Source organism: Lytechinus variegatus, chromosome 9, assembly GCF_018143015.1.
Source record: "Lytechinus variegatus isolate NC3 chromosome 9, Lvar_3.0, whole genome shotgun sequence".
Lineage (NCBI taxonomy): Eukaryota > Metazoa > Echinodermata > Echinoidea > Temnopleuroida > Toxopneustidae > Lytechinus > Lytechinus variegatus.
The window spans coordinates 381870-442944 of NC_054748.1; the positions used below are offsets into that span (position 1 = coordinate 381870).

The window sequence follows — 61075 nt, forward strand, 5'->3', positions numbered from 1 at the left end:
ATTCTCAACTTATTTCTTTCTCCACTCCCTAGGACAGGGGCGGCAGAACGTATTATTATTATTTTTTTTTTTGGGGGGGGGGGTCAAAGCCAAAAAGGGCACTTACATGTCAAAATTGGCATTTGGTGTAACAGATATTTTCTAAATGAGATTATCAACTAAGTGAAGTAGTTGTGTATTTTGTAGAAATTAAGTTGGCTAAAGCCATTTTTTGTGATTTCTCATTGATAAGATAGATATTTTGAATTAGTGGTTTAAAAAAATTCAATTCTGAAGTTGAAAGACTCGATGTTTGGTCAATTACCGTGCTAATCACTTTTAAAAGGGCATCCTTGCGAGATGTTGCCAGCGCGAATCATAAGCAAAAACTTTTTGACATTGTGACATAAAAATTAAATATTCCGGGCTGTTTTTGTAATCGTGAAAAAGATGTGTATCTAACTAAAGAATTAAGCGCGAGCTGAAATTTTTAATATACTGACAGGTCTGTAAAGCTGATAAAGACTGCATTTAGCATGTTTAGTGACTCATATGATACATAACTCACTGATCAAATAATGCGAGCGCAAAGCGCGAGCTCAAAAATTTGTGATATTCCAACCTGAAAATCGGACATTCTAAAAAAAAAATGGAAACAGGAACAGAATAAGTATCTTACATGTACCTAACAATAATTGATGCAAGTGCAGAACGCGAACCAAAAATTTGTGATATTCTAACCTGAAAATTCTAAACATTTTTGTAACCATGAACAGGATTAATATTGTACTAAACAATAAATGATGCAAGCGCGATCCAAAATTTGGAAATTTTCGAACTTAAAACGTATTATAACTTATTATAAAAAATGGTATTTCATTTTAAAAGGGCATATTTCATTTGGAAAAAAGAGCATTTTCGATTTTGAAAAAGGGGCATTTTTTCCCACAATAATTGTTTCGGGGGGGTGGGGGGGGGGGGGGCAAGAAAGCACAAGTTGAAATTTTCAAATGATGACCTGAAAATGAGTCACTTTTAGGACTCGTGTCCATTTTCATGTTTTTTTTCCTGCTCACAACCCCTTTTAAATTTCAATTCTCATTTCTTCTACATGTATCTTCTACACTTATTTTTGCTCAAAAATCAGAATAAAGAATACTAACAAAATAAAAATATATTCCCACTTCACCTCTTTACAAAAAAAAAGAGAGAGAGAGAAGTTCCACCACGAAGAATAAACTTAGAAAAGGAAAAAAGGAAAGGTAAAGGAGTAAGTGTGATATTATTTTCTTTTATTGTTATCTTTCACAAAATTAGCTTTTCTTATAATAAGAAAGTGAGAAAACTTTGCTCACTCGCTCACTTCAATTGCTTTAAACTTTTTTGGCAGAAATTTTGCTCTATATATATGCCATGCTTGGCCCCTCAAAACTTTTGGTTCATCATGCCATTGACATAGCCCATTTGGATATGACAAAAGTGAAGATTGTGTTCAAGTTTACCAAATCTTTTCATAATATTATTAAGACTTAAAACATTCTTCTTGGCCAAAGAAAATAAAATACAAGGAAAATCCTTGTTATCATTCTGTATGAAAATTGTTGTCAAAATTAGCTGTCAGATCTTTCAGAATTATTCCTGTCATCAAATCACTCTAATCTTCACAATGATTATTACTATCATTATTATCAACATTAGTCATGATTACAACACGTTAGCAATAAATAATGGTATTTTTCATCATACTGTTTTCTTTGTCACATAAATGAATGTGATGATGGTAATAACTGATGATGATCATAATTTATGGCAGTGCAAGTAAACTTACTACTGCTGACTGCATGGAAGTAGTGCCATTGAATATACAGAACAATTACTAATTAAATAATATAACATATTTACTTATATAAAAATAAATGAAAGTACAAAAAAATGCCTTGAAAAAGCCTTGAAAATGCCTTAAAATTTCAAGGCTCAAAATCCTCAAGGCCAAGGCCCTCTCAAAACCAAGGCTTGAATGTTCAAGGCAAGGCTTTGAAAACGTAGGCCTTAAGGCGCCCTAAGGCCAAGGCCGAGCATCAAGGCACTACAACACTGATAGGCACGCATATTAAATGAGGCACTGCAATGTCTGGTAGTTTTATTGTATTTACAATGGACAATAGACAATCGACACTGCTAGGATTAGCTATGATGTTTACGTTGTTAATTTTACTGAAGGCTTTTTCACACGTGAATCTTGAATCATCATTGCAATGATGATTGCTCTTGTAATATTGACTGTGATTTGCGTTCGTGATTCTAATCATGTTCTACATGAAGTTTTGTTTCACACGTGCTAAAAGATCGACATTTTTCACTGGAACGATCATTCAATTTTCGATCTTTTCAAAGCCATTTGAAAAGGCGGTGAGTCTTTCAGAATTATGGTTGCCCCAGAAAGAAGGATGTTCTTTTTAAAGACAATACTAGAAGCTTCCAGAATAGTGGAAATGCACATATATATATATATATATATATATATATATATATTCATGTATATACTCATATCAGTCACAACTCAGCGTTTCACATCAGACTTTATTTCAGAGCATAGTTAATTTCCAACTGGAATACAATATATATCTTTAGTGGAATTATTTCACACACCATCAATGATCTGTTTGAAGTTATTTTGAGAGAGAAAATCTCAGTTCTATTTGAGATCATCAATCTGCTCTAAAGAACATTTGTCAACCCATGGATTGCTGAAATCGACTGTTTAACATCATCAACCTCGCCTTCACGGACATTTCAACTCGTTATGACCCTTATTATTTATCATGTTTCAACATCAATGTCATCATAGCCAGGATGATTGTGAACTTTAATTCGAGGAGGAGGGCGCCCTTGATCTCAGAAGAATGTGATCGTATTTTTATTTTCGGACAGTTTTTTAGGTAAATATACACAGCTTTTCCCATGTAATCTGTGTTTCTTTATGACTTTTAAATCATTACGGTGTTGAGAACGAGATATGGATCAGAAAAGGCAGGCTGATTGCATAACCCCTTCTAAATCAGATGCAAAGCGTATGGCTGTTGATGGCGTTAACCGTGCGGGTGTTGCGGGCGAGTCCCGGGGCAAGCCGGCCCAGTTGGCTGCTCCACGTTCGCTGGATTTTCCGAATGTTGCCGGTGATGATGACCCTCCCCCCACTTGGTTTTTGCGGTTTTTCCAGGCCTTTGAACGACGCATGGATGAAAAGATTACCTTCAAATTGAATGAGCTGTGTGTTAAAGTTAAAGAACATGATGAATTCATTGCAGCTTGCAAGTTAGAGATGGAGAGTCTCCAGGATGAAATCAAAGTGTTGAGAAAAGACAAGTCTAACCTAGTAGAAAAGCTGGATGATCTGGAAAACAGGAGTAGGAGGTGCAACCTCGTTTTCCATGGAGTCCCGGAGTCAAAGAAACCGGAGAAGGAGGATTGTCTCGCTGTTGTGGAGGAGTTACTCACAGGGTTTGTTGGCCTACCAAAGCAAGATTATGTGATCGAGAGATGTCACAGAACCCCGAGCTATCCCCTTAGCCCCAGACAGGATCAGAAGATGCCTCCTCGTATAATCCATGTTGCCTTCGCTTCTTACCCCACCAAAGAGCGGGTACGAAAAGCTTGTATCGCCAAGTTTAAGTCCACATCTTTTAAGGGTAGCAAGGTTTACGTGAGTGATGACTTTTCCAAAAGAGTTATCCAGCTTAGGAAGGAAAAGATGAGCAAATTCAAGAGCCTCAAGGAGGAGAACAAGAAGCCTTTCTTTCTCTACCCAGATCGCCTAGCATATAGAGGACTTGAAGGAAAGCTGATCTTTGTTTGAACAGTGACTGAGCTAGGTACACATTTTGTTTTGTATTGCTTCGCATTCTTGAGAGGAAGTTTACCATTCAAGGATTTCATTGTTACATTTATTTTTTAAATAATAATACATATGTACAGTACAAGTATGATAGTTGTTTTTATATTACTCTGACCTATTTTTGCATAAATTCTTACATATTTTGTAGAAATCTGGTTTGTTGTTTATCTGTTTCAATTGTTACATGGATGGTGTAGCTTTGTTTACTATCTTAATCTTGCCTAAGAGACTGTCTGAATATATATATTTTTCCCGTTCCCCATTTGTTTGCTGTGCTAGTAGAGCCGTTTGTTGATTTGAGGCTTTGCTTCCATCTGGTGCAGCTATGCGCTCCACCTTTTCTTCTTGTCTTTGATGCCCCCCCCCTTTAGTGATGATTTTAATACATGTAAGTAGCAGAATGCTCTTTTGTTTGTGTGATTATTATGGCCTATTTCTCAATATCTTTATTTACTACTCTTTTTACTGTTCTACTGCATTTTCATGCATTGTGAATGTATTTTCATGGTCATGGCTTTGTAGTAATGGATATTGTACCTTAACAGTGTTTTTATATGTATTATGTATATAAATTTACATTCTTTTAACTGTCGAGGGTTGCAGGACTATACTAAACGAAGAAAAAAATTTCATTATTTTCGTTCCCTGAATTGTGATATTTTTTTTCTTCAAGAAACTCATTCTGGAAGTGATGATGAAAGATTGTGGCAAACTCAATGGGGGGGACATGCTTTCTTTGCAAGCTTTTTGTCAAATAGTCGTGGTGTAGCAATACTAATTAGAAACTCGATCAATCTGAAGGTGAAATCCCTATTTAAAGATCCAGATTGTAGATTTTTAATCTTGAATGCTATATTAAATGAACTTCCGTTAACTCTTGTAAATGTTTATGCTCCAAATAATGATGATGCCGGTTTTTTACTACAAGTATTTGCTGAAATTGATAACCATTAATTTTCTTCTTTGCTAGTAGCTGGTGATTTTAACACTGTGATTGGCCATCTTGATTATCAAAGTTCCAGACTCCAGCACTCCAATTCGAAATCTCGTTAAATGCTTTCTGTGATAATGGAAGAATATGGTTTATGTGACGTGTGGAGATCCTTCAACCCGGCCTTAAAGAAGTACACAAGACATCAAAAAATCCCTCGAGTTTTATCAAGATTGGATTTTATCTTGGTTTCAGACAATTTCTTTAACAACTGTAAAAAATCAAATATTTTGCCGGGTATCCAATCTGACCATTCAGCTGTTTCTTTGCAATTTTCTGATAATCAAGCACCCAAAGGCAGGGGCTACTGGAAATTGAATACTCATTATTTACACCATGACAATGATTTTATCAATTTATTAAAGGAAAATATAAAGTTATTTAAGTCCATACATATAAACTCCCAATGCGATGCTAATGTTATATGGGACTCTTTTAAATGTTTTATTACGGGGTTGCTATCGGATACTCGGCAAGAAAGAAAAAAGATAGGAATAAAGAAAAAAATGAATTAATAGAGGGCATCAACAAAATTAAAACACAATTATCAACAAATAGCTCAATCCTTTCTGATGAACATATGTTCGTACAGCTTGAAGAACTGGAAGACAAATTAAATAAAATATATGAGTTTGAAACCAAAGGTCTGATAATTAGATCTAGGGTAAGATGGTTGGAGGAAGGAGAGAAGAGTAGCAAATATTTTTGTAACCTTGAAAATAGGTCATGGCAAAAGAAAAATATCAATAAACTGAAAGATAATGATGAAAACTTGATAACAGATCCTAAAGTTATTTTAAAAAACATTCATAATTTCTATAGTAAGTTGTATTCTGTCCCCAACAATATATCCCAAACAAATAATTTTGACCATAGTGCTCGTAATGAATACCTTGACGGTATTAACATACCTAAGTTAAATGAGGATGATAAGAAATTTTTGGAGTCTCCTCTTTCCAAAAATGAATTGTTTAATGTCCTAAAATCTATGACTTTGAATAAAACCCCTGGTTTGGATGGATTACCTGCTGAGTTTTATATTGTTTTCTGGTCCGATATTTCTGACTTGTTAATGGATTCATTTAACTTTTCCCTGCAAAATGGTGTAATGTCATCTTCCCAAAGAAATGGTGTAGTTACTCTTATCCCCAAAAAGGATAAAGATCCCCTTTATATTAAAAATTATAGACCTATTACCCTTTTGACAACTGATTATAAAATTCTAGCCAAATGCATTGCAAACCGTCTGAATGCTAATGATACTCCTGGTTCTATTATTTTACTAGATATTGAGAAGGCTTTTGACAGTGTTTGCCACAATTTTTTATTTCACACCCTAGAAAAATTCAATTTTGGACATAAATTTATTGATTCCATCAAAACTTTGTATTCGGGTCGCCAAAGCTATGTTCTAAATAATGGTAATTTGTCAGAACGTTTTTCAATGAAAAGAGGCATTTTTCAAGGTTGCCCAATTTCTCCCTACCTTTTTCTACTAGTCATTGAGATTATGGCACTTTCTGTGCGTCAAAACAATTTAATAATGGGTATTCCTTATCTGGATGATGAAGCCAAAATTTCTTTATACGCTGATGACTCAGTTTGTTTCACAGATGGGTCATTCAACTCCTTTTCCCAACTTTTTTCAACAATATTCAAGTTTGGCCAATTTTCTGGATGTAAACTTAATTTTAGTAAAACAGAAGCTGTATGGATTGGCTCTAAGAAAGGGTGCCAGAATTTCCCCTTTACTAATCTTGGTATATCTTGGAAAAGGTCTGAATTTAAATGTCTGGGGGTTAACTTTTCATTAAATGTTGACCAATTGTTTATTCTAAATTACAAAGATAAATTGAAAAGAATTGAGCAAACGGTAAATTGTTGGCGTATGAGGAACCTATCTTTAATTGGCAAAGTATGTGTTATAAAAACATTGGTATTACCTCAACTTATATTTCTTTTTTCGGTGCTCTGTATCAAAATTCCCATTTCCTTTTTCAAAGAGTTGAATAGAATATTTTTTAAGTTCATTTGGAATGGGGGTAGAGACAGAGTTCAGAGAAAGATTATGTGCAATGATTATACTGAATGTGGTCTGAAAATGATTGACCCTGTTGCATTTGCAAATGCACAAAAATGGTGTGGGTGAAAAATATTTTAGATGTAAACTATATGTTGCCCCTTGGAAACATATTGAACTTTATTTTGTATTCAAATTTAAAATGCTGATGTTTCTATCTTGTGGAATTCTTTTGCTCCAGAATCTATTCTTAAGTCATTGGGTAATATACAAATTGCTGAATCACTTCGTGTTTGGTATTTATATAGAGAAGAAGCAACAGTAGAATTTTATGGTCATAAGTTTTCTGACTTAAGTGCCTGTCAATGTCTATGGTTTAACAGATTAATTCGTTCAAAATCCAAACCATACTTCTTTTTTTCAAACTTGGTTTGATAAAAACATCATTACTCTTTCTGATTTGTTTAACCCTCCACTTCCTGGCCATAAATTATTTGAAGAGCTTGTATTAGATTTTGATATTTCTTCCGGTGATAGAAAGAAATACAATTTTTTGATTAAAAATATACCTGAAAAGTGGATTAAAAATTTTGACATTGATATATTCGGTGTTCATGTTACCATAGTGCACAAGCTTTTAACCATGAAAAGAGTCCCCAAGATTGTGTATAATACCCTGTTGGGTCGTCATGCTCCTGAAAAGAGATATTCTTATTGGTGTAATGTTTTACCTGTACAATCTGTTATTTCAAACTGGGAAAAAATACATGTTACCAATTTTTTTTGTACAATCGATTCAAACTTAAGATCATTTTACTTTAAATTGTTCCATAAGACTATAGCTCTCAATGACTTTTTACATAAAATCAAAAGAAGAGACTCGCCAATCTGTTCATTTTGTGACAAAGAGAATGAAACATTGGATCATTTATTTTGCGAGTGCGACAAAGTCACTCCGATTTGGATTGACATGTTAGATGTCATTTCCCAGAAATGTGGAATAAGTATTAATGTAACAAATTTTGAAAAAATGTTTGGAATTTGCAGTGATAATTTTCTTTCATATTTGTTTTTGCTTTTGAAATACTACATCTATACTTGTAAATTTAAAGGCAATCTTCCAAATTTTATTGCATTTAAATGTTTTGTCAAGAAACAAAGGGAGATTGAATATATGTCAGCCAAAAAGAGAAATAAATTGCCAATTCACTTTAAGAAATGGCGTTTCACCTTTTAAACTTCCTGCATATTCGATGCATTTCTAAGGTTTTTTTCTATTATCTATATCCCATATATTTTGTTTACTTTGTGAATTTTAATGCTTTATCTCCCTTGTCTAAGACTTATTACGCAACTTTCGATAGGTGAAATTCCAGTCATAATATTTCACCTGCTATTGTTGTACATGTACGGTTATACATTCACTCTTCTTTCATTGTTATTTATTGTTATGAACTCTTCCTAAAAGAAATTGGCCTTTTACTTCGTTTTTGTATATATATATCTGCTACTTGTCTATTCTTTTTCGATGTAACTTTTTTATTTTTAGCCAATCAGACAAATTGTTTGTAAATTTTGTGATTTGACATTGATTTCCTAATAAAACATATAATTATAAAAAAAAAAATAATTCGAGGAACATTTGCCAGCCAACTTGGATACGCATATCGTTTGGAATAACTTAGAAATGAATCTTCAAGATATGTAAGATAATTGTTTAATGTACGATCTGTAAATAATAACAAACAAAATAATGTAACAAAATTCTGTCAATTATTTAATTATTCGTTGCATATCGTAAAGAGGGTATCATGGCCCCTGTTTAGATGTCGGCCGCAAATCGGGCATTCGCAATCTCAATTTGTAGAAACAAAGGTATGAATTTTATATGCTTATCTATTCACGAAGTCATAATACTTTCTTTAGAAAACGCCGGTGTTAATCTAACACTAGCCTGATATCTGTATCGGTCCACATCAGACAAGCGTTGAAACAACACTAAATACTAATGAAACCGATACTGCTTTTTAACAATTTGCTTTAACAATTTGGTGTTGCTTAAATACCAAAATGGTGTTACATGTAGCCTTAGCCGCCAAACCGGTGTTGTTTCAACAATTATCTGGGGCGGTATTCTGAAAACGTTCTTATCTAATACCCTTTTCATAAACCTATCCTCCAATTAGCCGCCTAAGAGTAATGCGGATAATAAAAATTGCGTTCATAAACTCTGAAAATAAGCCGCATTATTTTTACGAGCGCCCGTCCTGAAAAAGGCGGATAATCGCCATGACAACTGGACACGCCCCCTCCGATGCGGTTGTGTTGGAAAAGGGTGACCTTGTGACCGCACCATGGCAATTATCCGCATAATTTGGAAATGCGTTCATAAACTCAAAATCTTGTCCCTATGCTGCTATTATGCGGATAATAGCAGCATCAGAGTAATGCGGATAACTCTTGTCCTCCTCCAATTTTACGACCAAATTATGCTGCTATTAGCCGCCTAATTCATTTTAATGGGGTTTATGAAAGGGGTATTAATTATGTTCTTATCTACGTCACGATCTCAAATTGGTATTCTGAAAACGTTCTTATCTTTTTCTTATCTTTTGTTCTTATCTTTTTCTTATCTTGCTTTCCATCGATGCTGAGCGCGTAAATTTATAATTCGCGCATATGATACAAAAGCGCGCTAAAAGATAAGAACAAAATAAAGATAAGTGGTATTCTGAAAACGTTCTTATCTTTTTTCTTTCTTATCTCTTTACGATATTTATGATAATATTTAAAATAGCTTGAGGGTTATCACATCTTACAGTGTCCGCCTCCTTTCTTGCTAAAAATCGATGGCCACTGGTAGTAACAAGTATTCCTCCCACCCTTTCTTTCATTCACCTTTATTTTGTCTGTCTCTTTTTTTCTATCCCTTTTTCTTTCTTTTTTTCCCTTTCTTTCTTTCTTTCTTTCTTCCTTTCGTTCTGTTTTTCCTTATTTCATTTATTTATTTTCGCTTTTTCTTCCTGTCTATCTGTTTGTCTTTTTCCTTTCTTTCATTCTTCATTTTGTTATAGTCTTTTGAATCTTTTAACTTCTTCCTTATTTTTCATTTGCGTTATTTTATTTATTCTTTATTTTTCTTTTTTATTAATTTATTTCCATTAAGAACAAATAACAATACATATGAAATGATACATGTGAATTGATAAATAAAAAACGGGAGGATGGCCCTACTCAGCAGCATCAATCATGGTGCTGCTGGTCTACCGAGGGGCCCTTCCTTTTTTATTTTCCCTTTTCGATTTTTTCCTTTTCCTTTACAAAGTTTTTGTTGTTTTTGCTTTCCCCTTTTCTCTCTTTCTTTCTGTTTTTCTTTTCCTTTCTTCCTTCACTTTATTTATTTTTTGTAATATTTTATTTTTTTCATTCTTTTTCTTTCTTTCATTCATTCTTTCCTCTTTATATTTGTTTCTTTTATTAATTTCATTTGTTCCCTTTTTCTTTCTTTCCTCCTTCCCTTAATTTTTTATTTTCCCCTCATTCTTTTTTGTGTTTTCCTTCTCTTATTTTTTTTTTCGCTCGTTCATTTTGCTCTTTCTTTCATTCTTTTTATTTCTGCTTTATGACACTGAATATGTGCCTTCTTTAGGCCTACTTTCTTCTTTATTTTATTTTTTGCTCATTCTCACTTCTTTCGTTCTTTATTTACTCTCCTATTAATTTTTAAAAATGTTTTTATTTATTCTTTCCATTAATCTTTTCTTCTTTTTTTCATTCATTCTTCATTTTTCCTACCTTTTTATTTTCCCTTTCTTTTTCTTTCCTTCTTCGAATTTACCTTTCTTTTTATCCTTATTCAGTTTTCAATTTTGCTATTATTCTCCTTTCATCATTTATCTTCTCTCTCTTATCTCTTTCTTTCTCTCCCTCTCTTTCTTTATTTCTTTGTTTCATTTTCCCCTTTTCTCTCTTCCTTCACCTTTTACATATTTTTTAGTCCTTCCCTTTTTATACTTTCTTTCATTTGTTTTGTCTAACTTTTTTGGTTCTTTGTTCCTCTATTTTCTCCTTTTTAATCTTTTTAGTTTGTCCTTTTTCGTTTTTCTTTAAGTTTCTTTCCTTTTCCTTCATTTTTGATTCCTTTTTATCATTGATTATCATTCTATTTATTCCTTCTTTTTCTTTCTTGTATTCTTTCCTTTTTTTCTTTTGATTTTTTTTTATTTTCTTTTTAGTTCTTTTTGCTTGCTTTTTTTCGTTTGATCCTTTTATTTTTGGAATTTCTGCTTCATTTTGACCCTTTTCTGTCTTCTTTCTTACCTACTTACTTTCTTTCTTTCTTTACCTTTTTTGTTTACTTTCTTTCTTTATTTTGTGCACGTGTCTCGAAATAATAATTGCGTATAAAATGCCCATTTCACACAATGCGCCAGAAACAGTGTACGCGCAGCGCCCATGATATTCTCTTGACGTAAGGGACGCTTCTATTGGTTAAACTGCCAACATAAAGCGCATTTTGATTGGTAATAACCTAAAAATGGGCGTGTTGAAGATAAGAAGGAGGCAGTCCTTACAGAGATAAGAACGCGTTAAGAAGATTTAAAGAATACCGATTTGCAATGATTTTAGCGTCTTCTTATCTCATTGAGATAAGAACAAAGATAAGAACGTTTTCAGAATACCACCCCTGGTGTGGACCCATATGGATACCAGGCTGGCGTTCAATTAACACCAGAGTCTTGGCAGTGTGATACAGGTCCTAGAAAGCTACTGTTTGTGAACATATCTTTCATAGGTTTTTTAATGATTGTGAACTAAAAATAAAATTCCGTTACTAAATCATTTTCCGGTGATTTCTTATTTGATTTTTTTTTATTTTGGTTAGGCTTCTTTTTCTTTAATGTTTATTCTTATTGATTTTCTGTCGACAAAAGTCGTCCCTTACATTAGTTTGACATAAATGGCAACAATTAACCATGTAAGATGGTGGGCCCCAAGTCTGCGCACCTAACAATTTGAGTTAAGATTTAACATGAATTTTTTCTTATTCCACAAAATCTTTCAGTTGATAATGTTCCTTACATCATAATGAGTTAGTGTACCAAATATCTCATAAAAATGTGAAAGAAATATATGATTTTCTTGGAAAAAACCTCGGGCAGTCATTTTCAAATTGAAAAAAAATGGTACCCCATGTTTGCGCACTCATCCACTTGGCACACGATTCGGGGATTTTGATGAAAAAGGCTCCATTTTGAGGCTGTCACATGAAATGCCCTGAATTCATTATTTTTCCACCATTTTGAGTCGGATTTTATAATGAATACCTGTCTATGTATTGCATGTGTAAAGTTCGTGTTCGTTGCGTATCTTCTTTTACTAGAATATCGCAGATACGCGGGTGCGCAGACTTGGGAGACCGCGCAGACATGGGGGAACTGACCATACTCTTTCGTGGGTAAATCAGATATAAGCTGATATAAGCGGACTTGCCAACGAAATGAAACATCAAAGCAAAAACCAGATTTAAATCTATTGCCCAATATTGACCTATTTATTATTTAATAACTGAATCGATTATTATTTTTATTATTTTATTTATCAGTTACTCATTTTTGGGGGGGAGGGGGGGGGGGTGGGTGGGCAATCATGGCATGATGTGTAAGCAACAACATGCACAAAGTACACCTACAGTAGCTGATTAAAGAATATACAGATGCCCGTAGTCGTCTAAAGGCCTGGGGTGGTATTCTGAAAACGTTCTTATCTTTTTTTTATATTTTATCTTATCTCACTGAGATAAGAAGACGCTAAAATCATTGCAAATCGGTATTCTGAAAATCTTCTTAACGCGTTCTTATCTCTGTAAGAACTGCCCCCTTATCTCCAACACGCCCATTTTTAAGATTTTACCAATCAAAATGCGCTTTATATTGGCAGTTTAACCAATAGAAGCGTTCCTTATGTGAAGAGAATATCATGGGCGCTGCGCGTTCACCGTTTCTGGCGCATTGCGCGAAATAGGCAATTTATACGCAATGACTGATTTTATTATTTCGAGACGTCCACGTGCAAAAAAAAGTAAGAAAAGTAAATAAAGCAGGTACGAATAAAGAACAAAATATGAAGAAAGAAAGTAAGTAGGTATGAAAGAAAGAAGACAGAAAAGGGTCAGAATGAAGCAGAAAAAAAAGATGAAAGGGACAAAGCAGAAAATAATGAAAAATAAAGAGTAAACGAAAAGAAGCAAGCAAAAAGAATTCAAAAATAAAAAAAGAAAGAAATCGAATGAATAAAAGAAGGAAAAGGAAGAAAAAAATAGAACAATTATCCCTGATAAAGTGAAGGAACAAAATGAAGAAAAAAAAAGAAATTAACTAAAAGGAATACACACAAAAATAGAAAAAGGTCAAACTAATATAAGATAAAATGCATTAACAAGGAACCGAAAAAGAAAAAAAAGTCTAAAAAACGAATATAAGAAAGTTAGAAAGAAATAAAAAGAAAGAGAAAAAAGGGAATAAAAATGTAAAAAGTGAAGGAAGAGAGAGAAAAAAAAAGAAAATTAGACAAAGAAATAAAGATGAGAGAAAAAAGTGAAACGAAATTTGAATCAAATATGAAGACTACAACAAGATAAAGAAAGAAAGTTAAATTTATAGAAAAAAGAAATAAAGAAAGAAAGAAAGAGAGAAAAGAAAGAAAGAAAGAAAGAAAAAGAAAGGGAAAATAAAAAGTTGGGAAAAAAACCCGAAAAAAAATCAATGGAAAGAATAAAGAAAAAGTTTATAGAAGAAAGACAGAGAGAAGAAAGAAAAAGAGTAAATAAAGAACGAACGAAAAATGAATGAGCAAAATAAAGAAAAAAAAGAAAGTAAAAAAAGACACAAAAGTGTCAGAAAGCAGAAATAAAAAAATAAAAAAAAATAAGAATTATTAAAGGAAAGGAAGAAAAAGGGGGAAAATTAAATGAACGATTAAAAAAGGAAAAGCATGTATAAAAACGAAAGAATGGAAGAAAAATAAAGATTACAAACAAGTGAAGGAAGAAAGAAAGAAAAAGAAAGAAAAGGAAGAGAAACGGGGGGAAAGCAGAAAAAAGACTCAGTAAAGAAAAAAAAAGAAAGGGATAAAACGAAAAGGGAAAATAAAAAAGGAAGAAAGATGAAGTATAAATGAAACAAAGCAAAAGAAAAAAAAGAAATTAAAAGATTCAAACAGAACAAAAGTAAAGATATAAATGAAGAATGAAAGAAAAGAAGAAAGACAGACAGATAGGAAGAAAGACAGACAGATAGAAAGGAAGAAAGACAAACAGATAGAAAGGAAGAAAGACAGACAGATAGAAAGGAAGAAAGACAGACAGATAGAAAGGAAGAAAGACAGACAGATAGAAAGGACAAAAGACAGACAGATAGAAAGGAAGAAAGACAGACAGATAGAAAGGAATAAAAAATGGAAAAGAAAGAAGGGATAGAAAAAAGAGACGGGCAAAATAAAGGGTGAATGAAATAAATGGTGGGAGGAATACTTGTGGGTACTTGTTACTACTAGAGGCCATCGATTTTGAGCAAGATGTGATAACCCTCTAGCTATCTTAAATATTATCTTAAATATCGTGAAAGATAAGAAAGAAAAAAAGATAAGAACGTTTTCAGAATACCACTTATCTACATTCTGTTCTTATCTTTTAGCGCGATTTGGTATTATATGCGCGAGTTGTAAATTTACGCGCTCAGCATTGGGTGGAGAGCAAGATAAGAACAAAGATAAGAACAAAAGATAAGAAAAAGATAAGAACGTTTTCAGAATACCAATTTAAGAAAGTGACGTAGATAAGAACAAAATTAAGATAAGAACGTTCAGAATACCGCACCTGGTCCCCACTGGCCGACGGATGGAAAACATATTCATAAAGGACACAGCGGACGAGCAAAATTTTACGGGTGACCCCATCCATTTTAATAAAATTGCGAAAACCTTACGGAAAAGAACAGACGAGGTTTGTATGTAGCACAGATGTTAAGCGGTTGTTCATCAGAAACCTTTCGGGTGAAAACGTGTTTAAGTGCATGGCATGGCAAGAGGGGTTACGGGGGGGGGGGGTGAATACTTTACGTAAGAGACATACGCTTGCATCCTTTCTATTTCCGTGCTACTAACGACGCATAGACGTTCCAATTACCCTTTATTTTCGCCCCCTTTCCGTTGTTCCGCTTTAGTGGATCGAGTTGCGAGGATGCCCAGATGATGCAGAGAGAATTCAGAGGACGTTTAACGGATGGTAGCATATGTGGAACGTTTCATGTTGTTGCGGATTGACATCATACCCAGTGGAAATTCCATCCCTTGGTTTAAGGCCTGGTCCTGCAGGCTGTACTAATGGATGCTTTTACTCTGACTTATATAATTTATATATTGAAGCAGACTTATCACTACATTGTCACGTTCCGCGAAGTCCCGTTTTGTAAATGATGAAAGATGTATAAACATTCATCCCGTTTATTGGCCCAAATTCACAATTGTGGTTTTGAAAACCCACGGTTGAATCCATGGTTTATGCAGATTTCCTGTATAAAATACGCTTAATTTACCGCCTATCGGGCGCGTGTATAAAACATGTCCAATGCTGATGCACGCTTTTGCCACAGTGCGCAAAATTGACGCCTGTTACCATGGTAAGATATGCTATTTTATTAATGATTCCTTTGTTTGAAGAGTGGCAACAGGCGTCAATTTGGCGCAATGGGACCAAAGCGCGCATTAGCATTGGACATTGTTAAATATACGCGGTATAATCAGCGTAATTTATATAGGAAATCTGCATAAACCATTGACTCGACCGTGGGTTTTCAAAAACATATTTGTGATTTCGGGCCATGAGTCCATGTTTTATGCAGATTTCCTGTATTACGCTTAATTTACCGCGTATCTGGCGCGTGTATGGAAAATGTCCAATTCTGATGCGCGCTTTTGTTACAGTGCGCCGAATTGACGACTGTTAACATGGTAAGATACGCCATTTTATTCATGAGTCCACTGTTTTTATTCATGAGTCCACTCTTCAAACAAAGGACTCATGATTAAAACAGCGTATCTAACCATGGCATCAGGCGTTAATTTGGAGCAGTGTGACAAAAGCGCGCATCAGAATTTAACATTTTTTATACACGCCTATGTCTCTTCTATTTCTTGGAATCTAATGGTGATTCTTATTATTATTATGGAATTGAATCGAATTTATTTTCGTATTTCGAAATAAAACATATGTAACAAAACAAAATGGCACAATCCATGATATTTATTTGATTATATATGGCCTACAGAAAACAGAAAATTATGATAATGACAGTAAATGACAAAGAAAGGAACCTGCATAAAAAGCAGAGCTTGTAACGTCTGTAGGTTCCTTAAAATAATGTATTGGAGAAAATCTAGAAGCGATTGGATGAGTATACGCTTGCAATACCGACAGTCTGAGTAACAGATCTGACATGTATTACAGTAAAATGCACTAGTCTGATAAATGCACTAAGATATTCGTTAGATGGGCTGATGATGTCACATCCCCACTTTTGTTTATCTCACATGAAATCATAATTGTTTGATCCCTCGAAATACTATTTCGTTCCCACGAAATATTATTTCGTTCCCACGCAATATTATTCTCCCTCTCTCTCTCCGATCCGCACTGGCCGTGTGTAACACGTGCAGCATAGCACCATGCTTTGATAGGTATGTGCTGATGCCTGAGCTGATGGGAGTGATGGTATTGGTGATGATGGAATTCATGCACGTGTATTCCTATTTATTCAAAATCTGAACAAAACAAATGCTAATTCTCTATATATCCTCTATATTCCTTCTGTTCAATCTGCTCTATCAGAAATTACCAAAATTAATGGTGCGCCTGTAATCCAAGCGTTGCGGGGAAGTTACAAATTGATGCAGAGGTTCGAGGTTCGAACCCCGGTCGCGTCTTTCGGATGGTGACGTTGAAGGTCGGTCCCAGACGAAAATGATTATATCTGATTGAAACACGTCTGACAAAACTCAAAATACACACACAATTCTTCATCGACGCGACGGTCTAATAATTGCTTCTTCAAGCATGAAACTGGCAGTAGCCTTGTTGATCTAACCATCCAACCTCGGATTATATATATATATATACATATATGTGTGAAGAGTAGAATCAAGGATGAAGCAAAGTATACACTATGTTGTAAAGCTTTCGGCCCTGGCCTTCTTCAGTTTTTATTTGCTAAACAAAACAAATAAAGCAAATCATAGAATAAGCAACAGAACAAACAAAATGTAAATAATAGCAAATTGAATCAAAACCAAAACAAAAGAATAAGAGAAATCAAATGGTAATACACGGAATAACAAACTAAGGATCATACTCAACAGAAATGAAAAGTAAAGTGAAAAGTACCTGACATGGGTCATAGCAAATTCTCCTGAACTAGGGTGGTGTTGTGTACCGTGCGTGTGTTATTTACAAAGTAAAACGTATTAAAGGCGAAGAGGGCGTACTCAGAAAAATGTGTGTATTTGAGCAGAACTAATGAGCAATAAAGGTTGGAAAGGAGTGACTTTCCGTGCGACATATAGGATATAAGGTAAAAGAAATATATTACTCTCTATACATATTTAATTATATTTACAAAATGGCGTAGAAATACATGTATGAACTACATGGACGGCAAAAAACAAAATGTATGTACTCATTCCAAGTATATAAAAATACAAAAATACAATTAAGGTTCCGACCAGATGAATGAAAGACAAATCGGAAGAAGATGAAGAGCTAGAGGAAGTGGGAAAAGAAGAAGGAGAAGAAGAAGTAAGAAGGAAAAAAAGAACAATTACAGGAAGAACGAAAGAAGGAAAGAAAGATAGAAGGTTAAAGGAAGGAAAGAAAGAATTCAAGAAAGAAAGAAAGAAGAAAGGAAAAAAGAAAGAAAGAAAGAAAGGAAGAAAGGGGAAAAAGAAGAGAAAGAAGGAGGGTAGAAAATGAAAGGAAAAGAAACATCTTCCGATCTTCATTCATCTACATAAATACCGTTCGGTTTAAGGGTTTTCAACTTGAGAATCCAGAAGGATTCTCTTCTTAGAATTACTGTAGCATCTTTATTCCGGATTAATTCTATGCCAGAGACTTGCATGTGTTCTATGGAGTGGCCTTCTTTATTGAAGTGAGAGGCAATGGGTATGTCTTTTCTTCTGCTGGTGTTGAATTTTTTAATATCGGATTTCGTGTTGCTCATTCTTGTGTATAGGGTGGTTGTTGTTTTTCCCACATATTGCATCTTGCATTTCTTGCAGGTTATGAGATATATGACAAAATTGGACTTGCAATGAATATGTTGGGTAATGGGGAACCTTTGGCCCGTGACTGTGCTGGTAAAATGAGTGGTTTCTTCGATGAATGGGCAGATGCAACATTTGCGTGCACTGCATTTAGTTGAACCTATCTGTTGGGGATTTTCAGGGGTCGATATGTCTAAGTTGGGGATCTTTGATGATACCAAAAGGTCTTTTAGAGATCTACATCTGCGGAAAGCGATCATGGGTGGGTCCTTAAACAGTTCTTTCATTGCCTTGTCTTGGTGGAGGACTGGGAGATGTTTGTGGATAATTTTAGATAACTGCTTCATCTTTGGGTGGTAGGTTAGGACAAATGGTGTTCGTGTTGTTTGATTTTTCTTGGTATAGGTTAGTAGTTCTGAACGTGGTATGAGTTTGCCTTTGTTGATGCCCTTCTCAACTAGACTTGGGTCATATTGACGGGATGTTAAATGGTCTTTTAGTTGAGATAGAGCGGCATTAGTTTTGTCATCTTCTGAACATATTCGGCGGATACGGAGGGTTTGGCTATAAGGGATTCCAGAGAAGGTGTGGGATGGGTGACATGATTGAGGAATAAGGTATGCGTGACTGTCTGTGGGTTTATTGTAGAGGGAAGTATGGAGTGCGTTGTCTTTAATGTAAAGGAGGGTGTCTAGGAAAGGTACCTGGTGTGGGGATGATTCAAATGTGAACTTAATTGTGGGGTGGAATGAATTGGCATGTTGGATGAATTCCTGAAGGGATTCCTGATCAGCGACCCAAAGGAAATTGATGTCATCTATGTAACGGCGCCAGGATTCCCTAAATGGTTTGGTAGGGGAGGCTTGTAGTAATTTTTCTTCGAGATCAGACATGAAGATGTTTGCATATGACGGTGCTACTGGGGTCCCCATGGCCGTCCCATCTACCTGGAGGTAGAAACGCCCGTTGAACTGAAAGCCATTAAGTTTTAGGACAAGTTCAAGAAGTCGAATTAAGTGGTTCGTTGGGGGATCTTGTGTATTACGGGTGTCAAGAGCTTGGGTACAAGCGATTAAACCTTCGTTGTGCGGTATATTCGTATACAAGGAAGAAACATCCGCGGAAACAAGGATAGTATTTGAAGGAATGGGACCCTCATCGTTAATTCTCTTGACATGGCGGAGAAAATCAGTTGTATCTTGAAGGTAAGATTTGCTTTTTGTCACGAGAGGGCGTAGAATAGTGTCAATGAGTTTCGAGATCTGCACAGTAGGGCAACTACATCCAGAAACTATGGGGCGACCGGGATTTCCTACTTTGTGAATCTTAGGTAGAAAGTAAATCTGGGGACAGGAGGGTTTAGGGAGGATAAGCTTCTTCTTGATATCGGGTGAAAAGTCAGTTTCCAAAATAGTGGATTTGATTGTTTTTACTTGGTCATTGGTGGGGTCACTTGATTTCATCTCGTAAGTGGGGGTATTGAGCTGTCTAAGCCCTTCAGCTATATAATCCTCTCTGTTATGAATGACTATCGCAGAGCCCTTGTCTGCCGGTTTGATAATGATGTTGGGATTGCTGCGAAGGTCTTTCAGAGCCTTTCTTTCTGTTTTTGTTAAGTTGTCTTTGTGACGAGTATTGTTTGTCAGGGGCTCTAATGAAGATTCGATTGTATCTAGATAAAGAACCAGTGCAGGAGGAGGAGTGAAGTGAGGCATCCACATGCTCTTCGCATTGAGGCCCTTGTTAAGCCTTCCCAATATCTCATTATCAGTAGGAGCTTCTTTGTTACTTGGGTTAGCAGAATCCTGTGAGGGAGCAGACAAAGGCTCTGATATGGTTCGATTGGCTTCCCCATTGTCAATATTACCCTTCTTCAAGTGATAATAACTTTTCAAGATCATGCGCCGTTTAAATGCGCGAAAGTCATTCTGTAGTTTCAAAGGATCTATTTTGGGTGGACATGGACAAAAGCCGAGTCCTTTCGATAATAGACTCTTTTCGCTATCTGTGAGAGGATGGGTCGATAAATTGACAATGAGTTTGCTATCAATTTCATTATCCTTATTCTCACCGTCCGTCGTTGGCATTGTGTTGGGACCGTGAGTTTTGTCCCGCCTCAACATATCTTTTCTTCTCTTTACGTACATTTTCCGGTTATATCTACGATTATTAAATTTATTCTTGCAATTACATTTACAATTCACTAGGCTTGTAGCATTACAATTTCTTTGATCCTGGAATACACTTGAATCAATCTGAGTATTATTATTAGCCTCATTTGTACATACGTTGTTTACATCTCGCTTTAATTTACGTGACTTAGAGCGTATCAGCGATGACCTTAAAATACAAACTCTTCTGTTGATAGAATTCAGGGAATTATGATATTCCTATGGCGTACATAATCTGTATATATATATATATATATGTATGCATACATACACACACACACATATATATGTATATAATTTGTTTTAAAGTTAACAACATCAATAGCTGTACAAATTGCAAACCTATAAAGCTACTGAACATTTAATCTTACTGCATTGCTAGGTTATAAAAAAGATCCTTATGAACAAACACAATTGTTTTTAGTATATTCATGATTTGAAAAGGGAGGCTTTATTATTACCATGCTGTAAATTAATTTTTGGAAGCGAAGAACCAGCTTGTTTCTCTTATCTATATTTACAGTATCAAAGATATGTTTGTACACCATTTAGATTACGCGATATTATACACGAAATTGTACTCGTAAGCATATTAATTTGTATTTGTTTCATTTTCTTTTGTATTTTTCATTATCGTGCTATTTTTTTCAACTAAAGTGCAACATTAGCCTATCATGAGGATGGGTAAAATTCAGGCCACAGTCATCGAAGTATTTCATATTTGATATTTTTCTTTTATCGCATTTTGATTCCAACAAAATCATTTCTTTTCAAACTTATTGCAATAGGGGCCTGATATATCACACACCCAATTTGATAAATCAATAAAAAGGAGGAAAGCTTCATGCAGCAGAAGATATATGACATGTCTGATTGTTATTTCTGACTTTATTTTGTTTATTGTTACTATAATCATCATTTCCTGAATTATTGAGCTCATTATTTACAACGTATGTATTATCTTTTTTTTAAATAAATATATTTTACTTTATCTTCATTCTTTATTCTAAAAATAATACGAAAAATAAAAAAAAAGAGAACGACGAACTGAAAAGAAGAAGTACGAGAGCAGGACCAAGAAATAAAAAGTAAAAAATAATATTAATTTCACTTCGTATTCCACATGCATGATTAAAAAAAAGTGTTGTTACCTGCTAATTCTAATAGGCAAATGCTACCCCGAAAAATAAGTAAAAAAAAAATAATAAAAAAAATAAAAAATAAAAACAAAACGAAAAAAAAATTTCATCTACTTCTTTTCGTTTTTGTCACCACAGACAGCAACCTCAGCAATCCTGCACTTACTGTGTATATTTCTTAAAATATTTGAATTAAGAGTGGTTTAAGGCCCCGATTATACACCATGAAAACTCGAAACTTTTTCAAGGCATTTTACCTATATTGCTCTTTTATTTTGCATGAAATGAATCTAAATGCTAAGTTTTTATTGTTACGAACATATGCACGTTTTTTTTTCTTCTTTTCCTTGAAATACACACTTAATCAATCTAATTTCTTATGAATCTACCGATAATCACTAAATACAAATATTAGTGTCGCTATCGCGTTTTGTTTTGAAAAATCATATTTTCAGACGCTTTTTTACTCTTGCGTCAATACTGCAGCCATCTAATATTCATTGTGAGCAATTTTTATGGTTTCCTTGGGTAGTTTTCACATTTCGGCGGCCAATGTGGATTTTGCTACTTTGCAGAAATTACCCAAGGTAAATCGAGGGGCACCACCCATATTTGGAATTATCAACCTTGAATGAATCAAAATAAATTGACAAGAAACCAACAAAACATTGAATATATTAACAACAAAGTCATACAACCTCTTATTTGCCTGGATCAGTAGATAATAGTTAAAAACACACGAGTCGAAAACGGGCAGCTCGAACTAATGGCGTGAATAAGAACAAATTATACCTATTGTAAATATTATGATTATTGTTATTATCATTATCATTGTTGTTATTGATATTTGTATTATTATCATTACCTTTGTTTTTGTTCTTATTATCGTCATCATAATAAGTGAGGTTGGTATTTTGAATAACTTCTGACGGCATTAAGACTGTCAACTGTACCCTATTTACAAGTTTTTACATTATTATCTAGGCTTAATAGTACGAAAAACACACAGGTTCTGTTTAAAAATATCTCATATGGTCTAGCCGAGAACTGTATCTTATATGTATTCAAAATAAAATTAGTTTTGAATCTCGCAAGTTCGGGATGTTTAAGTGGCGTATGTACCATGATTAGCTATGAAGACTGCAAAGTTATTACTTATTGAATATTTAATGTTACTGCATTGTTAGATTTCGAAGAAAAACATGTATACTTTTTATTAACAAACATAATAATTTTATTTTTCATAATTAGAAGAGCTAAGTTTTGTCATCAGCATGTGGTCCATTAAACATTGGATTATAGAACCAGCTTGCTCTGCACGACGTGTAGACATAAAAATGAATTAATGGCGTGTTCGATAAATATTAATATCTTATTTTCAAGTGTTTATTATGACTAAAATCAAAATTGAGTGAATAATAAATTTATTCAATTATTTGTTTAGTTACTATTTTGTATTTATTAATTCAATTCATTTCATTTTAGTTTTCATTGTTTTTCTTATTCACTTAATTATTTTTCGAGGGGGCTGCTTTTTGCCCTCTATTATTCGCAGGAAAAAGTTTGAGCAACACAATTTTCGCGTATTTTGAATACTGTATGTGGAATGGGAATTGAAATAAATCATAAGAAATCAAAGCGCGGGGAAAATAAAGACTTTATTTAATTTTGCTCTTTTTTCTCTTCGTCCTGCTCTCTTTTTTCCTTTTTCTTCTCATCATTTTTCCTCATCCTTCTCCTTCTTCTTATTATTCGTCCTTTAAGTCTTCTTCCTCTTCTTTATCCTTCACCTAAGAGAAGAATAAATATCGCGATTATACTTTTATATGTAGTTGGTAATAACCCCAATAAAAAGAAAACGTGTACGATATCGTGTAATCTATATGGGGCACATATACCACTATTGATCATGATTGTACACAAAAATCTTGGGAGTGGGACAATAAACATGCTCCGGATACATTAGTCTGATAATTCCATTTTTATGGATATAGTGATAAAGTTCGATGTATAATATAATTTTTTTTCTGTGATCCAACTCTTCTACACAAAATAAAAGCAAAAAAGTGCTTATTCCTTCAAAACTCCACACGCTTTTTCTTTCTTCAAAATCTAACAGTGCACAAAGAATTAATGTTCGATACAACGAAACAGAATATATCATCATCAATCCTGCAATTATTACGTATTATTTTTAACCTTTCTTCAAAATCTTTAAACATAATTATGTTAAGGCACCTGACTACTCCGTGAAAATACGGGGTTCGATTCCCGGCATGACCCTTTCCCAACTCATTTTATTTACATTGCTCGTTTATTTTGCATGTATTAAGTTAAAGAGCTTTATTTATAATCTATATCAACATGTGCCCTTTCCTCTTTCTTTTCTTGAAATACAAAGGAAATCCATGTAATTTTTTAAGAGTGTCCTGACATGATGACATCATTTTAATTCCTAACTAAAGTTAGTAATGTTTCTCGAAGAGAGAGGGCTTCGAACCGGTATGCTTAACCCCAACTTCAACCCTTATACTCTTCGGTGCATTTTGATCATATATGTATATTTACTCATTATTTATTTTTTTCTCTAAGAAAGTTCATTGAATAGTAAGAATATTCCAGAATGTCTTTTTTAGGCACGCATGTTAAATGGACAATAGGCAATAAAGACTGCTGGCAGGGAACAGGTACAATAGGATTAACTATGTTGTTTACGTTGTTAATTTCACTGAGGGCCCTTTAAAAGTGAATCTTGAATCATCCTTGTAATGATGTTTGCTATTATAATATTGACTGTGATTAGCGTTCGTGATTCTAATCGTGTTTTACTTTTGTTTCACACGTGCTAACGATTCGACATTTTTTACTGGAATCATCATTCAAATTTCAAAATTTTTTTCGTGTGAAAGTCTTCCAGAATTATGATTGCTCTAGAAAGAAGGAACGTGTTCTTTTCAAAGACAATACCAGAAACTTCCAGAATAGTGGAAATTTATATGTATTTACATGTACAATCGGCAAAAAAGTTCTTGGACACCTATAAAAGTTAAAATATTCCATATAGATATTTGATTAAAGACAAATGAGTGTATGTCAACATGACCAGACAATATTCCTCTTCCAGTATGACATGACATTTTTATGTGAACAGTCATGCATGGGTGGTTAAATGCTTTAAACAATAGCAGTGTCATTAAAAGAAACTTGCAAGAAATTAAACATTCAAATGCTAATGATCGCGGCCATCCTGTAGGCATACATTCAACAATTTCAACAGGTGGTTATCATTTGAACTGAATGCTTAGGGATGCATCATGAGATGCATAATGAGTTGAATCATTTGGAAACCCACGTTCAAGATGAAGCTTTCCAACCAAGAGCGTGCAAGAGCAATATGAATATGTTGCAGGCTGGGCAGTCATTTAAGACAAGTGGCTAGATATTTCCAAGTTTCACGAGCACTATTTCAAATTTGAACCAGCGGTATTTGGCTACTGATGAAGTAAGAGACCGCCCCAAGAGTGGTCGACCTAGGGCCACCACCCCTACAGAAGATAGGAGGATAAGGATGCTTGAGTTGAGAAGGCGATTTGTCACTGCACCAACTATCAGATCTGAAATTCATGCTGCGAGAGGTCGCGGTGCCCGTCGAGTTTCTTCCCAAAACGGTCAGAAACAGGCTGCATGGATCCATGGACCGCTTGTACACCAGACATGAACCCGATTGAACACTTGTGGGATCAGGATAATCGGTCAATCAAAGAATTCAACCAGGAGACACTCTTCAAGATGTCCGACGTTATCTCCTGGAAGAATGGGACAACACCACCCCAGAAAAAATTCGCCGACTTGTGACAAGCATGCTCCGAGCTGAAGATATTTATATTTATATCCTACATAAATTAAATCCTGTATGCTGATTGGTTTAAATAACATCATGTGACCAAACATATTTTCACTATTTTACGATGAAGTCAATTTAACGAAACTCCCACCGAAGAAAAGTGTTATTCCATGACGTCAATGATGGAATAGTCGACTATTCCATCATTGACGTCACAGATCATTGACAAAGATATTTCTCGGGCGCACCGGTCAGCGAGTTGACTCTAACGGGCAAGTCCCGTGAAGGGACGGCGCAGGCACAAATCCGCGTTCCGCTGAGCGCATGGTTTCGGAAAAGGTAGATCAGCCTGCCCAGCGCGTTATCTATATTTAAGTTCAGATTAGGAAAAGATGAACTACGTATACAAGAGAAGATAAACTATCGTTCTACCTTATTCAGTTATTAAATGTAGGATGTAAAACAAATATACCAGGCCTTTATTTCTAAAGTATAGAGGGAATTATTTATCCTCGGTTGTACTGGCCAAAATACTATTTTCCCCGACCCTCGAGAAAAATAGTAATGCCAGTCCAACCTCGGATGAATATTTACTCAAAGCCTGGTATATTTTTACACTATATGTAAAGAGGAAAATTCACGGAGCCAAATGCTGAATACCTAATGAAAATATGAAAACGAATGACGAAGTTATTAAATCTTAATTTTGTGAAAACAGTTATATGCACGCAGATATTCGTTAGGTGGGCTGATGATGTCACATCCCCATTTTCCATTATCTTGTGTTATCACATGAAATCATAATTGTTTCTTTTTTATGCATGTGTAAGTAACGTGTATCCATTATGATAAAATGAGTTGCTGCAATCAATACATAATTTTCATTCAGTCAGTCATTCCTTCATTCATTTAATAGATTAAAGACATATATCGGAGTAAAAACAAAAATTGAATTGCACATGCTTTACATGATATTGCAACATGCATGATTAAAAAAGACAAATACGATTGAAATTATTCACATACGTAAAATTTTCACAGTAAATTATTGACAAAGATGAATACAAAATAAGAGAATGCATACAATTTATTGATGAAATTATTCTTGATAAATCTCTTAAAATCACGATAAAACAATAGTAATTAAAAACAAAAAATACAATTGCTAAGGATGTAGATTAAACGTTCAAGAATTTTCAATTTATTATAGTTAAGACTTGTAATATATATTAGGCACACGTGGAAAAGTACGGAGGACACTGTCTTGATTTTGAATTCATTATTTTTTTTTTGCAATTTGAAGAAAATTTATCAACTCTTTGAGGAGGTAACCAATATTTACATATATTGTTTTTTCAAAAGAGATTAGCAAAATCTTGAGTAAGTTTTTTTTCGGGATACTAAAAGTTAATAAGCCTATCTTTTTTAATGCATCATCACATGAACTGTAGTTTGGTCCAATAATTATTCGACTAGATCTTTTTTGTATATATTCCTAATAATATGTCTGTCTGCTAGTTAGACCTGAAGTAAAGATAGGTACACAGTACTCCAAAAAACGGGTCTTATGTAGCCAATATAAAAACAATATAAATACAGTTAATCAGTTGTCTTTCCAATTGTATCAGTTCTTGGTAGAAAACTTTTGAATAAACCTAATTTCATTTAATAAAATACGATATGATCTGCCCACCTAATGAAATGAGGGGATTGATGATGTCACATACTCACCATTCTTTTTTATTTCAATATATCAATTTTTTTCGGCATTTTCATGTGAAACAAAGTTTTATTCCTCCATGAACACTTGGTATTACCATTGATTAAAATGTTATGGTTCAGTCGAGTTGGTCCTTGTTGTCAACTCAGTAAAACTGAAATATCAAAACCAAATGAAATTGTGCATTAACGACATTATTGATTTTTCTCATTTGCATGTAACTGAATTATAGATATAACGTAATTTGAAAATATCATAACTTTCTTATTGTATAACAACTTTTAATAGATTAAATTTTCATCGTTATGCTTGTTTGGTTTTTGTCTGTTGATGCTAATTCAATAATTTGGGTTGGACCTGATATTTGATATCTAATCACCGACTGCTTCTTTCAACCCATGGCCTAATTGACAGTGAACATTGCAGAATCAAAACTGACAAATTCACTGAGAGAATGTTAATGAGATGACCTGGGGAGCGTTCCATCAACTTTTTGTTCGTCAAGTTGTCAGATCCTTTCTTGATTTTGATTGGCTGAGATGCACTATTATTATGGGAACTGTCGGTTAAAACGTCCGACATGTCCTTTCCCCTGATGACAGTCACATCCAAGTGCATAACCGATTGGTGTCCATCTAGTTGCAAGTTCATGGCTATAGAAGGTTTAGGAATATTGGACCAGATAGATGGGTTTAATTTGAGATAAATCAGAAGCAAATTTAGAAAACGAACAGCGCCAGCTGTAGGCATTGCACGAAGCCTGATCAAACTCGGCGATAAACCTTTTCTATCTTCCATAAACGTACAGTACAAGTTACTTGAGCTCGCACCAATAACACACATGAACATACATGTAGATCAAATCCTTTCCTGAATTTACTTACTAAGACTTGGTTCCTCCTGTTCCCACTGGAGCATTGTGCAGTAACAGAGCATGTCCAACTCTGGCGGTCTTCGGCTAAAGCCTCCGTCTGTTGCCAGATAAGCCACATCTCCTAGAGTTTCTTTGGTTGCTGTTCTCCTTTAGGTAGCAATGCGCGTTCCCGTTCTTCTCCTACCTCCATTGCGAGTTCAATCTAAATTTCTTTCCGTGATTCTGGGAGTGTGACCAAGGATCTAAGTCGTTTCTATGTTTCCCTGTGGGAGAGTTTGTTTCTTTTTTTATCTCCATATTAGGACTTCCTATTTAATTCAATTTGATTTATTTATTTCCGTTTCACAGTGATATGATAAGCATAACAAAATAAGGTCGAAAATACTACAAAATATAACATGTATATATAAATAATCATAAATTTAAGGAACACAATTCAGTAAATAAATTTGTCTCAAATGACATTTGTATTTAAAAGTAAAACGGAGGGACTTGCCGAAAATAAAGCTTGTACAAGAGGCAAGCCCCTATCTTAGTTAAATTCAACTACAACAAATAAATATTGGGTCGTAATAATAATTTTGTTTAAAAATAAATACAATTTTTGTGCACTTGAAAAAGCGTAACTGATGGATCATATAAGGAAACATTTACGTTATACAATATTATAAGAGAGGGGGAGGTGAGGGGGAGAAAACAGAAGGGACAGAGGAGTGCGGTACACTAAGTAGAAAGAAAGATGGCAGGCAGCAGGCATTGCTATATACCTTCTCTTTCCAGTTGATACCCATAATATTTAGGAGACACCTTTTATGAAAGACACCGAACTTATGTGCTGATCCATTTGTCATTTCCCATGTCTCGCTGGCGTATATGGCAACTGTGGTAACCAAAGACAAAAGGCCCGAATTCACAAAGGTGGTTTTTGCAGAAACCATGGTTTCAACCGTGGGTTTTGCTGATTTTGCGATTCACAAAGGTGGTTTCAAATGAAACCATGGTTTCAACAGTGGGTTTTCGGCATGATTTTGAGTCAACTGTTTTAGGTGGTTTCAAACCGTGGGTTTTAGGAAAACCATGGTTTTTAGGCACATTGACCAATCACAGATCAGTATTTCGGTACATTGCTGAGCAAGTGCATAGACGACGATAAATCAGCTTTGCACGAAATGAAGAGGAGCGAAGCGCTTAATATTGGTATTTGCCGAGTTGTGAGAACATCGTAAGTAATTTACCATTTTATAGTGACAATGAATATTTTTTTCTACGTCTGCATGTATTTGTTTGTGGAGAAATATTATAATTAATGCTGTAAATGCATGCAAAGTTAAGAGCGGAACGGTGTTCTTGGGATGGAAAAAGCATTATCGCACGCAAGTTATTTTCCAGTCCCACGCGTGAAGTTTTGTGTCCTGTCAAAATATAACGAAGAGCTGTCCCACCGACTCGCTCAGGAGAACCCTTGAAAGCATTGATATTATCTTGCTGCATAGCGATAACATGACAAAGCCGCCAAAGTAGTCAGACTTTCAACCACAATTGTGCAAAATTCAAGAAAATTTTGTTCTTCATTAATTTGTACCTTATCTTAGTAGTCTAAGATCTAATTAAGTAACTGCACAAAATTGCAGAATTAATTTTAAAATAACCATGATCATAACTAAACTAAGAGCATAAAAAATATTTTGGGTCAATTTTTAGTGAATGGGAAAACAAAACACTAACCGTGTCTACCTTAGATCCTGTCTCCAAGTAGTCTAGTGATCACAAAAATTATTTTTCAACATTCACTTATTCAGATCCAACTTGAGAAATGTAGTAGATCTAGCCTCGCGCCCCTCGAGGACTCTGATATTTTTAATAATTTTTTTATCATGAAGCCGTAGCCCAAGTTAGACACGCTAGTCTAGGCCTTGGGTTAACTAAGGGAACTCCTGCCCGCTATGCGGGCGGGAGCCCAGGAGCTTACCGTGTAATTGACCATACTCACAGGACAAGGGTAGATTATGGTAAAAATATCTAGCAAGATAAATTATGAAAACAGAAATTATGCATTTACCACGATTATATGGATGATGGTCTAACTAGTGGCAGTTTTTCTGACATCTGGGCACAGACTGGAACCTCAAAAAACGAAAAGTTTTCTCCTACCCACGTCTTGATCTGCCATTTTTGTTATGAATTGTAACAAAATGGCCGGTCGAAATGGGGGTAGAAGAAGGAGAGAACTTCGTTTTTTGAGGTTCAAGTCTGTCAGGAAAACTGCCACTCGTTAGACCTTCATCCATATAATCGTAAGTGCATAATTTCTGTTTTCATAATTTATCTTGCTAGATATTTTGACCATAATCTACCCTTGTCCCGTGAGTATGGGTCAATACATGAGCTCCTGGGCGCCGGCCCAGGGTTAGCCTTGGGTAGGCCCTAGGGCTATGTCAGTGTGTGTCGAAGCTGGTAAACAATTGATGGAATCCCCTTCAATATCCACATCACTGCAAATTGGTTAAATACACTAAATTTAAGTTTTATACCTTTTTACACCTTATATAATAAAAGGAATAAATATTCTTATAGGGCCTAAATAATCAGATCGATCTGGTGGCCATTTTTTTTGCAAAATCTTCCCATCCCTTGCTGCGCACTGCATAATACAATAGGCTTGACTCGCTTTGTTTACATGATGTAGCTACAATACGATGAGCTATGTTATGAAGCACCGTTCTGTAGAACAATTAATTGAATGGATTATTTTAACAAATCACCCCAAATGATAATAAGAATTTACATTTTGGTTGGAAATCTGGCAGGTTTGAAGAGATGTTGAATTATGTTTCATGTCCATTAGATTTAAAGCTTAATTTAATGTAGATCTATCTGTACTTTGTTTATTTCCGCAGTAAATTTTTGAATGGATGAAAACATCTTACAAGTTAACATGCACAGGCTGTCCTGAGAGACTATTAAAGGAGGATTGTAAGAGAGGTATGTTCATTTTTGTTGTCGTTTCTATGTGGACTTTTGTCTATTTTCTAATTTTTTTCTTTGTCACCGTCTAAAACTTTATTATCATAAAATTTGTTGTCATGATAAAGAACCACTTATTTTGATCAATTTCAATCTTGGTTGATGTACACATCTGACAGTGACTGAATTGATCTAAATTCCGTGTCACATGGTCATAGAGTATAATGCCTAAATGTCAAATATTTGTAGATCCAGTTGATCAATTTAAATTTAACTTTATGAGAATGGCCATCTGATTAGGTTGTGGGCAAAAAAAGTCAACTGACCAAATATATGCAGATTTAAAAGGTAGGCCTATTAATTTTGACAGTACGCAGTAAAGATAGTTAAGAATACATTTTTTTTCAATGTTTAAATCTTTTCTTGTGCTTCTCACTCTAACTCAATAGGAATATGCCAACAAGAACTGCAATTAGGAGTGGTTGACAGGAGGAAACTTTTTAAAAGAGACCACACACTACCTCATCAACATGCTTGAAGATGATCTGAGCCTGAAAAGGGACAACGGGCCTAGTGATAGACTACCTTTCTGCAAATATTGACAATTCTGCTTTTGTATGGTGTAAGTATTTTTTTAATAAGAAAGTTATATAACAATAACATCTCAAGACAAGCCTAGTGTATGCAAGTATTAGTGATATTCTTGTAAGAAGGAAGACTCAATGTAGAAAGTGATAATAAATTTTGGCAACTGCCTGTTTTACATTTACATTGAACTGAGCATATGATAATACAATCAGAAATGTAAATTAGAACTATATGTTTTGTCATCCATTGTGGACAGATTCTTCCAAAATCCCTAATTTACATTAAAGAAAAAAATATGAGAGGTTGCATCATGATCTTGGTTATTTGAAAAAAAGTATTGCATCGGCTATGCTCAATGTATGTTTGTCACATAAATGTTTATGGGATACGGATAGGTTTAGCCTTTAGACCAGTAAAGTAATTTTTAAAGGATTCCATTTGGGAACCAGTCTTTTTTTTTTCAAATCTTACAATGTAAAGACAATAGAATAGTTATGTTTTGTTTTCTCTTTGTCATCTTAAAAAAAGAAAAATTAAAACGCAGAGTAAGATGCAACTTCTGGCAATATATCTTCATTTACAGGATAATTTCAGGGAATACGTGGTGATGAGGCATCAGTGTTGCAATTATCAGTTTGTGAGTGATCAAAGATGTTTCGCAAGCCATAGCAAGAAAAAAAGAGGTTTTGTGAGAACTTCAACAACCAGAGATGAGATTGAGACTACCCAACAACAACTGTGTGAGTGATCGATGGGACCCATGTCTATACAAGAATTCCTGGAGGGAAACAAGCCTTGTACTTTCCTGAAGGGCAAGTCCACCCCAACAAAAAGTTTCTTTGATATAATACAGAAAAGTCCAATGAGCATAAGACTAAACATTTCATCAAAATTTGATGTAAAATGAGAAAGTGTTGACATTTTGAAGTTTTGCTTATTTTCACAAAACAGACATCCTGGTCAGTATGCAAATGAGTGACAAAGTGACGTTCTCCATCTCCACTCAGTGTTTCTTTTGTAATATACTAGTATCATGATTTTTTCCCCTCATAATGTGTATAAAGTACAGGTGAGATATGGTTTGATTTCTCCCTGAAACTTTTGTAAAAAGCCATTGTGGCAACCTATACTCAATTCGATGAAGAGTTTTCTCATAATTCTGTAAAAAATCAAGCATTATAATATATTTCTACAGAAGAAAGAGTGAGTGTGTGACATAGACTTCGGATGTTGTTTGAAGGTTTGCATGGTGGCATGTACAATTGCTGATGTGGTTTACGGTACACCATGTGGAGTGATATAGAATCAGTGGATAGAAGAAGAGAAGGAAGTGGATAGGCGAGAAAGTGGAGATTTGAGAATAGAGTATTCTTTCTTGAGAATAGTCCTGAAAAGGACTGTAAACCAGAAGGAATGTTGAGTGAGAACAGCTTGAGTAGTAGAGCTGATGAGGAGATGCTGGCTTGCGTCGACGAGTAGAGATGATGAGTAGTAGAGAGACTCGACGTTTCGAAACGTCGAGTCTCTCTACTACTCATCATCTCTACTCGCCGACGCAAGCCAGCATCTCCTCATCAGCTCTACTACTCAAGCTGTTCTCACTCAACATTCCTTCTGGTTTACAGTCCTTTTCAGGACTATTCTCAAGAAAGAATACTCTATTCTCAAATCTCCACTTTCTCGCCTATCCACTTCCTTCTCTTCTTCTATCCACTGATTCTATAACACTCCACATGGTGTACCGTAAACCACATCAGCAATTGACATAGACTTGTTTGCATATCACCTGTTTTATCACTTGATTAATTAATTTCTTATTTTACATCCTATTTTGACGTTTTCCGTGTCATGCATGTTTTACTTATCTCTATTCCATTCACATTAACTTTTTTTTTGTACAGTGGACTTGCTCTAGAACAGGTACTTTTGTAATGTACAAGTAAGAATTTCATTATTTACTTGTGTCTTCTTTTTTAACACTTGTTTTTACAGGGGTGGGGGGGGGGGTTAAATCAACTTCCCTTGAGATCTCTGCCAATGATCACATTAACGCCTTGAAAATTGGTATGATAATAGTGGGGGATGTCTTGTGCAATGCTGTTTGGTTAATTTTTCCGAAATCGTCAGATATTTAACATTAATTAATTATGCTAATTTCTGCATAAATCATACTTTTATACCATTGCTAACAATCAAAATGAAAAAAAATCCTAGATTGAAAATGAATTTCTTATGTATTTTATTGTTTTATGAATTTCTTATGTATATCTTTGTGTTTTGCCAAAATTATGGCAGGACATTTTTTTGAAGCATAATTATGCTGAAATCAAGTAATTTCACATGTGGAAGTAAAAATAATCATGTCCATATGAAGAAGATGAGAAAATTCAACATTGGCTTTGTACACAAAATCACGTTTTGGAGCAATTTTGGGTCTGACATGCACTTATGTAAAATTGAGTAATTTTCCAACAGCATGCCCATGCATCGTAAATTTGATCTCAAAAGATGTGCATGACTTCAAAGTAAAAAGTCGGCGAGTAGAATGGTCGTAAAATTTCGCACAGCGGAATAGTTGTGGAATATGTTGAGGGAGGGGGTTAATTCACCCTACCCCCACCATAGTTCTATGCCCCCCCCCCGGGGGTTTTACATGTAGGGTTAAAAGAGCACATTATTACTAACAATTTCACATGAATACAAGTATTTGAAATTAACTTTTATCAGATTTAGTTTCTTTCAGACTACATGTATCTTCAATTATTTTTTCATTAAAAAAACGCTATTTAATCAGGACTCATCAAATGCAAATTCCTCATTTACTTTTTCATGTAATATTCTCACATAATCTAAATTGTCTATTTCAAATGCTTAAGATTAAAACTTTGATAGCTCACCGAAAGTTTATTGCATGCCCCAAAATACGCGTATGTGTCCATGGGGGTCATCGATTCTAATTGATCTTTCTTTGTTTTTTGCATCAGCTGTGTTTACACTTTGTACAGATAACCATTGGGGATTAAATACCATATGCATGTCCAAGAGGATAATAAGGTCAAAAGATCATATAGCATACACGCTAGTTTGATTGTGATATCAGGCGAGACTGGTGGTTCACCTTGTTTTTTGTTGAAATGTATTCTTTTCAAGTGTCCCCAAGGCAACAGCCTAGCTAGGGCAACCAGCTAGCCTTATGAGTAGAGCTCAACTCTGGCAAACAGGAAAACACTAGCTTGGCCTGGCACATGCACATTTAGGGAGCATGAATGAAACAAATTAAAAGGGCAATTAATGCATTTTCTTGGAAAAAAATATAATTTCAATTGACCCCAAAGGATAACCTGATGGCCTAGTTTGGGAAACCAGGTAGCCTCACAAGTAGAGCTTGAGTCAGGCAACCAGAAAAATACCAGCTAATAATTAACAATAATAATTATTCATTTGTGCCATTATTGTATTGTAATACGAGAATGATGTGGCAATATATCAAAACTTGAGACCTTATTATTTCACAAATGTTTGTAATTTTGCAATGTTTTTAAAATGCCAATTGATTATTAGATTTTCAGTGTTTATTTTTATGTAATTTCCTGGTGTGATTTTCCAAGGTGCAGGATGGTTTCATGCAAATTAAAGATATACAGAAATGATAAAAGAAGAGTAGTCTTTTGCCCTTTTTCTGATTTGGACGAAATAATCATGAAGATGATCAAGATGACTTTGGTGGTGATGAGGATGATGACAAGTGTGGTGGTGGTTATACATGTAATGGTGGTGACGATGTTGATGATAACGAGGTTGATGACAATAAAGATGATGGCAATGGTGATGTTAGTGTTGATGATGATGGTAATGTTGATAGTAATGATCATCCCCCTTTAATCTTCATCACACCCCCCTTTTTTCCCCTCTCATCTACATCTCTCCTCTAATCATCTCCCTTATCATCTACATCACTCTATCCTTTCATCTCTCATCTCCATCCTCAGTTCCCCTCCATCCCTCATCTCCATCACCTTCATTCCTCCCATTATCTCCATCACCCTCAACTCTATTCCTCTCATTTCCATCCCTCTCAACATCTACATTTTTCTCATATCTCCATTCATCTCAGGAAAATGCATATACACAAGATAGAATTCAACAGTAAAAATACTTGTTTTGAAATATAATATCCCTCTGTGAAGTGGGTTTTATTATTTGCCATATGAAGTTGAATTACATAGTAAACACTGTATACTTAACCAAATTTGCATTTTTGAAAGAGAAACTGAAAGTTTCATGCACATTTATAGTGGATATAAAAGTTTTCTGTAAAATTAAATGTTCAAAAATTCCGGGGGGGGGGGGCAACTGCTGCGTAGAGCCATGCTTTTGAACATTTTTGGGGCCGGGATTATATCGTCCCAAGCTGGCCCCCATGTATATTTTCCCTTAATACATTTTTGGGGCAGGGGCGAAAAACGCCCGACCCCCCCCCCCTGCAGCGCCTGTGCATGTGTACTATACATGCAATTTTAGCCTGAATGATGAATCGAACATCTACAAGTCAAGAAATTGAAGCCTATTACCACTTAAAACCAAACTACACACCATGGAAAATAAATACATTTATTTCAAAAAAGTAGAAGGGCAGATCCTACGATGTAAAGCTTCATCTAATTTTGTCTGAAGGAGAGCAGCAATAGACATTCTTCTTTGATCGATGAATTAACAGGCTTAGTCCTACAACATTGTTGGAGTAAAAAAATCAGCCAAGCTCGGCTCCTTGACTGTACATGCACACTTCCGTTGGGGATATCTTCGGGTCTGAAGCGCCCCGGCAGCTACGGGGGCCGAGCTACTAATATTGCGATGAAAAGCACCGAATCTTTAATCCGTTTTTCGCTACTCACGATCAGAGAGAAAGTTGACAAACCTCAACAAATCAGGCATGTACACTAAGTTTTACTCTTTCTATGAAGAAATTGAGTTAAGGGAATACAAGAGAGTCTATCTTCTGCGACAAAAGTGAAGAAAATAAATTATGATCACAAAATTAAGTCAGATGTTGAGCGGGGTCCCGGGGTCGAGTCGATCGCCAATACAGTACAGCAGCTAATACATCTGTACCTGGGAATCGCGAGATACTAGTAGCTAGAAGCGCATAAAATTACACCTTTTTCATTTTTTTATATTTCAACGAAAAAAAGTTGTAGTAATTGAAGAATCAGACCGTATTGCCACTTATGCCAGTGCTAGCTGTAGAATGTAAGTTTTTAATGAAACTGAGCATGCTCAGTACGCGCTAAAAAGGGGAAATCCCTGGTTTTGAGGTAAAACCCATGGTTTAAACCATGGTTTCATTTGAGTCCACTGTTGAAACCATGGTTTCATTTGAGACCACTGTTGAAACCGTGGGTTTTAGAAACCATCGTTTGTGAATCGCAAATTTTAGAAACCATGGTTTTTCAAAAACCATGGTTTCTAAAACCCACGGTTTCTAAAAACCATGGTTTCAAACGAAACCACCTTTGTGAATTCGGGCCTTAGAGAGTATGAGCCCAGGGGGGGGGGGGGGGCACTTACATTGACGAGTGGATACCATGCGCGACCAAAAAACACGTAAAAAGGAGGTCTTTTTCACGATAGGGCACGATACGTACGTAACGTGATAAGGGTGTCAAAAACACAAAAATAATGAAAAAAGGGTATCTATTTCGCTAGGAAAATTACGTGTTTAGGGTCGTATTTGCGGGGATGATAAAACAAAATTAAAATGTTTTATAAAGGATGTCCTTTTTGCCCCAACACTTCGTGTTTAGAGTCCGATTTGCGCGAGGTGTAGAAGGTGGGGTCGTACTAAACCAAATAAGGTAAAGCCGACGACCGAAGGACCCGTAACAATAAAACATTCCTGTACTTGTTTAGGGGTTCATTTCAGGGAATATTTGCCAAGAGTATCGTTTTGTTTCCAATACTTGTTAAGGGTAGGCTTTCACACGCCAATACTTGTTAAGGGGTGCATTTTCAGAATGTGGAAATTACGTGTTTAGGGTGCTTTTCGAGACCCCATGGTCGCGCATGGCATCCACTCGCGAATGGAAATGCCCCCCCCCCCGGAGTATGAGCTTAGTGTAAGGGATAATTACTAAAAAAAAAAAGGGTCAAAAAGAGTTGGTGTTTTTTTTCTTAATTGAAACACTTTTTCATGTCAAAAGAATCCTAACTTGCTCAGTTTAGTACAAAGTTGTGGAAACAGTACTTCATCAGTTCCCGTGTTTGGTTCAAATCATTCAATAAAGTTCATACATCCCCTATTAACTCTTCAAGTGGAATTGCTTACAATTTGTCTGGGGACATAACTCCATTCCTAGAAAAAAAAATGATACAATGTTATTTCAGATCAGTGACGTCATGATCTGAAAACTATGAGACGCCAGACATAGGTCTCAATTTGCTAGAGAAAAGAACAATAAAATAAATGTGCCTTTTAAGAAATCTAATTTTGTGAGGAATTATGACTGAGTATAATGAAGAAGATTAATTCTGTTTGTCATCTTCACATATCTCTTTGTCATTATAAAAATTCATCGCATAACCAAGATCACTTGATTGATTGTCTTGGAAAAACAAGAATGCCATATTTCACCCTTTCCTCTATCTTTCTTTTTCTCCATTAATGTCTTGGTATTGATTCATTTTACAAGGGGTCCCCCCCCCCATTTGCCCGCCATTGTTTAAATAGAAGACATCAAGACATACTAAAGCTAAAGTACAGTAGTTGAGTGAAAAAGTGATTTCGTGAGAAAATCTGTAAAACCAAGGTTAAGTATTACTACATCATCGTCGATCTAGATCTGGTACAGTTACATAAACTGAATCTTGTGAAATCATTAAATCTAAGCTGAAAAACAATCACACTGAAGATCGCCAACACAGATAGGCACACGTGGGACAGTGCATATTATATTGCTGGAATAAAGACCAGACGAAAGTGCCCGAATCCTCGCTTATTTTGCTTATTTCTCAGCAATTACACAATTTCTTCCAGAATCCTTCGGCACATATTTTTTATTCATATAAACAGACACTTGGGTGGTCATTATATTGGGACTGTAAAAAGTCATTTTGAGATCGTTAACAAAATTGGCATTTACCTTTAAAGAATCTGAAATAAATACTACAAAATAGTCGTTTTGTTACAAATATCTATGGGAAAAGACATTTTAAGGGGTTTCCACAAAGTCAAGCTAAGCATAAAGTGCTAAAATTTGTTATAGAAAATAGAGCGTTGCTCACATTTTTCATTATTGTTGAATATTTTATAATGTATCACGTAGTTTCTTTGTATAATCTATGAAAAGTTTCAGAAACAGTTACATGAAATCTAACAAATTTAGACTAGTTATTGCCATATTTTACCCCCTGTCTATTCTAAGCAGCTTTCCGAATCTATCGCCATCAAAATAATGCGCAAACCTTTTCCATGGCATAGTACTTTATACCAAATGAAAAGCGAAACAAAAACAAAAAATCACAAAAACCTAGTGAAGATTTGTAAGTTTTCATCCATTTGAGCACTAGATGACTTTCATTTATTTTTCCTGTAAATGAAAAAGAAGGGAAGTTGAATCCCCAATAAGCACAAGAAACGGGAAAAAATATTTTCGACGGAAAAAACGAACATAATACAAATAACTACGTGTTTGTAATGTGTAGCTTATATAGTTTACTTATGTCAGTTTCACTTTAAGCCCCTGTCTTAGCTGGTTACAACTGACAGGCAAACGATATTAATTGGAGACAATTTGATATTGCTGATTTACAAAAATGAATGAATAAGACTGACAATCTAACACTGATTATAGGGAGGGTAACAACTGAACTTCCTTTTTTCAACTTGGGAAGATATATCACCACTTAAGAATTATTTTCTTTTACTGTCGGAAAAAATAGAGCCATTTTACTATCTCAACCGATAAATTTGATCCTATCAGTTATAGTCTTCATAAATGTCGATTTAGTTTTATAATGAGCCCCTCGGCCCTCTAGGTACATTTTTCTGGTCAGATACGGAATGTCAGACATATATTCTATCCACTTGTTGTAACCATTTAACACTTAAAATTCATCCTTATGTTTCATCAATCTTTTTAAGGTGCCACTTTAACACACGAGACTATGGGAAATGTTTTAGGCCCGTGATACCACCAGGAACGCTAACCGAAATACGAACAGAGAGGGCGTGAATCCTAAAGACAGGGTAGTTCACTTTGGTTGTATGATATCGAGTTGATTGTTATGAAAGCAGGAGAAAAAAAACATAGCAAATAAGATATGACGAAAATCTATGATGACAATAACAATAATAATGATGATAATGATGGCGATGATAATGATGATAATAACAGTTATAATAATAATGTGAGTAATAATAACAACAACAACAATAATAATACTACTACTGCTAATAATAATGAATATTGATTTATTTTGATGATGATTTATAAAAAAAAAGAGTAAAATGATAAAATACATGAACACATTATTGCATACTCGATATCAGTCTTGATGAAAAAAAGAAAGAAATTAAATGAATTAATTAATAAGCTAATATCAACAGCTGAACATAAAATAATGCGTTTTGAAATCGATAGCTGAATGAAGGGATGGATGCAACATCTAATTATTATTCTTTCAAGAATGATTGATATAAAAGATGAATAAATAAATGAATTAATGAATTGATGAAATGTAACACAAAAGTGAATAATGAGAATCTGAAAATTTGAAATAGCAATTACCGTCGATATACGTTTGCCAAACAAAACCTCCAAACCGATAAATTTTACGCCATTTGGAATAACGTAACATATTTCGTCGATCTGGAGTCGGTTTCGCCAAGTGTGACTGCGGCAGGGACGCAACGATCTCGTTCTGCAGCTATTCTCTCAACGGTAGAATTCTATTGGGTTTTCTTTCAAGATTTTATTACCATCGAATTTTCGATTGGAACTAAAAAGTTGACCCATTGATCGTGCGTTTTGTAGTCGACTGGTCGAATTGATATCCTAACACTAAAGAAAAACATCCAGGTACATGGTGCTTCAACAAAAGCCACTGCTGCATTCCTGAAAAGTTACAAATAGCATTCAGATGTATAGAACCTTTTGTTAACTTGGCTTAATATTTTGCCATTACTTTTTTTCGGGGGGGGGGGGGAGGGGGATAGTCTTGTGGTTTTATTTGGAAATTTGTTTAGTCTCTAAGAAAAGGAAATGACAACGGAACACAAAGCAATGACAGTGATGAGCAGGATGGTCATGGTGATAGTGGATATATTCATTCATGTTAGCATTTCTACTCTTTTTTATTTGAACATACTCAAAACGCAGCGTGGTGATAATGATCACAATAATTACGATGAAATAGAATTGAATTCATTACACTCTTGAGACAGAAATGGCCTAACTTTAACCAACACTGGGCAATATAGTATGACAGATCTATTGGTTAAAATCTGTCAAAATTGGGTAATAAAGACTAATAACTGGGTAAAAAATAATATTATACAATATCTATACACATACATATATATATATATATATATATATATAATTATGTGTGTGTGTGTGTGTGTGTGTGTGTATACATCTGTTGAGATACACTGTAGCTATCGTCCTACTGCTGCACTTCAAGGTTGAGTATGGATGCTACGATGTAATTTACCAGAAGCTTGCATAGCATTCTAAAATAATATCAATAAGTAATAAACTGAATATTACTCAGTGCATAGCCAGGCGTCTCCATCCATTCATCCCGTGTTAGCCTATTTGGAAACGAATTTCGTGTTCTAAGCATACATGGGAAAAGTCGGCAATTGTATGATTTTAGAATCGACTCGTCTGTTTTGTTTTAATCATTTTGGTTTCATTCGCAGTGAAATGGTAATAAAATGTATATCTGAATCTTAAAGAATGCAAGTTAAATCTCAAAATATATTTTGATTGTAGAAGTGCCTGTCAATATTACAATTTATATTACACTGTATACCTTAAAAAGGTTGTTTTTATAGAGGTATATTGAAGAAAAAATTTGAATAAAATGAGGAAGACGATTTCACTACAGTCTTTGGAACAAATATCCATACACTCCATACTACAGGGAATTAAAATAAATCCAGATAAATTGTAGATATGGACCAATCGAATTCTGGATATAGTTTTAATCATAAAGATTGATTTTAAATCTAAAAGGAATTATATTGGAATTCATCAAGATTTAAACATGGTTGTAAAATGCATGAGATTTATTTTATATCTCAAAATATTTATATCAAAATCAATCCAGAAATCAATTGGTCTCTACCTGCATTCTCCCGGGATTCGATTTAAATACCTGCAATTTAGACTGTTCCGAGAACAAGTAGAGCGCCTCTGGTAGTCTCACCTGCCTTACGTAATTCAACATAGCAGCAGTGCTGACTTTGAAAACTACTATGAGATAATCATTCACAAACAATACCATTCATGTAATGATACAATACTACGTTCATTAACCGTAAATGATATTTAACCTTGGTCATGTTACCTAAGTATGTCAGTGGTACCTCATTGCCCCTATGGCCACATTTCATAAAATATATCCATAAAATTTGAAAGTTATGGCACCAATTTAATAATTACCTCCGACATGGCCAAAGTTCATTGACCTTAAATGACCTTTGACCTTCGTCATCTGACCAGAAACTCAAACAGGGTGTTTAGTGATACTTGATTACTTTTATTTTCCATTTTTTTAAATCAGATCCATAAACTTTCAGTTATGATGGTAATTAAACAAATACCCCCAACTTGGTCAAAGTTCATTGACCCTAAATGACATTTGACTTTAGTCATGTGACTTGTATTTCTTTTGAATAGAAAATTGATTTTTTTTGCCACTTTTATACACGTTTTAATGTGATCTTCAATTTTTCTATGAAATCATCAGAGCGACTATAAGTCTATAGTTTTTGAGAAAGAAAACAATAAATCTATGAAAAATTTACCTAGCCCGTTTTGAGAAATGAGCTCTTCAGAAGAGTTTGGTTGCAAAAGGGGTTAGGTCCACTCCAAAAAAATAATTCTTTTAATATCAAATATTGCAATATTCTTATGCGAAACTATTTTTTATGATTCCGTACGATGTGAACATAAAATTGAGTATAAAAGAAAGCTGCCTGTTTTCACATTAAAAAAATAGTATTTTACAAAAAAAAATCTATGTGGACCTAACCCCTTTTTGAAAAAAGGGTGATTTTTCTTTGCCAAGTTTGTCCACTTTTTAATAGGAATTTCAACTTGTTTCGAGTATCATCTTATAAAGCAACTAAAAATGAGACAAAAATACAATTGAATTTGACGAAAAATTGACCTTACCCGTTCTGCAACTGAGCTCTTCATACGCTTCATTTATATTTTCATTCCATATTCCCTTTTCATTTAAATTACTATTTTGATAATCTCTATATGGTCTTTTTTGTCTTAAAATACTATTGTGTATTATTCGTTTTAACAGTAATCATTTACGATATATCTTAATCGATTTTGCACATTACTTTTATTTGAAAAAAAAATCAAAATCGCAAAATGAATATAAATCAATTATAGTTGCCGATGTTCCTGATGTCATCATTCTTACTAAAATGGATTAAATCATTGTCTTTATGAAGTTATGAATTTTGATCTCTTTATTGATATTATTGTTGGAGTTATTATAACAGATATCATCACTTTTATTATCCAAATTGTCATAATTGTTGTAATTAGGTAATAACCGTAAACAGAATAAATCGGAGAATTTTTACCAATTTAAACGCGAGTTTCCTTTTCTTTTACAGCTTAATTGTTCTTTGCTTACTCTGTAGTACTCGTGTGATGTATTTTTACATTTTTACTCGTGTGATGTATCAATAGGTCGAGCTTCACGAAAAAATATCATATCATTTTCGCTGCTAAAGTTTAATCTTCATCTCCACCATTATCATTATCATCATCGTTCTTATACATGTGTCATGGCTTGTAAGGTAGTGATTAAAACATATTTGGCGCTTAAACATCGACTTGCAAAGAATACTGATTTTTTTAATGACAATAAAAGAAACGTAAAAAAATCGGTTGGGTTGCAATGGAGCTTTTGGTATATCATGATAATGATTTTATAGCACTGGTATTAACGCATTTTTGGTACAATCACATTAACCAGTAGTATATATTTAGTACCACAAAGGCCTACATATTTGCAGTATTCGATTCATTTTTCCACCGTCACCATTCGCAATATACACGACCAATATCTCATGTAGAAATTAGCACATCCAAAGAAGACACTACCCGGCTAAAAGACTCCAGCCCGGCGCCAATACTTTTCCCCTCTGTAAGCCTAATCACGGGATATCACGATTAGACGAAATGAGAGAGAGAAAAAAATGCATGATTCTGAAAACTCGACATCGATGCGTGTTTTAGCGCGATGACGACATCAAGTAATTAACCCAAGCGCTTTGCTACAGCGAGGAGTGGGGGAGAAAATGGGCGACGAGAGAGTTAAGACCATCTCATTCCGCATTCAACATCCTTGTTCATTGTCATCGCAATCGCCTCTTCAAATAGAACACACAAGTGATGCGAGCCCGTGAGATATAGCAATGCTGTAATACACACACGAACACGCGCACATTATCGGCGATGCCTGCGTGTATTAATAAAAAAGCGAGTGTATACACCGCCGTGAGGCCGACATATATTATGCTCATTGGCGTGGAATTACACCAGCACGGTTCGGCCGGTTCTCCATTCGGCAGGTCGTAGCCAATGCATTGGAAGTCAGCGAATAGCCATTCAGATTAACGAATAAAGAACAAGAGGTCCAGGCCGGGCGCTGCCAGCTATCTGAACGAGAAGAGTTCATTGCTAGCTCTCGCGACAATTTCAGTTCACCGCCGCCATTACAGAGGCTGCTGCTGGTGTGCCGTTCGTTTTGAACGGATCAAAGGAAAGCTTTGGTAGATCGGAACATAGTGTACTGTAGTTTCTCCTTTCATGGCTGTCCTCCCTCCGTGTAACTCGCCTGTGGTTGAAGAAACAAGAGATGAGGATGTGTTCATATCAAGTTATTGATAGGGGGAGGGGTCGACACCCAAAGCGCTAGCAACATAGGAAACCGATCTCACATGAACCAAGGAGTTGGATTCCGAAGAACTTGCGAGGAAAACTAACAGGGATACCAAGAAGAGTTCAAGCAAACGTTCACGCACGGCGATATTGAATGTATATGCATAGACTTATTTCTCTTACCGTTCCTGATTTAATTCAATGTACATAGAAAGTGGACATCGTTTTTTAACGGAGTCAATTGGACGATTTATGCTTCAAATCTTCCGACATCCATGTAATAACTTCCCGGAAGCTTGTTTTGTGATGATTTTGAAAGGAATGCACCGCTGGTCTCTCAGTTTTGTTTGGATGTAATTTCAGTTGTTGAAAAGTTATTCAAATCTCCTTGACCTTGATCCCCTGCGTCTTAGGCATCGAGGCTTTCGGAAAGATAGCTCCTGATCTGCCAAATCAATTCTATAACTTGGTATTTTATCATATGGTGTTTTTATGGTAAGTACAAAACTAATAACCTGCAGCAGAAGGCGTACTTTATATCTGAAGCTGTTAAAAGATCATTTAAGTTGCTTGTTAAAGGTAATTATTTATGATTGGTCTTAAATTGCATATCTTTGACTTATGAACATGATTATATTGTAATCAGTGCACAGAACTAGCATAGCTTTACCTATATTTAGGAACTGATCTCGGCAAGAGATCATTAATCTATTTTCAGCGTGCGGATAGAAACAATTTGACGATTGGTGGCAACTTTAAGAAAGCCAGCCTCACCCCTTTTGACCCCTTTCCCCTAATATTTGCTCAACGTGCTGCCCCCTTTGAACTGAATTTAAGCTGTTTTTTTAATTTAGGCGCGCTACTTTTTTTTTCTTTAATTGTTAAACACCAACCGCCACCATTTTCAACCATAAAATTGATTTGATCGAGCGTTGGGGGTTAAACCCTGCCTGGTCTCGCTCGAACAACAGGCAAAATAGATCCTGGGGTAGGAAAAAGCAGCCCAAGACCTCCTTGGCGCCCTCTACGGCAAGTCCAAGGATGGAAGCGGCAATGGCAGGGCTTGAGGCAGCATCGGGTAATCCGTATGCATCCACCCCACGGCACTACGGAAGGTCAATGTCTCATACCCCCAGTGGAGGAAACATCTCTGGCGCTATGAGCAACTGTCGGTCTCTACCTCGACTCCTTGAGCAAGGTGATGACAGCAGTGACAGCGGGGAAGACATGGCAAGCGAAGATCCTGGATGGGAACGCGTTGTCATCAACGTCAGTGGTCTCCACTACGAAACACACCTCAAGACTCTGAACCAATTTCCAAACACTTTACTAGGAAACCCTGAGCGAAGGATCAGGTATTTTGATCCCATTCGGAACGAATACTTTTTCGATCGTAATCGACCGAGCTTTGATGCCATTTTGTACTATTACCAAAGTGGGGGACGGTTGCGAAGGCCTGTCAATGTTCCTATAGATGTCTTCACAGAGGAAATAAAATTCTATGAACTGGGCGATGAAGCAATGACAAAGTACAGAGAGGACGAGGGCTTCATTCAAGATGAGGAAAAAGTATTGCCTACGAATCCCTTGCAAAAGAAAATGTGGCTTCTATTTGAATATCCCGAGTCTTCTAGAATGGCTAGAGTTGTAGCAATCATTTCTGTTAGTGTAATCCTTATATCAATTGTAATTTTCTGTATGGAAACAATGCCAGAGTTCAAAGACGCGCGTAAGATGACGGAGAGTGGATCAGGGGTTACTACTTGTGGAGCGACTATGGCAGCGACTACGGTGCCCACGCCAACTCAATCAGGCAATAGAACGATGTCATCGGAGGAAGCAGATGCTGCCTTAAAAAGTGCAGAACTGGCGGCATACTTCCGCCACCCGTTCTTTGTGATCGAAACGTGCTGCATTGTTTGGTTTACTTTCGAAATTCTGGTTCGATTCCTGTCGAGCCCAAGCAAATTGGCCTTTGCAAAAAACGTCATGAATATCATTGACATCATAGCAGTACTTCCATATTTTATACAAGTGGGCACCATGATCGCCCAGTCATCCACAGATACTAACAGCCAGGCTATGTCCTTAGCCATCCTTCGTGTTATCCGACTTGTTCGCGTATTCAGAATATTCAAGCTTTCGAGGCACTCTCGGGGCTTACAAATTCTTGGTCGAACTTTAAAGGCCAGTATGCGTGAGCTAGGCCTGCTCATATTCTTCCTGTGCATTGGGGTTGTCCTATACTCAAGCGCCGTCTACTTCGCCGATGCTGACAGCTCGGACGAAAACGGCGAACCTATCTTTAAGAGTATCCCCGATGCCTTCTGGTGGGCAGTAGTCACCATGACAACTGTCGGTTATGGTGACATGAAACCCAAAAGTACAGGTGCTAAAATCGTAGGATCGCTCTGCGCAATAACGGGCGTACTGACGATCGCGCTTCCTGTTCCTGTAATCGTGTCCAATTTCAATTATTTTTACCACCGGGAGGACGACGGTGAGGATTCCTCAAACTACTCACATGTATCAAGCTGTCCGTTCCAACAAGCGCCCTCTATTGACGATAAAAGTGAAGGTAATAGTGAGTTGGATCAACATGATTTTGTGGAGATGGAAGAGGGGCTATTAGAATCGTCAAGTAGGAAATCTAATCACAATGGTAATTCAAAGCCAAATAATGTTCAGGGCAACTGTATAAGGAATAATAATCTTAAAATGCTTAGCATAGAAACAGATGTCTAACTATGGCTAATGATATTCTTTTTTGTTTGAATTTTGTACAACTTGCCACTAGTACCTTGCATTGCAATAAATGGAGTTCTAAGCCTTGCTGACATGAATTCGAAATTACAACTGAGATTAAACAATAACAAGAACGACCATTCTATAGAGATTACAATGATTTCATGCGTGCGCGCGGTACCATTTACCGCGCCGCAGCTAACAAGCATTTCCCCCGGTAATTGATGTCAATTTATGCGGCTCTCTCCCCTAAACTCGATCGCTGCGCTTTTTTGCATTCTAACCATAATATGATTTTATGCAATGCTCTGTCTGAGAACAATGTCAAGTATAAAACAAGATCAAAATATTCCCTGGACGGAGAGCGTTTTGGGTAACGATCAGTATTTGCGAAGCAAGCGTATGTCAGAAAAAATGTCAGAATAGAACAAGCAAATAAAGAATCTAGTGATTCTTGAGAAATAGCTTTTGTAAATATTTCTCAAGATATAGCAGTGCCTTGTTTATTAGTCGTTCGATTGAACGAAAAATCATATTTGGGTTAGTTGAGTTTCAATTGGAGCACATCAAAAATGAACTCCAATATTCCAGACAGATTCCAACTATGATTTTATGCACGGAGCTTGCTGCATTTACACGTTCATCACCACGAACAAAATAACATTTATAGATGATAGAAAGTGGTTTAAAAAAGAACACCTAAACACAAAGGCTCATAGTCTGAACTCAGATTCAAATCAAATTCTAGTTCAAAGTTACTTATTAACTATAGACAGCCAATTGTGGCATAACTTTTTACTGGTACATGCTCAATTGATCAGATCAGCTGACATTCAAATCATTCACAACTGTTTTGAAATGTTGAACAAAATATTTGAGTCATCATGAAAGCAAGAAAAAGCGGTATACATAATGAATATATTAACACAAATTTTGATTTGTTGGTTTCCCATAATCTCAGCAGAGAATAAGACAATGGCTTATTTTTAACAGAGGCATGAAACACAAAGCTTAAAGGTATTGTTTAACTTTGTGAGCAGCCAATTTAAAAAATTGCCAAACCAAGATGAAACACGTGTACAAGTGCATGTATTAGAACTAATAAACCCTGAAAACAACCATTATTAGAATGAAAAGCTAAAACTACAAGGCAAACCCCAATTTTGTAAATATGTGTCCCATAGACGCCTAAATACTACACATAAGTGTATGGGATGAAATTAAGATGATATTTCCGGTCACTTTATATTTCAATTTTTGAAGCACTAAATAATTACTTTCGAACGCAATTTTTTCTGGGCTTCACAGGTGACAAGTGTGACCTTCTAGCTCAGATTTTTTAAAAGTCAAACCAATGTTAACCAATCACTTTAACAAATATCGTAGAACATTTTCCTACGATCGGTTGCATTGACTGCTATATACAATCAATCCTAAAAATCAAGCGTACCATTAATCGCTAACCTTTGTGTTGCGGGACACTAGACCTCGGAATATGGGCCTAAGGGTAAAAAAATGTATGAAAGTTAAACACTTCGAGTCAAGAAATGACACTATCACACATGCATTCAAGACAACGGGGTTTTTGCATAGCCCTACAGTCATGACAGTGAAGAAGTGACACTATCAACACATGCATTAAAAACAATGGGGACTTTTTTTACAGCCCTACCTTTGAAAAGGGATCATCAGTCGTACCTCTGTTCAACAAACTAATGTACAATGGTCCTATAAAGAAAAAAATAACATCAAATTTGTAACTGTAACATCGTTGTTTCTTTTACGAGTACATTCTTGCAAAAGTTAGAGCGATACGTAATTTGTTTAAAACACATATTGCGCCATAAATGATTTCCCATTTTGTTTATTTATCATAAATTTCTTAGTGCAAATCTTTTTAATATTACGGCTCTTTTGATTGTCTAATTAACGTCATTACGACGAATGATGTATGTTTAAAGAGTTTAAAGGTTTGGAATCTCCAACAAGATGGAAGAACTGAAGTTTTAGCATCATAAGTTTTCCTTTCCTTTGTAAATAAGACAAATATTTATATTCACATTTGTATTAATTTTTATACGAAAATATTGAAGAAAAAAAAACATAAAATGTAGTCAAACTACACTTTTAAAAAAATCGCACTATGCATATCCGTTAGTGGAACAAAATGATTATTTTATGAGTTGTGTTGTTGTACATCTATTAGAAGGTGTTATGAAAAGTCTTTCTGTGTTTATTATAGCTTTTTGTACGAAATAGCCTATTTATATTGCATACCCGACTTAATATTGCTTATATTGTGTTTATTGTGCTTATATTGTCTGGCGCGGCGTAGATTAGCATTTAAGTCATAATGTTAAGAATTTCACAAATATCATAAATCATAACAAAGTGCGTCATGTGACAGAATTTAACATTCTATACATGTTATATATAAAGTATTACAAATATTCATACTTAACAGCGCCAAAATATATATAACAAAATGAATTGTATTCCTATTCCACATAGCGATATTCTTCAATATCAACATTTAATACTGTTTCTTTCTTTGAGATCAATGAAATAAAGGAACAAAGAAAGTTATACACTGTAAAAACTGCGGTGTTAAAACTGACACCAATTGGTGTTAATAGAGGACCACACCCTTAGGTGTTAAAATTACACCCCAGAGATTAAACATAACACCAAAGAGTGTAAATATAACAACAAAAGGTGTTGTAATAACACCTATAGGTGTAAAACTAAACCCACACATTTAACACAGGTGTAAAATGACTGGTGTGGTCCTCTATGTACACCGGTTGACACCAAAGTTTTTGTTGTGCATTAAGCATTGAGCTAGAGATAAAAAATATGTATGTATAAATATATAGATATATAGGTACATACGTGTAGACAGATACATAATAGGATCAGAAAACAAACTAAAAGTATATTACTTAATGAGTAAGCTATGACGCAAGTACATATCGTGAGGAGAGCTGTGATATACATTAACATAACTGTCTTATCATAATTTTTTGTAAAAGTTTTCGAAGCATAGAGGCACCAAGGGGACATAATTAATCAAATTATTTTACAACACAAGCAGGTGAGTAAAATTCGATTGGAAACAATGACGATTTAAAAGGCAATTTGCCATACCTTCTCTTATAAATACTTTTAAACAGAAAGACGCTGCCATTGTCCACAAAAAATAAACCTTGCACGATTCGACATAACACGATCATGATGATGACAATGACGATGATGTTGGTGGTGAATATTTGTTATTAATCTCTGCATCTTGTTCTATACTGTACAGTTATTGTGCAATGAAAACCGTTTACTTTATTCATAATTGTGTACCTCGTTGTATTTTCTTTTCCCGGTCTACCGAAGGGAACGTTCTAGGACTAGGACCCTATCGATAGGCATAATCATTATGTTGGCAAAGTGGTAAAATATTTTACACCAAATATTTTTTTTTCTCGAAAAACATTGAACTTATCTGGCATGTCTGAGGTGAAGAGAACATGGAAGTTTGGCATGAATGTGAGAATGTAATGTGTAATGCAAGATACAAAGGTGGAAGCTTTTATAGTGTCTTTGTCGAGAGCATGTATCGTCAAAAGACCTGTCAAGAACTGGGGCCCGTTGCAGAAAGAGTTGCAATCAATCGCAACTCAAAAAATCATGCGCAAGTCCCGAATGCGCGTTGTTGATTGGTCGAAAATCAAATTGCGCATGATTTTTAGAGTTGCGATTGATTGCAACTCTTTCTGCAACGGGCCCCAGTATGCATAAATGACGTGAAAGGGGCCCCATCTGTCAAAATCTCAACGAGAAGATTTGATTAACTAATTTATCTATTAATTGGAGAGGAAGTCTAGACGTCAAATGTTATCCCCAATTCTACACTATTTGAATAAAATAGCTTATCGGGCACACTCGATGTATTTTTTAAACGGAGGACAATACATTCATGACAGCACACTGCGAAATAGTTAACAAATGTGAATAATTCGATTTGGGACAGTATGTTATACCGGTATATTATGATGTAATTTTGAATGTGTGCTGCCATTGATTGCGTGTTTCTCTACCATTTCATTGGATAAAAAATCTTCGTTAAATTTGGATAGCCTGTTCAATTACAAAGTGCACATGCCCCATCTGAATAGAATAAAAAGAAAATGTTACACTGTCCGTCAGGACGGTATTTGATGAGCAGAACATTAATGTAATATTCATTCTGCGAAATTGATTCCTAAACAGCTGTCCCACCCGCACGCATTCGAAAGCTGCAGGTCACACTAACGAAGCCAACTACCAACCGAACAAAGCTGTTACGCTTACTTCGAAGGGCATGCAATTGGTCGGTTAGTTGTAGGGTTCGGTCGATATGACTGTGTAGCATCACCAGCTATTCTAACCAGGCAGATATGACAGCGACCTTGAAAAAGAATTTATTTCAAAAGTTCGGCAGCTGACGGTGGCAAAACATGCGCCTACATCTCAACATAGATTAGAAACCCCATCGTTATTCGAATCCTCACGGATTGCATTAAAACTCTTTCATCTCCAAATGATATGAAAGCCCTCCATGTATACAAATAGATTCGTAAGCCCCATGGTAGACCAACATGTAGACACGATATTGAGCAAATATCTGAACAACACTGACCTTTCCAAACTACGTAGTTGAGCCCTCTTCAAGAAAAGCACTTCAGAATATCATGTTGATGTTCAATATCTTATTTGAGAAGTGACTCTCCTAGAGTGTACAGATTTCTGGGGATTTATAACTCGACCTCTTCCAGCACCTGGAGAGCTTTTCATGAAACAAATAGTTCATGGGTTTCTTTTTTACTGAAACTGTTATAAGCTACTGAAATTACTGCATCTGATTGGCTGGAATCAAATTAGTCCGGGAAAAGCACTGACAAGGCCCTTCTTTAAATCATTCGATTTATACGTTTGTCTTAAACGCACTTTTCGGTCAGTTTAACTCTTTGAACAGCGTGTATAAATTTTGATATCATTCGACAAAGATGATTCTGCCATTTATGTTTTAGAGATACAATAAATGAAGGGTTACTTGCATCATACGTTACATACTTTCAAAACCATTTATGATTTATCTTTGAAGAAACCAATGCATTTCTTGACCCTAATTGATATATACATATATTTTTTAGAACTGCTTTTTTTCTATTCCCGACTCTCTGCAAATTACAAACGGCAGGGCACCTAACATATATATATATATAACATATATGAAATATTTTACCTCCTCCTTCACACATAGGTTTTCAGCGTAATTTCCTACAACCTTTATTGATATTCCCTTTTCGAGAGACACTTGAGACTGTGGTTGAAATCATACGTAATTGGAATGCTAGCAGAAGGTCGTATGTTCTCCATTACATCAATTTCGCGATCCTCACACAAATGAGGATGTTGCCCTTATAAAAAATGGACCTTTCACAGCGGAACGTCTGTGATACTAATCAAAGTTAATAAACAATACATATGGAACAGATTAGAATAAAAAAATATATTCAGCCTTATTTTAGGAAGAATTTGTTTTCTGTATTTTGTTGCGATCTTATTTTTTCCGAAAAGCGCCAAAAGTCCAAAACATACATAAGGCCAAGTAAAATAAGAAAGTAGTTGATCGTCCTCGCGCGCATCACTTTTGGCCGCCGCATGAAAATTTTTGCTATTTACTATTTTCTAAAAAAAAAAAAAAAAAAAAAAAAAAAAATTGTGTTGTTTCTCGTCCTCGCCATCTTCCCTTTTTAATTGCAGCATCAATTTTCTTGTTATTAACTATTTTTATGGCTGCTGAATAATGAAAAAATTCACAAGATTACTCTGGGATCTCTCTCGCAACTTCAAAAACAATTGCAAAGTCCGATATCGCCGTAATTGCAAGAAAGAAAAAAATTCTGATTTGTTTTTTTATTGGATTTTGAAGATACCATCATAAATTAGCGAGGAAGTAAAGTTTGCAAACTCGGAAAAGATCGCGGATTTCTTCATTTTTAGTGCATTTTCGGGGACCCTGCTTACTGAATCTGAACTAATCCGTCGCATGCTCTTGAAATATGGCGCAGATAAATCAATTCTAATGACGTAATTTGTATTTCAGCGGGTTTTTTTGGTGAGTGATTGCGCCTGTACTTCGACGTGTGTTACGGTGATTGTGTGCTTGTGACTCTGTTGGGAGAACTGCATGTGTGCTAGGATGATGTGATTGACTGTGCTGGCGTAACATGTGAATTTGTGAAATGCATTGAATTTTCCTTCGAGATTTCTAATGTCAGGAGGCAATGCATCGAATATTCAATGAGGGATTTAATATTCAATATCAATTTTAAAAATGAATGAAAACTGAGCAGTAGTATTAAACATTATGTACACGATCAAGCACCCGGAACCTGCGATGCGAAACCATACCCAGAGCTAAAAATGAGATTGGCTCTGGAAAATTGAACAAGACTCCATGACAATAAAAAAGACCCCCCATGCATTTTTTTTACCCTTACATAAATTAAAATGTTTAAATTATTCACTTGACATGAACATTCTGTTTGACAACAATACAGTACCAGTATACATCAGTCATGTCAGTAATAATACATCAATAGATTTTATTTTCCATAGATTTCCAATCAATCGTAGATATTTATACATATATAATATGTATATATATGTTTCTAATCATTTATTATTACTATTGAGCATACATCCATCACATAATTCGAGCTTGACATGGCCTGACAATCATTTGAATAAAAAATATCAAAAAAAATAGTAAATAGTAAGGACCTCCCTCATCACTGATGTCAAAAATCAGACCGAGAAAATGCCTCCGTGTTCTTAAAAAAAAATAGTAAGATAGCAAATAGCAAGGACCTTCCTCATCACCGCTCTCAAAAAACCCGGACGATCAACTACTATCTTTTTTTACTTGGCCTTACCGAATGCAGCACAATCGACTTTAAGGGAGAGGTCAGTAAAAAACAATATTTCAATTTATTACAATTTATTTCAATTTCATGATTACATTACCTTACAGTTATTACAATTACGAATATCCCATATCCGTTCAATTTCATAACACCTTGAAGCGAGGTAATATTTGGAATTATTAGCGTTCGTATATTTTAAACAAACTTGTTCCCACTATAATTGTCAAAAATCGAATCAACGAGAACAAGTACGTGAAAACATATCAATGCCTGAATTGCACTATCATAATATATTGGGAATTGTGCCATTTCCACATTACAGTACATGAAATCAAGCTGATACGGTAAAATTACTATACAAGATTCTAATGCCAACATGGCTAACTGCATGCAACTATTGAACGCGATAAGTCACTGGTTGAACCTCATACTAAAGTATTACACCCATCCTTGCCGCAATATGCACGCACCAAAAATACACGCTTTACCCATACAATCGAATTTGAAATATGATATACTAGTACATGAATAATGCCCAAACACCCAACGCGGTGCTATATCTATCTTTGTTGATGAACACAAATCAGTTCGGAGTGAGGGTGTGGATTGTGCGATGGCACATGGGGCGTGAGGGACCTAAAAGGGGACTGGTCATAGTTGCTAATGAGATTCAGTCGCCCCATTAGTTAATTACAGGATAGCACTGGCAGGATTATAGATTGTCTCCCAATAGAGATAGGGAACGCTAGGGAGAGAGAGAGGGGAATGACAAAGATAAAGAGGGAGAGAAGAAATAAGAGGATTGCGCGTGAGAGAGATTACAAATTATGTATGTCTATAGAAATGCACATTTCCCCACACACATCATGGGAATAGTTATACGCAGCTATGTGGAGCGTAAATCACTCCCAAATGCACAATTATTATTATTATTACAAAATCACGATACCTCCAATTCCTAGAATAACTTTACATTTATTTATTATTTTCATATCTTGTTTATTTTGCCGTTTGTCATAAGTTCCAAATTGATAGACACTTCTTATGAGATAACTTCAATTTTTCCCTGCTGTTTTCCCCATTTATTCCAACGATTGGAAAAAGTGGACGAGCGAAGGGGGGGGGGGTAAGGGAGAGAGAAAGATAAAATGAAAATAAAAAAGTTCAAGATAGAAAGAGAATAGACATGATACAGAAATGAAGGAAGGTGGGTGAATACATCTAAATACATGGATAAAGAGGTTGATAAAGGGAAGGAGAGAGAGAGGGGGGGGGGGAGATGGAATCAGTGGAATGAAAGAGAGGGACAGAAAAAAATGGGGTGAGAGAGAGAAATGGGGGAACTCGTGACAGAAGGGATAATGCATTGACTGAGGTTTTATCACTATTTGCTCTTTAAAAACTGGATTTTCCTCTATCACGTAATTAATGGACTGTCTCATTTAAACACTCGCTTAAGCAGATGGTTAGCCGAAAGTAATTAGCTTGACAGTCAGGTGAAACATTTTTTTTGCAAAATCTTTCATGCAACAAGGCTATGGCTGTCACACAAATTTCAAATAAATATGTTTTTTGTGATACAAATTTAACCATCAGAAAACAAAATAATAGAAATAAGTTAGGTGGTGCAATTGAAATGAATTTGGATAAAAGTGACTTGAAAGCCAAAAGAGCCAAACATTAATGACTGAATTAATCTAAATGATTTTCAGCAAGTCTACAAAACATCTGTGATTTTTCTCGTTTAGATTTGTAGTTGGTAAAGGAAAGCGCACCATCTGACATTTCTGAACATCCACACAAAGCGGGGAGGCTTTCCAACGCGAGTACGTTGTAGCATATCATTTGCTTCAAAAGCCCACAATACATTACGCGATTTGCCACGTAAATATGGTGTATAAAAAGTAGAGATTTAATACTGATGTTTTATAATAAGAACAGCAACAACGTGCGATGAGCACTGTCAAAGATATGATTCAGGCACACGCAGATACACACACGCATCCACTGTGGGGAAGAACATAATGTCACGCAGTGTGTTTAAAGTGTGTCCACAGTACGGGCCACGTAAAAGATGTGACGCGCACTTAAAATATTCGAATTGGGTGATTCCACGGGGTTGGGGCAATTCTTGTGAATACCACAACTACAAATTCATTTGTTTTTCAAACCAGGCAAATATATTCAAATAATGGCATCAGCAAAAAAAAATGGTGTCCATCCAGTATTATTTCTCAAAGACCATGGCACATTGCAATTTGACTCGTGAAAATTTATTGCCCATGTAAAAATACTATGATGTCCATGTAACGGTGGTAGATTTTTGTATGCCTGTTGCTTCAAATTCATAAGAGATTTCCACATTTAATGTTTAAACAAAAGGCAATTCTTAATAGCAAGAAATGTGATAAAGCATCAATTTGCCATAACGCAATAGTGAGGAAGATAATAATGATATGATACAAAGAATATTAACGATATTGATAATGATAACGATATTTATATCAATAATAATAAAACTAATTAAGCCTACTCTTATTTACTCAGCAAGTCCTGCATAACATAACATGTTATTACCATCCTTCTCCATTGTCATACGTGGAGCGCCTGACAAAACGACAAAAGGTCCCATTTTTCATGTCTTTGGTGTGACTCGGGCGGGAATCGAACCCACGACTTGCTGATCATGAGGCGGGCGTTCTGCCACTGAATCACCATTCCCACAATGCACGTCGGCATACGCAGGCTAAAGCTTTGTGGTGTGATAGGCCCTTTTAGTAATGGAAAAAATAATGGCCCGTTTTATCAAAAGCTGCATCTAAACTGGCTACCATTAGATATCTAATTCTCCCATCTCAAAGCAAGAGCGTTGAAATCATAGTCTTGCTAGGAGACCCCAATTAAATCACTTGTTTCCCCAGTTCCCTTAAATGTTTCAAGTAATGGTAACCTTTATTTATTTTGATAACAATAATAGTATTATTGAAAATAATAATAATGTTGATAATGATAATAATAGTATTAATGATAATAATTATGCAGCATTTATATAGCGCTGAATACAAATGTTTCTAAGCGCTGCTTACTATTACCACGTCTTTAGCACGATAGAGTGAAAGATATATAGAAAGGAAGGAAGACATACATAAGGAGAGACAGAAATAGAGAGGGAATATATATAAATATATATATATATAGACAGAGAGAGAGAGAGAGAGAAACGTAGATACAGGGAGATAGTGGATGGTGATTATATCAACCAAGAATCTGAGATAACATTTTGTACCCATGAAGATGGATCGCCAACAGAATTTCGCGGGTTTTCAATAATAGCCCTCTGTTAACATGGTTAATGGATTTGCAAATGCACCCAGCCAATTTACTCTGTCTGAAATATGCTAATCTCGTGACATTAGATTATCACTGCGGATGAGTGTGCGAGGGATTATTTCAACACGGTTGCCGTGGTTACGCCTACATCATCCTGGCAATTTATGATATCCAGGGTTCCCGCCTAATACACCGGCTTTATCCTTAACGATTCATATAATTTCAATCTCCCTCTCTTCCCCTTTTATTCAACCCTCTGCCTATAAACCCCCCTCCCCCTCTCTCTCCCTTTCTATCTCAGGTCTTCATTATTTTACAAAAAGACGTTTATATCTGTACGTAAAAGGGACGTTTACTAAACTGCATCTCTATTGTTCGGTCTCTCCAATTGTGCCTTTCTTTATTGGGCTGCATATCGTAGTGTGTGTGTGTGTGAGGGTGTGTGTCGTGTGTATCCCATGCCTACTTCTTTTTTCTAATCTCTATTTCGCTTTTATGTACCCCTTCCCCCTCTACCGCTCTTATTCTCTACATGCATACCTATTAATGAGTATCTACATTTCCATTTCTGTTCGTACTCTGCAGGCCCTCTTCATTGTAAACCTTTGCTTCACCCTAATCGTAATATTTTAAAGGGAAATGCAATTACCAAATGAATTGAGTTAGTTGTGCCACATAATTCAATAAAAAATAGTCCATGAACTACCGGATCATAAGTACGAATGAAGGTGGTTTTATCTGAGAGTACGCATAATTGATGGAGATTTGATTAGATTTTATTCTGCACTAGGTAAAATGGGTCCCTATCTACGTAAATACCATCTTTTGACCAGGTAAACGGAGATATAGTTGTAATTTCTAACCGCCACTGAACAAGTTCAAATGTAATCCCAGTATTTGTATAAAGACACAATGCAAAATACAGTGTAAGTGAATTTTATCTCTCTTTTATTTATTTATTCATGTATGTATTGATTTATTTATTCATTCAATCATTTATTTATTCATTCATTTATTCATTTTTTATTTATTAATTTATATATACATATATATTTCTATATTTATTTCCTTTTCCTCATTGTTTTTCTCACTTATCTTCACCATTGCAATATCATCGTCGTTATCATGATCTACATAACATCATCGCGGCAAATAACGATTCAGTGTCATAAGATTCATCCTTTTTTATGATTGCTGTCACTTCGTCATTATCACCACTAACGTGACCATTATCAAAACCACCATCATCATCATCATCGTATTTATCATGATCACCGTATTCCTTATCGCTTTTCTGATTAGTAAAAAATAGCTTCATCTTGAAATGCCGCTGATATTTTCTTAGGAACATGACATGAAGCAAACAAACAAAAAATGATATAAACTGTATCAATCGTGAAGGATATGACTAACATACATGGGTCATGTGGGTAAAGAAATATATTGTAATCATAAACATGGTGAAGATGAATATATAAAACAAGATAAATTATTAGTTTTATGTTTCAAAGCGTACACGTTGGGTCGAACAAACTCACTGACAAATAAATGCATATTGCTTGCAGCGTTTTCATTGCATGAAACCATCATATTTCATATGCGAATGGCAATTAAATGGTGTACTTTCATTCTCAGTCGTTACCGTTATCATCCCCACAATTATCCCTACTGAAAAGAAGACAGTGTGATCACAATGTGTTCACAGAGCGAGTTATGTGAAAATATTATCCACACTGCTAAAGTGCTGGAAATTAACAGTGCGAAGATAGTTCCACACTGTGGCTATATACATACATTGTGTGGATGTTCACAGTGTGTTCGCATGTGATTGCGTGGTCCACATTGTTGAAATGCTGACATAAAACACTGAATGTGATTTCATTTTGACTGAGTTTCACACTGTGAACACATTGTGACACACACACTGTGAGGCACTTTGTACTTTCCAGTAGGAATGACTTTCAACGGTCTTGAAGGTTTACACAGACATGACAGACATGACAGAGAATTGCAAGATTCGAAATTCAACAGACAGTAACAACAATTAATAATAATACAAACATCATACATGCCACGTAATAAGCTCAACATTCGAACAATATCAAAAGCGCTTTACTGTTTTCTTTCAAATACGGGAATGCGAGATTAGGAATCACAATAAAATTTTGTCGATTCTATTATCGAGATTATTCATAGAATGCTGCATGTTGGATGTTTAGATTAGAAAATTGAAGAGCCTCGTTTTTCCACCTCCACAAAAACCGTATCTTTCTAATAGGGACCTTCATACCTCATTTGTTTTCATTTCAATCGTTTCTTTCGGATGAGAATTCGTCCAAGATTCTTAAGATGTATCTTTATTTCCTAGTACATTCTGTCGATTGTAACTCTGTGTAGTATTATTCGCCAATTACATGCATTGGCCTTTGCCTTGAATCTAAGTTACATTGCGTTACGGTGAAGATTACATTTAAATGTCACTCATTTGTAAGAGGAACAGCATATTGCATTGGCTATTATGCAAGCCTAAGTCTACCACGGCTTGGACCTATTATTTGTAGTAGGTCCATGCGCACGGTAAAGTGAAAGTTGAATCTGAAGGTCGTGGATAGTTCACTTTCTGAGATTGGTAAGAACTTTGAACAAATTGAAAAGTCAAGTCAAGTCGTCAAGTTTCTCGCAATTTCTTATTATTTTCTGATGTGTTCATCTCATTACATTTTTGGGCATTAGTAGGGTTTACTATCAGCACGGATACACAGTTATATCGGATAGAAATGTGGTAAACTTGAAGCCCGGGTAGGTTTCAAGTTAAGATTAATTTAAGTTCAACCGCGAGCAATGATGGAACGCGTGGAACGGGCAGCACACTTAATACATTGTCTTTGTTGATACTACACACATTTCGTCAAACATGCGTATATAAGGTAAAGTCAGTCTGTCTTGACTTGAGTTTACATGGGAATTAGAAGACACGAGATTCAGTGGAACGTGAGGTAATGGCCAATGATGAAGGTGCATCTTAGGGGGGCTCAGCGAAATATGCAGTCCCATCTTTCCTTTGCCTATCAGGATATTGTCGCACGAGGGATCGTGATATAACGGTTTCACATGTAAAATGAGGTATTGTGAAGAATACACGTAGACATATAGCACCCATTGGCTATTAAAGAGTTCCACTGAGGGTTATTGATAACACCACTGATCACGTGAACACCCTTATTGTAAAGTGTCAGATTATCCATGTAAGCTGGTGAGAGACGATGTTTTAAAATAAAATCCATGAAAGAGAGTTTGCTGGTGTTCTTCACTGCCGTCATCCCTGAACCAACCCCTTAACCCCTCCCAACACCTCCCTACACCGTTGATCATCCTTCGCCCATTCCCTACATCAGTTTGGG

At 35.5% G+C, this 61075-nt stretch overlaps 1 protein-coding gene and 1 long non-coding RNA gene across 2 annotated transcripts; both read left to right on the forward strand.

The window, feature by feature from the left end:
• The first annotated feature begins 28894 nt into the window (after positions 1–28894).
• LOC121421368 lies at positions 28895–32322 on the forward strand. Its single transcript, XR_005970960.1, has 4 exons — positions 28895–29171; positions 30847–30931; positions 31363–31535; positions 32085–32322. It is a non-coding gene; the product is annotated as an uncharacterized LOC121421368 (long non-coding RNA).
• Positions 32323–44434: 12112 nt separating this feature from the next.
• Positions 44435–48467, forward strand: LOC121421656 (potassium voltage-gated channel subfamily A member 2-like). Its single transcript, XM_041616422.1, has one exon. The coding sequence runs from the start codon at positions 45679–45681 to the stop codon at positions 47380–47382; it is 1704 nt and encodes a 567-aa protein (XP_041472356.1). The 5' UTR covers positions 44435–45678; the 3' UTR covers positions 47383–48467.
• Positions 48468–61075: the final 12608 nt, after the last annotated feature.

Bases quoted from the DNA above. Each gene is read 5' to 3' on its own strand.
- LOC121421656 (XM_041616422.1), top strand. From the start codon at position 45,679: ATGGAAGCGGCAATGGCAGGGCTTGAGGCAGCATCGGGTAATCCGTAT.